The following is a 72089-nucleotide window of genomic DNA, read 5'->3' as shown; positions in this document are numbered from 1 at the left end:
GGATGGAGTGGGGAGAGATTAGAGAGAAGGTAAAAAGGAGGAAGAGGAAGAGAGGGGGGAAAAAGGAGAGGTAATTGAGCATACTAAGGAGCAGAGACAAGCAAGACATTAGAATCTGGATCCGAGGTCCTTAATCCCATTTGCTTCTGATGGCCAGCTTTGGTTTTCTCCTTTTTGTTCTGTAAGACATGCCATTATCCGCATAGTAAATTTCTCCTTTAATGAATTAGTTGAAGTCAGATTTGCTTTATATGCAACTGAAAAATTCCCAATCAGTTCAGGGATGACAGCATACCTGATGTCTCAATATGGGAGCAGGACATCTAGTAATAGACCTTTAGCCCATTATGGAGGCATATTCCATATTCTCACTGCCAAAAAATAACAACAAGAAAAATTTCAAGAAGGCCAAAAGCATACTCAGTAGTGCTGTTGAATGCAGGCCCCTCTAAAAATGAAATTTAATGGAGTAAGAATAGCAGTGGACTGCAACTTCTCCTTATTGTAATTTATATCAGATGGAAAACTGTTTATGTAATTTTCTGCTATTGGGGTTTTTATTGAAATTGATTGAAGGACTATATAAGATTTGATAATATACATTAGTTTATGCTTGCTATGAAATTTCAATTTCTATTAGAAATAACAATGTCTGAATTAGTAGATTAAAATAAGAGTTTGCTAACTACCACCTTAAATGTGTAGGACAATTTTATTGCATACACTTTTGCACATATTTATGACATTCTTTTAGTCTGTTAAAATACTTGGCAATCCAAAGACTGCATTCAAATAGGCTCCTTTTTTATCCTAAAACCATTACCACCCCACACTAACAAGTAATAAAGCTGGTTAAATGAAAGTGAAACTGACTCCTTGAGGTTTTTCCATTTTATATAAAACATACTAATAGGTATTTAGCTGGGCTAATATAATAGTTTCTGTAGAAACTAATTAAAACCTAAGCAAAGAAAAATACTGGCTTTTAAAAAAAAAATACTGGCTTTGCTGTAACTCTTAAGTTTAACTCAAAATGAGTTCTTACTATATGGCAAGCACTACAAGTCATTGAAAAAAATAAGGAAAGAAAAACAAACTTGTCCTCCAGCAGCACATACAGTTTAGCAGAAGAATCAGGCCAATAATAATTTAAATGCCATCTATAATCTTGAATCAATGATAAGAACAAAGTATTATAGGAATGAAAGTAAATTATAACACTTTAATTCCACTGAAACCTGAATATCCTAGAAATTGTGCCTATTCTCCTTTAATTCTTTGCTTTTTTAATAATATTCACCATAGTGCTAGGTGTTCATATGAAAAGACAATCATGTGATATAGGCCCTCCCAGTACTTAAGTGAGACAAATGTTTTTCAAAACGTTGGAGAAAAAGAATTTTTAAGCACTAAAAATACACACAGTATTTTATATTCCAGAAAAAGTTTAAAAATATTGTTGTGTAATATATGAATATCTTTTTAAAAAATGGAAAAACTAACTCTATTGAGGAAATCATGTCTTTTGAACTTGAAAACCATGTATTAAATGTTCACAATTAAGCCAAATTATTTACTTTTTTCATGATTATAATTTATTTAAATTACAAACATTTCAAAATATTTCAAAACACACACAAGAATAGAATTTTAAAATGAGTGGAAAATGAGATAAAGTATTTTAGGTAATTCTGTATCTTCTTTTTTTCAACTTTTTAATTCCAGTTAGTTAATATACAGTGTTATATTAGTTCCAGGTGTACAATAGAGTGATTCAGCAATTCCATACATCACCTGGTGCTCATGATAATGAGAACATTCCTTAATCCCCATCACCTATTTGACTCATTCCCCTACCTCCCTCCCCTCTGGTAACCATGTTTCTTTCTATAATTAAGAGTCTGTTTCTTAGTTTGTCTCTGTATCTCTCTTTTTTCCCCTTTCCTCATTTGTTTTGTTTCTTATGCCGCATCTTCTTTATCTATTCATCAATCAATAGACACTTGGACTGATTCCATATCTTGGCTCTTGTAATAATGTTGCTATAAGCATTGGGGTGCATGTGTCCCTTCAAATCAGTATTTTTATATCCTTTGGTTACCTACTCAGCAGTGTGATTGCTGGATCATAGGGGAGTTTTATTTTTAACTTTTTGAGGAAACTCCATACTGTTTTCCACAGTGGCTTCACCAGTGTGCATTCCTACCAACAGTGCAAGAGAGTTTCTTTTTCTTCACATCCTCAACAATATCTGATATTTCTTGTGTTGTTGATTTTAGCCATTCTGACAGATGTGAGGTGATATTTCATTGTAGTTTTGATTTGCATTTCCCTGATTGTAATTGATGATGAACACTTTTTTCATGTGTCTGTTGGTCATCTTTGGAGAAATGTCTGTTCATATCTTCTGTCCCATTTTTAATTGGATTATTTGTTTTTTGGGACTTGAGTTGTGTAAGTTCTTTATATATTTTAGGTACTAACTCTTTATCAGATATGTCATTTGCAAATATCTTCTTCCATTCTTTAGGTGGCCTTTTAATTTTGTTGTTTCCTTCAGTGTGCAAAAGCTTTTTATTTTGCTATAGTCCTAATAGTTTATTTTTGCTCTTGTTTCTCTTGCCTCTTACCATGTGGTTATGTCAAAAAGGTTACTGCCTGTGTTATCTCCTAGGACTTTTATGGTTTTAGGTCTCACATTTAAATCTTTAACACATTCTGAATTTATGTTTGTGTATAAGAAAGTATAAGAAAGTGGTCTGGTTTCTTTCTTTTGCATGCTTCTGTCCAGATTTCCCAACACCATTTGTTGAAAAGACTGTCCTTTTCCCACTGGATGTTTTTTGCTGTTTTTTGACTATTAGTTGACCGTGTAGTTGTGGATTTATTACTGTTCCTTTTTTACTTTCATTGATCTGTGTGTCTATTTTTGTGCCAATACCATACTGTTTTGTTTTTGTTTTTATTTAAATTCCAGTTATTTAACATACAGCATGTTATTAGTTTCAGGTGTACAATACAGTGATTCAACACTTCCATACATCACCCAGTGCTCATTGCAAAAAGTGTACTCCTTAATCCCCATCACCTATTTAACCCATCCCCCCCACACCTCCCCTTTGATAACCATTAGTTTGTTCTTTATAGTTAAAAGTCTATTTTTTGGTTTGCCTCTCTCTCTCTCTCTCTTTTTTCTCACTTTGCTCATTTGTTTTGTTTCTTAAGTTACACATATGAGTGAAATCATATGGTATTTGTCTTTCTCTGACTGACTTATTTTGCTTAGCATAATTCTCTGTACTTTCAGCCAAAATATTTTTTTAAGGGCAAAATCTTTGTTATAAAAAAATGTGGGTTATTTTTCTTGACCTACACTTAAATATTTTCTTTAATTCTTCTGTCTTCTTCAATACCTAGTGTGGAGGACAAAATAATGACCCTCCAAAGACATTCATGCCCTGATCCTTAGAATCTGTGAATATATTACATTACATGGGAAAAGGGACTTTAATGATTAAGATCAAGGGACTTGAAATGGGGAGATTATTCCAAAATATTTGGGTGCACCTAATTTAAGAAATCAGAGTTTAAAGTGGAAGAAGCAGGCAGAAGAATAGGCCGGAGAGATGAGACTTAAGAACTCTACCCACCAGTACCGATTTTGAAAATGAAGGGAGGAGCTCATGAGACAAGAAATGAAGAGGGACTCTAGAAACTGGAAATGGCTATCCACTGACAACCATCAAGAAAACAGGGCCTCAATACTACAACCACAAGGAAGTCAGTTCTCCCCTAGAGCCTCCAATAAGGAATACAGTTTTACTGACCCTTTGATTTTATCCTAGAGAAAATTGTGTCAGATCTCTGATCTGGAGAACTGTAAGATAATAAACTTATGTTGTTTTAAACCACTGAAGTGGAAATTTTTTTACAGGAGTTATTAGGAAACTAATGTACTTAATCATTGATCCATGATTTTTTTTTCCTCTAAAGCAATATACATCCTGATCAGTTTCTCCAACAAACTCTGACAATCAAACCAAACCCTAAGTCAGGTATTTTAAAATAGTTTTGTTAAACTTGAAGTAATATAGAGTGAAGGGAACTTCTTATATACAAGCTATTTTGCTAATGGATTTGTCTATATCTCTAGCCATAACTATAGAGACCAGCATATATTAGGTGACAAATAAATATTCTTGACAATTACATGACATGACTGATTGATGAACTGAAATAAATTCTCAAGTTCCATTCTTAGGTGCGCAGAGAATATAGCTTACTGCCCATTTATTTTTTTATATTTTGAGCTAAGTTTTGAGCACTCCTGAGCAAAAGTCTTGAACAGAGGGCAGAGGTAGTGTAAGAAGCCATTCTGGTCTTACTAAAAAAAAAAAAAAAAAAAAACTGGCTGAGAATTCTACTTAGTCCTTTGATATCTACATTCTACAAAGATTAGCAGTATTTATCAATTTCTTTTATAATGTAAATCCTAGCTTCTGACTATCACTATCATGATTTCTCCATTTACTAAGCTCCAAACATGGCATTATCCTTTCTGGACTATTTTTCAAGGTCTTTATAGTTTTTACTTTAACCATCAAAAGTGCCTGACTTTTTCCTCTAAGATCAAGGACAAGGCAAGATGTCACCTTTCAACACCTCTATTCAATATTATAGAAGTTTTAGCTAATGCAATCAAACAAGAAAAGGAAGTAAAAGAGTGTACAGATTGGCAAGTGAGAAATTAAACTGTCTTTGTTCACCTATAACATGAATGTCTGTATAGAAAATGCCAGAGAATCAAAAACAACAAAAACTCCTGGAACTAATAAGTGATTATATAAGGTTGAATTATAAGGCTAATATACACAAGTCAATTGCTTTCCTATATATTAGCAGTAAACAACTGGAATTTGAAATAAAAAAAATATGATATGGTTTACATTAGCACCAAAGATATTGAAATACTTAGGTGAAAATATAACAAAACATGTACAAGATCTATGTGAGGAAAACTACAACTCTGATGAACAAAATTAAAGAAGAACTAAATAGATAGAGAGGTATTTCATATTCATGAGTGGAGAAATTCAATATTGTTAACCTGTCAATTCTTCCCAACTTGATCTATATCTATAGATTAAATGAAATTCTAATCAGATTGTTAGCAAGTTATGTACACAAACTGATTCTAATGTTTGTGCAGAAAAGGAAAAGACTCAGAATAAGCAACACAATTTTGAGGAAGAACAGTTAGAAGACTGACAACATTTGACCTCAAGTCTTATTATAAAGCTACAGAAATCAAAACAGTGTGATATTGGTGAAACAATAGACCACTAGATCAATGGAACACAATATTGAGCCCAGTCATAGATCCACACAAATACAGTCAACTCATGTTTGACAAAGAAGCAAAGGCAGTTCAATAGCAAAAGATAATCTTTCAACAAAAGGTTCTTGAGCAACTGATACTCACGTGGGGGAAAAAGAATCTAGACACAGATCTTCTTCCCGCATACCATTTGCAAAAATCTATTGATAAATTTATGGATAAACAAACTGTGGTACATTCATACAATTGGATTTTATTCAGCAATAAGAAGAAATGAACTATCAAGCTATGAAAAACATGATGGAACCTTAAGTACATATTGGTAAGTGATAGAAATCAGTCTCAAAATGCTGTAGACTATATAATATTGACAATAGGATATTCTAGAAAAGGCAAAGCTTTAGAGAGTAAAAAACAGCTATGGTTCTTGGAATTTGGGGGAAAAAAGAGGAGAGATAAATAGGTGGAACACGGGATTTTTAGCATAATGAAACTATTTTGAATTGTACTGTAATGGTAGATAACCGACACAACACAAAAAGTGTATTATAATGTAATCTATTAAAATTTAATCTGTCAATATTGCTTGATTAATTCTAACATGTGTACCACACTAATACAAGAAGCTAATAATTAGTGAAACTCTATGGGAATGCACGGATGGGATGTGGTATATGAGAACTCTATTCTTTCTGCCTAATTTTTCTGCAAACCTACAACTTCTCTAAAAATCAAAGTCTAGTTAATAAAGTGTCTGACATCTATTTTCTTGCAGCTAGGCTTTCTGATTAGAGACAATAAGTTAATTGACTATAATTTGAGTATTGCTCTGTTGTTCAAGTACAACGTTGTTGAATGAATTGTACATTTTTTACTGACATATCCTAAAAGCAATATAGTATGTGTTCTCCTTCTCTCACTTGATAAACAATAAGACATATGTTTTCATGTCCACTACACCTTTTTTTTTTTTTTTTTTTGGTCAGACTAAGCTTTCTGGTACAATTAACCAATGTGTCATTAATTTGTTGTTATAATTTTATTCTTAAATGATTTTTATGGAAAAGTCTCCCAGGGGAAAACATTTCACTTTCATTCTGACAATAAAAACACTCTAAGTTAATAATAAAATAATCTGACACATTTAAAAACAATATTTCTCATGGTAGATGGTTTGGCTATCCAGAAAAGCACTACCAAGTGTGTTACATTGAAGCAAACAGTCCTTTTGATTACACTCAAATTACACAATAAATATGCAGATGCTTTCTATATCTCACATACCAATCTCCCCTTTTCTTTCCTTCTATTGTTTTATCCATCATGCGATCAATTTGCATTTCTTAAATCCCTTCGATTGTGAAATACTCTGAACACTAAACACTCTATCATTCCTGAAAACCTATATGTGCTGTGTGTTAGGGTCTAATGAGGATAACTAGATTAGTAATTCCTAGCATGACTCTCAAAGAGCTAATGGATTTATAAGGGATGTGAAACATATGCACAAATAATTCTAACACACAGCAGAATGTAGCAAGTGTTATAATTTGCAAAAGTAAATGTCACGGATGCTTGGAAAAGGAGAGCTCAATTTCAATGGAGGGATGGATATAAGGTTTTGGCAGGAATACAAGTTAGGCCTTAAAATTACAGTGGTGTCTGAGCTGACAAAGATAAGGGGTTTGTTGAGGTAAAGGTTATTTGCATATGCAAAAATGCAGGAAAGGAAAAGGAAATGGCATTCTTTTAGACTCCAGAAAGTTATCGATTTTGATAGGATTTTAAGACATATGAAGGAGACAAAAGAAAAATTAAATTGAAATGGAAGTTTTGATCTAAAACAGAGATTAGCCAACATTTTTTTTGTAAATGACCAGAAAGTAAATATTTTAGATTTTAAAGGCCACAAAGTCTCTAGCACAACTACTGAACACTGCCATTTTAGCAAGAAAATAGTCACAGATTAAAACATAACCAAATAGGCATAGATGCATTCCAATAAAACTTAAGTTATAAAAATAGGTAATGGCTAAATTTTGCCTATTTGCCATAGTTTGCTGACTTCTGGCCTAGTTCATAAAAGGGACTTACATGCCATTATGAAATTTTTGATGTACATACAAGAAGACATACATGAATTCTGGGTAGGGATCCACTTGACTGAATATAAGAGATAAAAGGAGCCATTTCCTTTCATAAACCATGTGACAAGGATTCTCTCCTTGACCAAACTCTAATAGGACTCTTCTAAGCACTTTTCAACTAGATCTTGACTTTTGGACTTCTGTGTTCATCTTGCATTGTACAGTTTTAGCAAGGATCCTACAAAGTCACTTTAGTCAGAATTCCCCACCCTCAATATCTATCACTCTCTATATTGAATGCGTTCCTAATCCTCCACCACTCCCCAGGTCATGTCTAATTACCCTGGCCTGTCTTCAGAAAGAATCCAGTTAAGTCAATTTAGTCAGAATCACCTCTTAACTAGATGTTTCCTCTTAGCAATTTTCTAGTTACTGATTCCCATCCTGCTCTCTGGCTACAAAGTCTCACCTTTCCTTGTTGTATTCAGAGTTGAACCCAATCTCTTTCCCCACTGCAAAATCTCATTGCCCCTCCTGACTTCAAGAAAGTTTGCCTTATTTTTTTTTAATGAGTGAATAATTTAAAAAAATGTTAGTGATAAAATTTATAAATTTTAAGTTTATATCCTTATAACAGCAAAATAGTCACTTAAAATGATGATAAAATCAATCAAAACCATGTTACACTTGTTACACTAGTTATTAATCTGGAACCAATTGATTTTTATTTCTAGACAAATCATCTAACACTATGTCATTGAATTTTCACACTGAAATGGAATATCAAAGCAATCCTTGGGGCACCTGAGTGGCTGAGTTTGTTAAGCGGCTGCCTTGGGCTCAGGTCATGATCCCAGGGTCCTGGGATCGAGCCCATGTCAGGCTCCCTGCTCAGTGGGGAGCCTGCTTCTCCCTCCCCCTCTGCCTACTGCTCTTCCTGGTTGTGCCTTCTCTCTCTCTCTGTCAAATAAATAAATAAATAAATAAAATCTTAAAAAAAATCCTTAAATATTTTGTAGTACTTTCTAAAAAGGGAGAACTTATTTTATGGCAGTGACTATATTTGTTCTCTGTGGTTTGTGCCATTGTTCATTCATTGTATTGGAAAAAATAATCATTCTTTCCTCTAAAATGATATATTAGTTATAGCCATGCAAATAATTGCTAACACATGTTTTAAACAAAATATTTTACTTATTGATTTAGAATATGCATATCTGAAATTGGACTGAGTTTAAGAACAGTTTTCAAATATGTGCATTTATGTATATATTCTTGCTAATGGCATGTTTCAAATATCTATAGTCAGCTCTGAAGGTTTTATTTTTTATTTTTTTTATTTTTTTAGCTCTGAAGGTTTTAGATGTTTATGGACGTGGGGATGGTTTTAATATAAATCCATAAAGCAGTGATTAAAGTATGTGAGAATCTTTAATCTTTTTGAAGCTATGACATGCCAATCAGCTTCTGTGACAGATCCTTTGAAGGAAACCTATGTAGAGAAGCCCTTTTTTAAATTGACTGTGTGGGAGGTAAGAAAGTGGGAGGCATTATGTTGTACCTTTTTAAGGTAGAAAATCATTCTTTCCTAACAAGTACTATATATCAATATATTACCCTATGTTATTTGTTCATATGTATAGAAAGAGGAAGGCTGATCCATAAATATATGCATTTTCTTTTTCTCATTCCTTATGATTTCAAAGATTTTTTTTCCTGGCATATCCAATCACTGAATATTAGAACAAGCAATCTGTTACTTTAAAACATAGAAACTGAATTTCAATGAAGTTAAATGACTTAAGTATATCAGGTAAAAAAAGGTTTGAGTTATCTTGACTCCAAATAAAGTGCTCTATTTGAGAGAATTAATTTTTTTCACCAAAGACTCTTTAGCAGACATATCCAATAGAACCAGCATCCTTTCTTTCTGTTTTCAAACTTGCCAATATAACATTTTGTAAAAATGTTGGAGAGAGGGCTATTAACCCTCAAACATGCTTTACATAATAATAATATCAAGGCTCTCTGTTTTGCTCAGCAGTAATCTGATTCTCTAGCTGTGATAAACTGCTCTGCCTTTGGCCTTCTAGTTTAGCCATTTAGGAATTGGATTATTGTCTCATAAAACAGAGAGGCAATGATATCACTGCTTAATTATAATCATTATTAAAAGTTCTGAATCATGTTATTATCAGGAAAAGGGCAACTGATGGTACTTGAATGAATGACTCACAAAGAACATTTCAATTTATTTTGTGTCAGGAAAAATAAAAACACATTTGGAGTGCAATATGCAAAGTGGAAGACAGAGCATGCGCCGGTTAAGAGCCTGAGATTTTGAAACAGAAATATTTGAATCCCTACCATAGCATTTACTCAATGTATGGCTTTAGATATTTTATCTGTAAAATATAAGCAAAACATCGTGTCTACTAATATTCTATAGTTCCTGTGATAGTGAAATGAGATTATGTGTGTTTCATGTTTAACATAGTACCTGACATCTAGTAAGCACCTAATAAATTTTAGCAATTTAAAATAACATTCACAATAATTATGATGTTGATCTTAGTTAATTCAAAATGTCTTTTAATTTGCTGTAAAATTCAATATTGCTGCAGTCCCAGTCATGTTTTTTTTCCCCCACACATAAATATAAAATATATTGGGTTTGGTATAATATTGTGTAATTGTCTGTATTTCAAGATGACATACACAGAACCTTTGTACTAAGTTCTGAGCTAGTTTCTAGTGATTATAACAAATTCATTCATTCAATAAATATTTTGAAATGTTCATTTAGTGCCAGGCAATATGTTAGGAGAAACTGAACCCAGTCCCTAATTTCAGTAAGTCATAAAAGTGTGCTTAATGCTATGATAAGAATAAAATGTACAAGAGAGATCTCAAATATTGGTGACATTAAATTAGGGAAAGGCACAGGAGGGTTTACCATAAATCAATTGTTAGAGTTAGAAGAGAGTTATTGCTGGGACATAGTTGCCAGAGAAATTCTACCTGAAGGAATAAGAGACAATGACTTTGAGCTAGCACTTTAAAGTAAAGCTAATGAATGAGGGAAGAGGATTTCATATTGATTAATAATGAACAAATATGAAGAGTTATAAAACATTGTAAGTTTATAGAACAGTGTTATGTAAAATTCAGACCAAGCAGAATTTGTAAATGTCAAATTAAAATATAGATTACAAATAGATAAAAGCCAAGTGAAATTGGATATAAATTAAGTATTACAGAAATGGGAAAAAGAAAACAAAGGACTAATAATAAATGTGTTGAAGAGAACCATATAAGAGTGAGAAATTGATTGTATCAGACACATATGAGAGGAATGTCAACATATGCCTGTGTTCCACAACCATGCTGCAGTAAGGAGAATAATAAGACATCCTTAATTGAAATATGAAAGGGGAAAGGTGTTATATATAATATGGGAGAAGATGACACATTTTAATTCAGAAATGTTGAACATTAGACATGAACAGGGTATCCAAAAAGATATGAGCAACAACTATAGAATAAAGACATAGACTTTATGCCCTCCATGTTACAGGGAAACTAAATGATATCAAATGTTGTAAATGTTGAGATAAACACAAAGAAGATATAAGCTAGAAAATATCCTCCTGCTGATAGGAGAAGAAGTATACAGAAGTCAGAGAACTAATCAGAGAACGAGGATAGCATAAATTCTCAAAGACATAAAATTAAAAAGTCTAAGAAGAGAAAAAAACAAGTATTAAATGTCACATTAAATTCTAGCAAGGTGAGAAGTGAAAAAATATTTGACAATTAGTGAGTCACTGGTGATTTCCAGATAAGGAATTCAAGCCAAATGATAAGAAAAAATATATTTTATTTCAAGGGCTAATGAGTGAATGAGGAGTAAGGTAGAAGAATCAGTAAATGATAAACTCTTATTTTCAGAAATACAGTAGTTCAAGGTAATAAAAGTATGTTTTGTTCTATTTTGTTTTGAAGTATAAAGGAAATCTCCAGCCAAGAGGAGACTGCAATTGTAAAAGACAGCAATAATAATTGATGGAACCAATTCATGGAGGAGACAAGAAAGGTTCAATTATGAAAATATTCTATGAACATTCATTGGGTGGCTAGTCTATTTCAGAGATTGTGCTAGATGCTGAAATATGTAAATCTATGCTTAATATTCAATCTGTCTGTAAAAAGCAATAACGATAGTACAAATGATGTGTAATAATACAATACATATGTGTGTATCTATATCTATTCTCTCTACACACACATAACACATGCACACAGACACACATACACACACACACAATATATTATGAATACCCAAAAGAAATTATCTCTAAGTCTTCCTGGAGTACAGGAGAGACTTGACAAGGAATGCTTACAGATGAGGCTGCATTTGAGCTAAATTATAAAGGATAAATAGATATTCATGAATTAGAGACAAGAGTGGTGGTAGTCTAAGTAGTGGGAAGAGCTTCTGCAGTAGTGGAGAAGATAATTTGAGAAGTTCTGGTTTTCTCAATATTAGGATAGATTTGGGTAAATTAAGCAGAAACTATCAAGTATTTTTTTTACAGATTATTGAGGTATAATTGACAAAATAATAATATATTTACAGAATACATATACATTGTGAAAGGATTCGCAATGAAGTTAACACATCCATCACATCACATAGTTACCTTTTATTTTGTTTTTGATGAAAACAGTTAAAAATCTCTTAACAAATTTCAAGCATACAATGCAGTATTATCAACTATGGTCATCATGGTGTACATTAGATTGTCAGATCTTATTCATTTTATAAATGAAAGTTTGTACCCTTTTACCAACCTCTCCCCATTTCTTCCACCCACCACAGCAAGTGGCAACTGCCATTCTACTCTGTTTCTGTTTGAATTTTGTTTGTTTTTTTGATTCTACGTATCAGTCATACCATGCAGTAATTGTCTTTTTCTATCTGATGTCCTCCAGGTTCATTCATCCATCTCCATCTCATCACAAATGGCCAGATTTCCTTCTTTTCTAAGGCTGAATAATATTCACATATTATTTGTAAATATTCATATCTACATATATTCAATGTTCATAGTAATATATATTCAGTGTGTGTGTGTGTGTGTGTGTGTGTGTGTGTGTGTATCACATTGTCTTTATCCAATCATCTGTTAACAGATACTTAGGTTATTTCTATATCTTGGCTATTGTGAATAATGCTTCAAAGAACATATGGGTACAGACGTCTCTTTGAGATAGTGATTTTGTTTTTGTTGGATATATAACCTGAAGTAGGATTGCTAGAGCATATGGTAGTTCTATTTTTAATTTAATGTTTTTTTCATAGTGGTTATACCAGTTGACATTCACATCAAGAGTGTATTAGTATTCCCTAGTCTCCACATCCTCATCAGCATTTGTTAATTCTTGTCTTCCTAATAAGAGTGATCCTAAATGTGCAAAATGATATCTCACTGTGGTTTAGATTTGCATTTCCCTGGTGATTAGTGATGTTGAGTATCTTTTCATGTATCTATTAGTTATTTGTAAGTCTTCTCTGGACATATGTCTATTTAAGTGCTTTGCCCATTTTTTATTGGGTTATTTGTTTTTTGTTTGGTTGGTTTCCTACTGAGTTTTTTGTGTTTCTTATATATTTTGGATATTAACCCCTTATCAGATATGTGGATTGAAAATGTTTTCTCCCATTCCATATTTGCCTTTTCAGTCTGTTGATGGTTTCCTTTGCTATACAGAAATGTTTTAGTTTGGGAGGCGGAGCAAGATGGCAGAGGAGTAGGAGACCTGGATTTCATCTGGTTTCAGGAATTCAGCTGAATGGGGATCAAAACCATTCTCAACACCTATGAACTCAACAGGAGATTGAAGAAGAGAGTAGCAACAACTCTCTGAACAGAGAACAGAGAAGCGACCACTTATTGGAAGACGAAGGAAATCACCTCACCAAAAAGAACAACAGGTAGTACCGTCTGCCAGGGACTTACTCAATACGGACATTAGTATGATGTCAGACCTAGAGTTCAGAATCATGATTTCAAAATACTAGCTGGGTTTGAAAAAAGCATGGAAGTTATTAGAGACACCCTTCCTGGAGAAATAAAAGAACTAAAACCTACCCAAGTCGAAATCAAAAAGGCTATTAATGAGGTGCAATAAAAAATGGGGGCAATAACTGCTGGAATCAATGAAGCAGAAGAGAGAATCAGCGATATAGAAGACCAAAAGATGGAAAATAAAGATGAGAAAAAGAGAGATAAACAACTACTGGATCACAAGGGCAGAATTCGATAGAAAAGCGATACCATAAGAAGAAACAACATTAGAATAATTGGGAACCTAGAAGAAGAAGAAAGAGAGAGAGGAGCAGAAGGTATATTGGAGCAAATTATAGCAGAGAACTTCCCTAACGTGGGGAAGGAAACAGGCATCAAAATCCAGGAAGCACAGAGAACCCCTCTCAAAATCAATAAAAATAGGTCAACACCCCAACATCTAATAGTAAAACTTACGAGTCTCAGAGACAAAGAGAAAATCTTGAAAGCAGCTCAGGAGAGGAGATAAGTAAAATATAAAGGCAGAAATATTAGATTAGCAGCAGACCTATCCACAGAGACCTGGCAGGCCAAAAAGGACTGGCAGGATATCTTCGGAGCACTAAATGAGAAAAATATGCAGCCAAGAATACTATATCCAGCTAGGCTATCTTTGAAAATTGGAGAGATAAAAAGATTCCAGGACAAACAAAAAATAAGGAATCTGCAAACACGAAACCAGCCCTCCAAGAAATATTGAAAGGGGTCCTCTAAGCAAAGAGAGAGCCTAAAAGCAGCATAGACCAGAAAGGAACACAGACAATATAAAGTAACAGTCACCTTACAGGCGACACATTGGCACTAAATTCCTATCTTTCAATAGTTACCCTGAATGTAAATGGGCTAAATGCCCCAATCAAAAGACACAGGCTATCAGATTGGAATAAAAACAAGACCCATCAATATGCTGTCTACAAGAGAATCATTTTAGACCCAAAGACACCCCCACATTGAAAGTGAAGGGTGGAAAACAATTTACCATGCTAATGGACACCAAAAGAAAGCTGGGGTGGCAATCCTTATATCAGAAAAATTGGATTTTAAACCAAAGACTGTAATAAGAGATGAGGAAGGACACTATATCCTACTTAAAGGGTCTATCAAACAAAGAAGATCTATACAACTGTAAATATCTATGCCCCTAATATGGAAGCAGCCAATTATATAAGGCAATTAATAACAAAAGCAAAGAAACACATTGACAACAATACAATAATAGTGGGGGAGGTTAACACCTCCCTGACTGAAATGGACAGATCATCTAAGGAAAAGATCAACAAGGAAATAAAGACTTTAAATGACACATGGACCAAATGGACTTCACAGACATGTTCAGAATATTCCATCCCAAAGCAACAGAATACACATTCTTCTCTAGTACCCATGGAACATTCTCCAGAATAGATCACATCCTAGGTCACAAATCAGGTCTCAACCGGTACCAAAAGATTGGGATTATTCCCTGCATATTTTCAGACCACAATGCTTTGAAACTAGAACTCAATCACAAGAGGAAAGTCGGAAAGAACTCAAATACATGGAAGCTAAAGAGCATCCTACCAAAGAATGAATGGGTCAACCAGGAAATTAAAGAAGAATTAAAAAAAAAAATCATGGAAACAAATGAAAATGAAAACCCAACGCTTCAAAATCTTTGGGATACAGCAAAGGCAGTCCTAAGAGGAAAGTATATAGCAATACAAGACTTTCTCAAGAAACAAGAAAGGTCTCAAATACACAACCTAACCCTACACCTAAAGGAGCTGGAGAAAGAACAGCAACTAAAGCCTAAACCCAGCAGGAGAAGAGAAATAATAAAGATCAGAGCAGAAATCAATGAAAGAGAAACCAAAAGAACAGTAGAAGAGATCAACAAAACTAGGAGCTGGTTCTTTGAAAGAACTAACAGATTGACAAACCCCTGGCCAGAATTATCAAAAAGAAAAGAGAAATGACCCAAATCAACAAAATCATGAATGAAAGAGGAGAGATCACAACCAACACCAAAAAATACAAATAATTATAAGAACATATTATGAGCAACTCTATGCCAGTAAATTAGATAACCTGGAAGAAATGGATGCATTTCTAGAGATGTATCAACTACCAAAATTGAACCAGGAAGAAATAGAAAACCTCAACAGACCTATAATCACTAAGGAAATTGAAGCAGTCATCAAAAATCTCCCAACAAAAAAAGCCCAAGGCCAGATGGCTTCCCAGGGGAATTCTACCAAACATTTAAAGAAGAAATAATACCTATTCTCCTGAAACTGTTCCAAAAAATAGAAATGGAAGGAAAACTTCCAAACTAATTTTATTAGGCCACAATTACCTTGATCCCAAAACCAGACAAAGACCCCATCAAAAAGGAGAATAACAGAGCAATATCCTTGATGAACACGGGCACAAAAATTCTCACCAAAATACTAGCTAATAGGATCCAGCAGTACATTAAAAGGATTATTCACCATGACCAAGTGGGATTTATCCCAGGGCTGCAAGGTTGGTTCAACATCCACAAATCAATCAACGTGATACAATACATTATCAAAAGAAAGAACAAGAATCATATGATTCTCTCAATAGATGCACAAAAAGCAGTTGACAAAGTACAGCATCTTTCTTGATCAAAACGCTTCAGAATATAAGGATAGAAGGTACCTACCTCAATATCATAAAAGCCATCTATGAAAAACATAAACAATATATCATTCTCAATGGGGAAAAACTAGAGCTTTCCCCCTAAGGTTAGGAACGTGGCAGGGATGTCCACTCTCACCACTGCTATTCTTCATAATATTAGAGGTCCTAGCCACAGCAATAAGACAACAAAAAGAAATCAAAGGCATCCAAATCGGCAAAGAGGAAGTATAATTCTCAATCTTTGCAGATGATATGATAATTTATGTGGAAAACTCTCACTCTTTGCAGATGATATGATAATGTATGTGGAAAACCCATATGACTCCACCCCAAAACTGCTAGAACTCATACAGGAATTCAGTAAAGTTGCTGGATATAAAATCAATGCACAGAAATCAGTGGCATTCCTATACACCAACAACAAGACAGAAGAGAGACAAATCAAGGAGTCAATCCCATTTACAATTGCACCCAAAACCATAAGATACCTAGAAATAAATCTAACCAAAGAGGGAAAGGATCTGTACTCAGAAAACTATAATATACTCATGAATGAAATTGAGGAAGACACAAAGAAATGGAAAAACGTTCCATACTCATGGATTGGAAAAACAAACATTGTGAAGATGTCAATGCTACCTAGAGCAATCTACACATTCAATGCAATCCCCATCAAAATACCATCCATTTTTTTTCAAAGAAATGGAACAAATAATCCTAAAATTTGTATGGAACCAGAAGAGACCCCGAGTAGCCAGAGGAATGTTGAAAAAGAAAAGCAAAGCGGGCAGCATCACAATTCCGGACTTCAAGCTCTATTACAAAGCTGTCATCCTCAAGAGAGTCTGGTACTGGCACAAAAACAGACACATAGATCAATGGAACCGAATCGAGAGCCCAGAAATGGACCCTCAATCTATGGTCATCTAATCTTTGACAAAGCAGGAAAGAATGTCCAATGGAAAAAAGAGAGTCTCTTCAAGAAATGGTGTTGGGAAAATTGGACAGCTAAATGCAGAAGAATGAAACTGGACCATTTCCTTACACCACACACAAAAAGAGACTCCAAATGATAGAAAGACCTAAACGTGAGGCAGGAGTCCATCAAAATCCTAAAGGAGAACACAGCAGCAACCTCTTCGATCTCAGCCGCAGCACCTTCTTCCTATAAACATCACCAAAGGCAAGGGAAGCAAGGGCAAAAATGAACTATTGGGATTTCATCAAGATAAAAAGCTATTGCACAGCAAAGGAAACAGTCCACAAAACCAAAAGACAACCGACAGAATGGAAGAAAATATTGCAAATGACATATCAGATAAAGGGCTAGTATCCAAAATCTATAAAGAACTTATCAAACTCAACACCCAAAGAACAAATAATCCAATCAAGAAAAGGGCAGAAGACATGAACAGACATTTTTCCAAAGAAGACATCCAAATGGCCAACAGACACATGAAAAAGTGCTCAACATCGCTCAGCATCAGGGTAATCCAAATCAAAACCTCAATGAGATACCACCTCACACCAGTCAGAATGGCTAAAATTAACAAGTCGGGAAACGACAGATGTTGGTGGGGATGTGGAGAAAGGGGAACAATCCTACACTGTCAGTGGGAATGCAAGCTGGTGCAACCACTCTGGAAAACAGTATAGAGGTTCCTCAAACATTTGAAAATAGAGCTACCATACGATCCAGCAATTGCACTACTTGGTATTTACCACAAAGATACAAATGTAGGGATCCGAAGGGATACAAGCAACAATGTCCACAATAGCCAAACTGTGGAAAGAGCCAAGATGTCCATCGACAGATGAATGGATAAAGAAGAAGTGGTATATATACACAATGGAATATTATGTAGCCATCAAAAAGAATGAGATCTTGCCATTTGCAACGATGTGGATGGAACTGGAGGTGTTATGCTGAGTGAAATACGTCAATCAGAGAAAGACATGTATCATATGACCTCACTGATATAAGGTATTCTTAATCTCAGGAAACAAACTGAGGTTTGCTGGAGTGGTGGGGGTGTGGGAGGGATGAGGTTGCTGGGTGTTAGATATTGGGGAGGGTATGTGTTATGGTGAGCGCTGTGAATTGTGCAAACTCTTGAATCACAGATCTTTACCACTGAAACAAATAATGCAATATATGTTAAGAAAATAAAAGAAAAAAAGATCGCAGGAAGGGAAGAATGAAGGGGAGTAAATTGGACGGGGAGACGAACCATGAGAGACGATGGACTCTGAAAAACAAACCGAGAGTTCTAGAGGGGAGGGGGCGCGGGGGGATGGGTTAGCCTTGTGATGGGTATTAAAGAGGGCAAGTTCTGCGTGGATCATTGGGTTTTATGCACAAACAATGAATCATGGAACACTACATCAAAAATTAATGATGTAATGTATGGTGATTAACATAACAATTAAAAATTTAAAAAAAGAAGAAATGTTTTAGTTTGATGTAGTCCCATTTGTTTATTTTATAAATAAATAATTTATCAATTTATATTTATAAATATTTATTTTATAAATAAATCACTGCCAAGACAACGTGAAGGAGTTTATCTTCTTAGTTTTCTTTTTTTTTTTTAATTTTTTTAGTGTTATGATAATCACCATATATTACATCATTAGATTTTGGTGTAGTGTTCCATGATTCATTGTTTGTGCATAACACGCAGTGTTCCATGCAGAATGTGCCCTCTTTAATACCCATCACCAGGATAACCCATCCCCCGACCCTCCTCCCCTCTAGAACTCTCAGTTTGTTTTACAGGGTCCATTGCCCCTCATGGTTCGTTTCCCCATCTGTCTTACTCCCCTTCATTCTTCCCCTCCTGTTATCTTCTTCTTTTTCTTTTTTCTTAACATATGCTGCATTATTCGTTTCAGAAGTACAGATCTGTGATTCAACAGTGTTGCACAATTCACAGCACTCACCATAGCACATACCCTACTCAATGTCTATCACCTAGCCACCCCATCCCTCCCATCCCCCACCAAATCCAGCAACACTCAGTTTGTTTCCTGAGATTAAGAATTCCTCATATCAGTGAGGTCATATGATACATGTCTTTCTCTGATTGATTTATCTCACTCAGCATAACACCCTCCAGTTCCATCCATGTCGTTGCAAATGGCCAGATCTCATTCCTTTTATGGCTGCTTAAATTTCCATTGTGTATATATACCACATCTTCTGTATCCATTTATCTGTGGTTGGACATCTTGGCTTTTTCCACAGATTGGCTATTGTGGACATTGCTGCTATAACATTGGGGGGCCTGTACCCCTTCGGATCCCTACATTTGTATCTTTGTGGTAAATACCCAGTAGTGCAATTGCTGGATCGTATGGTGGCTCTATTTTCAATTGTTTGAGGAACCTCCATACTGTTTCCCAGAGTGGTTGCACCAGCTTGCATTCCCACCAACAGTGTAGGAGGTTTTCCCCTTCTCCACATCCCCGCCAACATCTGTAGATTCCTGACTTGTTAATTTTAGCCATTCTGACTGGTGTGAGGTGCTATCTCATTGAGGTTTTGATTTGGATTTCCCTGATGCTGAGCGATGTTGAGCACATTTTCATGTGTCTGTTGGCCATTTGGATGTCTTCTTTGGAAAAATGTCTGTTCATGTCTTCTGCCCTTTTCTTGATTTGATTATATGTTCTTTGGATGTTCAGTTTGATAAGTTCTTTATAGATTTTGGATATTAGCCCTTTATCTGATATGTCATTTGCAAATATTTTCTCCCATTCTGTCAGTTGTCTTTTGGTTTTGTTGACTGTTTCCTTTGCTGTGCAAAAGGTTTTTATCTTGATAAAATCCCAAAAGTTCATTTTTGCCCTGGCTTCCCTTGCCTTGTGCAATGTTTCTAGGAAAATGTTGCTGCAGCTGAGGTCGAAGAGTTTGCTGCCTGTGTTCTCCTTTATGATTTTGATGGACTCCTGTTTCACATTTAGGTCTTTCAACCATTTGGAGTCTCTTTTTGTGTGTGGTGTAAGGAAATGGTCTAGTTTCATTTTTCTGCATGTGGCTGTCCAATTTCCCAACACCATTTGTTGAAGAGACTGTCTTTTTTCCATGGGACATTCTTTCCTGCTTTGTCAAAGTTTAGTTGACCATAGAGTTGAGGATCCATTTCTGGGCTCTCTATTTTGTTCCATTGATAGGATAGGTCTGTTGCCAGTCTAATATTTCTACCATTGTAGGTTGCATATCCTTTCTCCCGAGCTGCTTTCAGTATTTTCTCTTTGTCTCTGAGACTCGTAAGTTTTACTATTATATGTCGGTGTGTGGACCTACTTTTATTGATTTTGAGAGGGTTTCTCTGTGCCTCCTGGATTTTGATGCCTGTTTCCTTCCCCACATTAGGGAAGTTCTCTGTTATTATTTGCTCCAATATACCTTCTGCCCCTCTCTCTCTTTCTTCTTCTTCTGGGATCCCAATTATTGTAATGTTGTTTCATCTTATCATATCGCTTATCTCTCGAATTCTGCACTCGTGATCCTCTAGTTGTTTCTCTTTCTTTTTCTCAGCCTCTTTATTTTCCATCATTTGGTCTTCTCTTTCGCTGATTCTCTCTTCTGACTCATTTATCCTAGCAGTTAGTGCCCCCATTTTTGATTGCACCTCATTAATAGCCTTTTTGATTTCGACTTGGTTAGATTTTAGTTATTTTATTTCTCCAGAAAGGGTTTCTCTAATAACTTCCATGCTTTTTTTAAGCCAGGCTAGTATCTTTAAAGTCGTGTTTCTGAACTCTATGTCTGACATCGTACTAATGTCTGTATTGAGTAAGTCCTTGGCAGACAATACTACCTGTTGTTCTTTTTGCTGAGGTGATTTTTTTTTGTCTTGTCATTTTGTCCAGAGGAGAATAGATGAATGAGAGAACAAAATGCTAACAGGCTAACAATGTCCCCAGCAAATATACTCTATATAAATCAGAAAAGACCTGAAACCAGGGGAAAAGAAAGGAAAAGAAAGAAAAAAGAAAGAGAAAAAAAAAAACAAAAAGAAAAAGATAAAAACAAAAAAAGAACAACACAAAAAAAACAGAACATGATCAATTATGATTAGGCTAGTGCATAGATCAGTGCCACAGAGTAGATTTTGGGTGTATTTTTGTCTTTTAGAAAAACGTGCCTCCTAAAATTTTAAAGGAAGAAAGACATATATGTACTAATTAAGGGTTGATGCAATGAAAGGATGGACAATGACTGTAAAGATAAAAATTATAGAAGATTTTATAAAAGAAATTGATAAGATAAGAAGTTGTTTGAAAAAAGAAAGGAGATTTAAGAAAAAAATGGGAGAGAATGTGATCAGGCAGGAGACTAGAATAAAGTCATACACTAGTGATTTAGGGTATATTTTGATCTGTTAGAAGAAACTGTATCTCAAAACTTTAAAGAGAGAACACCTTATATATATATGCCAAAAATAAGGGTAACTACTATGAAGGGATAAAATATGACTCTAAAAATGAAAAATAAATTAAAAAAAAATAGGATTGATAAGATGTTGGTTGAAAAAGGGAAAAAGAAAAATTCAAAAGAAAAAACAGTTAAAAAAATTATCTTTGAAAAACTAATGAATCATGGTAAAAAAGCCATGAATTCTATGTGCAGTATTCCCCTAGCGCTGGAGTTCTCCCGTTCTCCTTCATCATCTTGGCTTGCTGGCTGTTTGTGCTAATCTTCTGGGGGCGGGCCCTGTTGCCGTGGTTCCCAAATGTCTTTGCCGGAGACAGAATTGCCCCGCCCTTGTTGGTCCGGGCTAAGCAAGCTGCTCCGGTTTGGTCTCAAGAGCTTTTGTTCCCTGCAAGCTCTCGGCACGGCTTTGGAGGACCAGGGTGAAAATGGTGGCCTCCCAAAGTCCGCCCAGAAGAGCTGCGAACTTGGGGCCCCACTCCTCGGTGCACCCCCAGAGAAAAGCAGTCACTCCCATCTCCCTGGTCTCCGGCCGCACTCCGTGCTCACCCGGCCTTTGACTGAGTGTTTCTATCTCTGGCACCTGACCCCATGTGGAGTCTCCTAACCCAGCAGATACCTGTGGTGCGCTCCCGTGCCACTCCTCCCGGGGGAGGAAGGGGAGTCTCCCCAGCTCTGCCGCTTGTTGGGTCCCTGCTGGAGGAGCAGTGGCCCGACTGGGCCGTGGTTCACAGTTTATGGCAACCCCGACCTGAGAGCCCATGCCTTGACTCCATCTCTGCAGCTGGCTTCCCCACTCCAATACCTGGGAGCTCTACTGCACTCAGGTACCCCTGGTTTTTCTGTGACCCTGAGGGTCCTGAGACCACACTGTCCTGTGAGGGTTCCACCCCCTGCTTAGCCACTGGAGCGTCGTCCCTCAGCGGAGCCAACTTCTAAAAGGTCGATTTTGTGCTCCGTGGCTCTATCACTTGCCAGAAGCGGCATAGGCCCCCTCCCCCACCGTCTATCCTCCCGAATATCGCCCCGGATTCACTTCTCCGCACGTGCTACCTTCCAGTAAGTGGTCACTTCTCTGTTCAAAGAGTTGTTGCTACTCTCTTCTTCGATCTCCTGTTGAGTTCGTAGGTGTTCAGATGGTTTGATCCTTATTCAGCTGAATTCCTGAGACCAGACGAAACCCATGTCTCCTACTCTTCCACCATCTTACTCCGCCCCTCTCTTCTTAGTTTTCTTTTAGAGATTTTATAGCTTCAGGTCTCATATTCAATTCTTTAATCCATTTTGAGTTGATTTTTATGTGTTGTAGAAGATAGAAGTCCAGTTTCATTCTTTTTTATGTAGATATCCAGTTTTTCCAACAAATTTTTTTGAAGAGAATAGTCTATGTTGGTACTTTTGTTAAAAATTAATTGACCATCATATTCCATTGATCTATGTGTCTGTTTTAATGCCAATACCATACTCTTTTGATTATCAGAACTTTGTAATATGGTTTAAAATCGTGATGCCTCTCCATTTGCTCTTCTTGGTTGAGATTGCATTAGCTATTCACGTTCTTTTGTGGTTTCATAGGAACGTTAGCATTTTTTCCTATTTCTATGATACCATTAAACTACTGATAGAGATTATATTGAATCTGTAGATTGCTTCAGGTAGTATGGATATTTAACAATATTTACTCTTACAATCAGTGAACATGGCATATCTGTCAATTTATCTGTGTCTTCAATTTCTTTCATCAATATTTTTAGATTTCAGTGACATCTTTCACATTCTTTGTTAAATTTATTCCTAATTATTTTATTCTTTTTGATGCCATTGTCAAGGAATTGTTTTCTTAATCTCTTTGCAGTTGTTAGCTACAGAAACACAGCTGATTTTATGTTTTTTTTAATGATTTTATTTATTTATTTGAGAGAGAGAGAATGAGAGATAGAGAGCACGAGAAGGAAGAGGGTCAGAGGGAGAAGCAGACTTCCTGCTGAGCAGGGAGCCCGATGTGGGACTCGATCCCGGGACTCCAGGATCATGACCTGAGCCGAAGGCAGTCGCTTAACCAACTGAGCCCCCCAGGCGCCCTGATTTTATGTTTATTGAGAGTTCTTATCATGAAAGTTTGAATTTTGTCAGATGATTTTTTTCTGCATCTATTAAGATAATCATGTGATTTTTATCTTTCATTCTTGATTTTTTGCATATGTTCAACCATCCTTGCATCCCAAGGATGAATCCCACTAGACTATGTGTATGATCCTTCTAATGTGATGTTCATTTTGGTTTGCTAATATATTGTTGAAAATTTTTGTATCTAGATTTGTCAAGCGTTTTGACTCATAATTTTCCATGCTTATAGTTTCCTTGTCTAGCTTTGGCACTGAGGTAATGCTGACCCAGTAAAATTAGTTTTGGTGTTTCTTCTTCAATTTTTTGGAAGAATTTGAGAAAGTTTGGCATTAACTCCTCTTCAATGTTTTGTAGAATTCACCAGTAAAATCATTGGGTAATGAAATTTTATTTGTTGGGAGATTTTTGATTACTGATTCAATCTCCATACTCAAATTTTTCTATTCAGATTTCTATTTCTTCATGATTCAGTTTGGTATGTTGTATGTTTCTAGGACTTTATCCAGTATTTGTAGCTTATCGAACTTGCTGTATAATTGTTTATGGTAGTTTCTTATGATCTTTAGTATTTCTCTGTTATCAGTTGTAATGTCTTGTATCATTTGTGATTTTATTTATCTGAGCCTTCTTTTCACAGCAGTCTAGCTGAAAATTTGTCAATATTGTTGCTCTTAAAAAAAACAACAAACAGCTCTTATTTTTGTTGATCTTTCTATCATCTTTTTAATCTCTATTTCCTCTCTGGTCCTTTTTCTTTCCTTCCTTCTACTAACTTTGGGTTTCATTTTTTCTTCTTTTCCTAGTTCTTTGAAGTATAAATTTAGGTTGCTTATTTGAGGTTTTTTTTTTTTCTCCAAATAGGTATTTATTGCTATGAACTTCCTTGTTAAAACTGCTTTTGCTGTTCTATAATTTGTGATATGTTGTGTTTCCATTTTTGTTTGTTTCAAGATATATTTTTATTTACCTTTTAATTCCTTCTTTGGCTCATTGGTTATTCAAGAGTGTGTGTAATTTCCATGTATCTGAATTTCCCAGTTTTCCTTTTGTTATTGATTCTTATTCAGACCATTGTGTTCTGAAATGATGCTTGATATGATTTCAATGCTTTTAAATATGTTAAGACTTGTTTTGTGTAAGACTAGTACAATCTGTTTGTAAAAGATGTCATGATGGGGGCGCCTGGGTGGCTCAGTCGTTAAGCGTCTGCCTTCGGCTCAGGTCATGATCCCAGGGTCTTGGGATCGAGCCCCACATCGGGCTCCCTGCTCCGCGGGAAGCCTGCTTCGCTTCTCCCTCTCCCACTCCCCCTGCTTGTGTTCCCTCTCTCACTGTGTCTCTCTCTGTCAAATAAATAAATAAAATCTTTAAAAAAAAAAAAAAAGATGTCATGATGAAGTGAGAAATGCTTCTTCATTTCATTATCAGAACAACTGCCTTTGTCTGCAAGAGAAAGACCAGCTGCTTTTCCTTGCTAACTCAGCATGCCAGGCTGTGTGGCCTCATTACCTTAATTAGCCAATTAAAATAATATATTAAAAAAAGAAGAGAAAATCTGCTTTTAGAAGGGAAACAGAAATAGATATCTAGCCAAGTTCTAACATAGGGCTTGAGTTCTGTAAAATATTGGTTAATAGATTTGTAACATTTGATTTTATATATTACTTGTATTTAATCACACAATGTAGCTAGAAGGCTGGGTCTAATAGCTGATCAGGGAATACTTTCTGCAATACTGCATGATTACTGACTAGCGTTGGTAATTGCTGCACTTTTTCTCCCATTTTTTCACAGTCCATCAGAGTCCGTTTCAAAATGTCTTATTTTTTCATTCTAAAAACTCTCTATCATCTAATATTTACCTATTTTTGCTAATTTATTCTATAGATACTGAATATAAATACTTTTCTCTCTGGAATCCAAACAGTCATTTAGGTTTAATGGGGGATTGGTGAATTAAGGATTTGGTTAGAAGCAATTTTATGAAATTTATGGTTAAAAAAATATTTTTAGGGAGGAGAAAAATTTTGATGGTAAATGAGTCTGCATGTTGAAAATATTTGCTGTAGGGGCGCCTGGGTGGCTCAATCATTAAGCATCTGCCTTTGGCTCAGGTCATGATTCCAGTGTCCTGGGATCGAGCCCTGCATCGGGCTCCCTGATCAGTGGGGAGGCTGCTTCTCCATTTCCCACTCCACCTGCTTGTGTTCCTGCTCTCGCTATCTCTCTCTCTCTCTCTGTCAAATAAATAAATAAATAAATAAATAAATAATAAAATATTTGCTGTAAAAATCATGGGGTGCACGGGTGGCTCAGGTTGTTCAACATCTGACTCTTGATTTTGACTTAGGTCATGATCCCAGGTTCATGAGATCAAGCACCATGTCTGGCTTTGTGCTAAGGTGGAGTCTGCTTAAGATTCTCTCTCTCCCTCTGTCTCTCCCCTGCTCACTCATTCACATGCGTGTGCATGCGCTCTCTACCTCTCAAAAAAAAAAAAAAATCCACAGAAAACCTTCCTAACTCAATGTACTATTTATTTATTTATTTATTTATTTATTTATTTAATTATTTTAAAGATTTTATTCATTTATTTGACAGAGAGAGAGACAGCAAGAGAGGTAACACAAGCAGGGGGAGTGGGAGAGGGAGAAACAGACTCACCGCTGAGCAGGGAGCCCAATGTGGGGCTCGATTACAGGACCCTGGGATCATGACCTGAGCCAAAGGCAGACACTTACTGACTGAACCACCCAGGCGCTCATCAATGTGCTTTTTAAATCTGGCTTATTCATTGTTTGTGTTGTGTGTGTAAGTGTAATTGTGTCTCTCTCTAAACATATGTAAATGTGTGTGTTTGTGTGTGTGTGTATGAACCAAAGTAATCCAATTTTCTGTTTGTATGTTTTTCCTCAATGGAAAATAAAGAATTCTTGATTTGGTAAGTATCCAAATGTTTTTCTTTGCTCCAAGGCATTAAAATACTTAAAGTGAACTTAGGGTTTACTTTAGAATAAAAACCAACACTATTAAGCCAGTAATAAATCAGTTCAGCTAATTATAAACATCTGAAAGAGTTTTAGAAATCCTGTAGCATATATTCTATAAACCCACAGTAAGATCCACAAAACTCACCCTAGTAAAATTCATATGAAAACATTCAAATTTCTATCATCTAGTTGAATCTTTTTATTTTGAAGTAAATGTTCAGAAAATTTTTTTAAATTGTATTTTAGCAAATAATTTTCAAAAATTCTATGTAATTGTTGATCAGGATAAACCACTTTCTCTTTTCTGCAAAAATCCTCATCTCTGGATTTCATTTTGTGTGGATAGACAATGGCATTAATTGTATAAGATTTATACTTAGACACTTTCTTCACAGGAAACTAAACATTCTTCACTAGGATGGTCCCATTTGGGCTCAGTGAAGTCACTTGTATCTATGAACTCACGAACATACTCACTTGTCTAAGGATTGCTTCCTCAATCCTTGCATAATTCGTCTTTGACAAATTGCTTAGAAATAGGTATTCGAGTTATCAAATCTTCCAACAAGTTTAGTTTTCTAATTAGTTGGTCTAATGTGGTTCTGATGTTAATTTAACCAAGGAGGACTTTTTTAGTCTTCCGTTCTAACGAGGTCATTTTCTTCCCAACTCTAGGAAATACTTGCCCCATCCTCTGACTTCTCTTATGCTGTTTTTCCCACAATAGTTCCTTCCTTTTCCCAGGTAGTTACTGACTCCATTTCTGTGATTCTAGGTACAGCTTGTGTATATTTTACACAGATCTTTGAAGTGGTGACGTTTAAGAAATGTTGCACACTTTAAAAACTGGCCATCTGCTAGTATTTCCCATTTGTACTTACAGGCATTCTTTGTGCCATCTTCTATCTACCTCAGTCAAGTGTTAGATCTCCACTGACTTTTGGCAGGAAAAATAATTTTTTATGTTAAACCCAACAAGAAATATTTCTAAAGATTAAAAAGTAACACTAAATCCTACACCTGAAACTAAAAACTACAAAGAAAAACATTAAAAAATAATACATCTCAATAATCTTATTTAAGACTTTCAAACACTTGCCTTTGACCATAACATCTGAAGATTATTGTTCATACATTTTTATGCAGACAATATCCTATTAATATTGTTTTGCAATGGCATTTTTTAACTCCAATGTTTATATAATTGTATTATTGGGCACAAACATATGTACTTCCATTTTTGCTCCATGATTGTCTATATATTTTGTTTTACTTTAATAGCTGGTATTTACTCATTCTAAAACATTGTTTTCATATTATAACCCTGTTCTAGACATTGGCAATGCAGTGATCATCAAGAAATACACAGTCTCAGGGGTGCCTGGATGGCTCAGTTGGTTGGGCAACTGCCATTGGCTCAGGTCATGATCCTGGAGTCCCAGGATTGAGTCCCATATCAGGTTCCCTGCTCAGCAGGGAGTCTGCTTCTCCCTCTGACCCTCCCCCTTCTCAGGCTCTCTCTTTCTCTCTCTCAAATAAATAAATAAAATATTTTATAAAAGAAAAATTAAAAGAAATACATAGTCTTAAACTTCACTGGACATAGATACTAAAATTAGTAAAGCAAAGACGATGCTGTTTTCACCAATTCCATGATTTTCCTTCCAGTACATGAGAAAACTGTATTTATCATTTTTACTCACAGTTGTGTTGGGGTCATGATATGGCATTATGGCCAAAGTTACGGTGGTTGAGAAACTGTCCAATGTCCAAGCCCATCTGTGAAAAAAAAGTGCTTAATATTTGATAGGAACCTGAGATCATGACCTCAGTTGAAATCAAGAGATGGACATTTAACCAACTGAGCAACCCAGGGGCCCTGCCAAGTCTCCTTTTAAAATGTATTAATATCCAAAGTTCAGAGGCTGCTGCCAGCACTGCTAAGATAGTTACATAAGATATAGTGGGTGGCTATGACCTGTTTTGATAGCTCATCTTGAACAAAACGCATTTCATGTTTATATTCACTTGTTTTTTATTCCAATAAGAAGTAAGCTACATCTGACCATAAATGGATAGCCTCCTTGACAGTATGCTTCTGCATGGGTATATAATCTAAGATTACAAAAAGATACAATACAAAGTGACTGTGAATTGATGTTAGTGGGTAGTTTATATGTTAAAGTACAATATTCTGAGTATACAGATAGAAATAATATGAATAACTATAGGAATGGTTTCATAAGACTATTTTTTTCAGGCATGGCATAAATTTGTATCCTACCAAATATAGCCAAAAAACTTACATTCTGAGAGGAAGAAAAGACACTTAAGTTTATACATGTACACTTATAGGTTTATAATATATACACTACAATATTATTTACATACATTATGGCATGTAAGGTTTAAAGAACCTTACAATTTATTATAAGAATTGGAAACAATAGGAGGAGGGAGGAACAAGATAGTGGAGGAGGAGGAGACCTAAATTTAGTCTGGTGCCAGGAATTCAGCTAGATAGCTATCAAATTTTCTGAACACATACAAACTCAACAGGATATCGAAGAAAAGAATAGCAGCAACTCTCTGAACAGAAAAGCGACCAGTTTCTGGAAGGTAGGATGTGCAGAGAAGTGAATCAGAGGTGATATTCGGAAAGATAGACCATGGGAAGAGGGAGCCTCCATCAGCTGGCTACTGGCAAGTGTTAAAGCAGTGGAGCACAAAATCAGAACTTTTAGAAGTCAGCTCCGCTGAGGGACGTCACTCCAGTGGCTAAGCATGGGGTGGAACCCTCACGGGACAGTTTGGTCTTAGGACCCTCAGGGTGACAGAAAGACCAACAGTGCCTGAGAGTGGCAGAGCTCCCAGGTATAGGAGCAGGGAAGCTGGCTGCAAAGATGGAGCTGAGGATTGGGCTCTCAGCACTGACTTGCCATAAACTGTGATCAGAGGCACAGTCAGGCCACTGCTCTTCGACCAGGGACCCAATGAGTGGCAGATCCGGGGAGACTTCCCTTCCTCCTCCAGGAGGAGTGGCATGGGACCGCACCATGGGAATATGCTGGGCTTGGAGAATCCAAATGGGGTCATGTGCCAGGGATAGAAATGCTCGGTCACAGGATAGGTGAGCACAGAGTGTGGTAGAACACCAGGGAGAGGGGAGTGATTGACTGCTTTTCTCTGGGGACACACTGAGGAGTGGGGCCCAAGTTCTCAGCTCCTCCAGGGTGGAGATTGGGAGGCCGCCATTTTCATTCTCATCCTTCAAAGCTGTATGGAAAGCTTGCAGAGAACAAAAGCTACCAAGAGCAAACCCGAGCAGATTACCTAGCCTGGCCCTTGGCAAGGGCAGGGCAATTCCGCCTCTGGCAAAGACATTTGAGAACCACTGCAACAGGCCTCCCCCCCAGAAGGTCAGCAAAAACAGCCAGCAAAGACCAAGTTTACAGATCAATGAGAATGGCAGAACTCCAGCACTAGGGGAATACAGAACATAGAATTCATGGGTTTTTTTTCCCCCTGATTCTTTAGTCTTGCAAAGTTAATTTATTTAATTTTCTTTTTTTCTTTACCCATTTTTTTTGAATTTCTCTTTTTTCCCTTTTTCAACCAACATCTTATCAATCCTTTTTGTAAAAAACATTTTTATTTTTCATTTTTAGAATCATATTCTATCCCTTCATTGTAATTAATCTTATTTTTGGTATATATATATATATATATATATATATATATACCCCTCAAAATTAAAAAAATAAAATAGGTCAACAACCCAACATCTAATAGTAAAACTTATGAGTCTCAGAGACAAAGAAAATCCTGAAAGCAGCTAGGAACAAGAGGTCTGTAACCTACAATGGTAGAAAGATTAGATTGGAAACAGACCTATCCACAGAGACCTGGCAAGTCAGAAAGGACAGGCATGATATATTCAGAGCACTAAATGAGAAAAATATGCAGCCAAGATACTATACCCAGCTAGGCTGCCACTGAAAATAGAAGGAAAGATACAAAGCTTCCAGGACACACAAAAACTAAAAGATGTTGCAAACATGAAACCAGCCTTACAAGAAATCTTGAAAGGGATTCTCTAATCCAAGAGAGAGCCTAAAAGTAACACAGATTAGAAAGGAACAGAGAAAATATACAGTAACAGTCAACTTACAGGCAATACAATGGCACTAAATTCCTATCTTTCAATAGTTACTCTGAATGTAAATGGACTAAATGCCCCAATCAAAAGACACAGGGTATCAGGTTGGATAAAAAAACAAGACCCATTGATATGCTGTCTGCAAGAGACTCATTTTAGACCCAAAGACACCCGCAGATTGTAAGTGAGGAGGTAGAAAATAATTTAACATGCTAATGGACACGAAAAGAAAGCTGGGGTGGTAATCCTTATATCAGACAAATTAGATTTTAAACCAAAGACTATAATAAATGATGAGGAAGGACACTCTATCATACTTAAAGGTTCTATCCAACAAAAAGATCTAAAAATTGTAAATATCTATGCCCCTAAAATAGGAGCAGCCAATTATATATGCCAGATAATAACAAAATCAAAGAAACACATTGACAAAAATACAATACAGTCTTTAAAAACCTGAACAGACCTATAACCACTAAGGAAATTGAAGCAGTCATCAAAAAACTCCCAACAAACAAGAGCCCAGGGCCAGATGGCTTCCCAGGGGAATTCTACCAAAAATTTAAAGAAGAATTAATACCTATTCTCCTGAAACTGTTCCAGAAAATAAAAATGGAATGAAAACTTCCAAACTCATTTTATGGGGCCAGTATTACTGTGATCACCAAAATCAAACAAAGACTCCATCAAAAAGAATTACAGACCAATATCCCTGATGAACATGGATGCCAAAATTCTCACCAAAATACTAGCCAATAGGATCCAACAGTACATCAAAAGGATTATTTAGCACTACAAAGTGGGATTTATCCCTGGGCTGCAAGATTGGTTCAACATCCACAAATCAAACTATGTTATATAATACATTAGTAAAAGGAAGAACAAGAAACATATGATCCTCTCAATAGATTCAGAAAAAACATTTGACAAAGTACAGCATCCTTTCTTGATCAAAACTCTTCAGGGTATAGGGATAGAGGGTACATACGTCAATATCATAAAAGCTATCTGTGAAAAACCCACAGTGAATATCATTCTCAATGTGGAAAAGCTGAGAGCTTTCCCCCTAAGGTCAGGAATGGGGCAGGGATGTCCACTATCACCACTGCTATTCAACATAATACTGGAAGTCTTAACCACAGCCCCCAGAGAACAGAAAGAAATAAATGGCATCTCAATTGGTAAAGAAGTCAAACTCTCACTCTTTGCAGATGATATGATACTTTATGTGGAAAACCGAAAAGACTCCACCCTAAAACTGCTAGAACTCATAGAGGAGTTCAGTAAAATGGCAGGATATAAAATCAATGCACAGAAATCTGTGGCTTTCCTATACACCAACAACAAGACAGAAGAAAGAGAAATTAAGGAGCCAATCCCATTTACAAATGCACCCAAAACCATAAAATACCTAGGACTAAATCTAATAAAAGTGGCAAAGAATCTGTACTCAGAAAACTATAAACTACTCATGAAAGAAATTGAGGAAGACACAAAGAAATGGAAAAACGTTCCATGCTCATGGATTGGAAGAACAATTATTGTGAAGATGTCAATTCTACCTAGAGCAATCCACACATTTAATGCAATCCCCATCAAAATACCATCCACTTTTTTCAAAGAAATGGAACAAATAATCCTAAAATTTGTATGGAACCAGAAAAGACTCCAAATAGGCAGAGGAATGTTGAAAAAGAAAAGCAAAGCTGGTAGCATCACAATTCCAGACTTCAAGCGCTATTACAAAGGTGTAATCATCTAGACAGTATGGTACTGGCACAAAAACAGACACATCAATCAATGGAACAGAATATAGAGCCCAGAAATCGACCCTCAACTCTATGGTCAACTAATTTCCAACTAAGCAGGAATGAATGTCCAATGTAAAAAAGACAATCTCTTCAACAAGTTGTGTTGGGAAAATTGGACAGCCACATGCAGAAGAATGAAACTAGACCATTTCCTTACACCACACACAAAAAGAGCCTCCAAATGCTTGGAAGACCTAAATGTGAGACAGGAGTCCATCAAAATCCTAGAGGAGAACACAGGCAGCAACCTCTTTGACCTCAGCCTCAGCAACTTCTTCCTAGAAACATTGCCAAAGGCAAGGGAAACAAGGGCAAAAATGAACTATTGGGATTTCATCAAGATAAAAAGCTTTTGCACAGCAAAAGACACAGTCAACAAAACCAAAAGACAACTGACAGATTGGGAGAAGATATTTACAAATGACATATCAGATAAAGGGCTAGTATCCAAAATCTATAAAGAACTTATCAAACTCAACACCCAAAGTACAAATAACCCAATCAAGAAATGGGCAGAAGACATGAACAGACATTTTTCCAAAGAAGACATCCAAAGGGCCAACAGACACATGAAAAAATGCTCAACATTGCTCAGCATCAGGGAAGTCCAAATCAAAAGCTAAATGAGATACCACCTCACACCTGTCAGAAAGGCTAAAATTAACAAGTCAGGAAACAACAGATGTTGGCAAGGATGTGGAGAAAGGGAAACCCTCCTACACTGTTGGTGGGAATGCGAGCTGGTGCAGCCACTTTGGAAAACAGTATGGAGGTTCCTCAAAAGTTTAAAATATAGCTACCACATGACCCAGCAATTGCACTACTGGGTATTTACCTCAATGATACAAATGTAGTGATCTGAAGGGGAACATGCATCCTGATGTTTATAGCAGCAATGTCCTCAATAGCCAAACTATGGTAAGAGCCAAGATGTCCATCGTCAGATGAATGGATAAAGAAGAAGTGATATATGTATACAATGGAATATTATGCAGCCATCAAATAATGAAATCTTGCCATTTATAATGACGTGGATAGAACTGGAGATTATTATGTTAAACGAAATAAGTCAATCAGAGAAAGACGTATCATATGATCTCACTGATATGAGGAATTCTTTTTTTTAAAGATTTTATTTATTTATTTGAGAGAGAGAGAATGAGAGATAGAGAGCACGAGAGGGAAGAGGGTCAGAGGGAGAAGCAGACTCCCTGCTGAGCAGGGAGCCCGATGTGGGACTCGATCCTGGGACTCCAGGATCCTGACTTGAGCTGAAGGCAGTCGCTAAACCAACTGAGCCACCCAGGTGCCCAATATGAGGAATTCTTAATCTCAGGAAACCACTGAGGGTTGCTGGAGTGGTGGGGGTGGGAGGGATGGGGTGGCTGGGTGATAGACATTGTGGAGGGTATGTGCTATGGTGAGCACTGTGAATTGTGTAAGACTGATGAATCATAGACCTGTACCTCTGAAAGAAATAATACATTATATATATATATAAAAAAAAAAAAGAGGAAGAAGAAGATAGTAGGAAAGGAAAAATGAAGGGGGGCAGAAATCAGAGAGGGAGACGAACCATGAGAGACTATGGACTCTGAGAAACAAACTGAGGGTTCTATAGGGGATAGGGGTAGGTGGAAGGATTAACCTGGTGATGGGTATTAAAGAGTGCATGTATTGAATGGAGCACTGGGTGTTATATGCAAAGAATGAATCATGGAACACTACATCCAAACTAGTGTTTCAATGTACGGTGATTAACATAAAATAAAATAAAATTTAAAAAATTGGAAACAGTATGTCAGGTTAAATAATTTACTCAAGATTATGTAACTTGTAAGCAAGAGTGAAAACCCAATTGATCTGAATTTCTCTTTTTAAAATTTAAAAAAATATTTAAAAGATTTTATTTATTTATTTGACAAGGAGAGACAGCGAGAGAGGGAACACAAGTAGAGGGAGTGGGGGAGGGAGAAGCAGGCTTCCCACCAAGCAGGGAGCCTGATGCGGTGCTCGATCCTAGGACCCTGGCATCATGACCTGCGCCAAAGTCAGACACTTAATGACTGAGCCACTCAGGTGCCCCTGATCTGAATTTCAATCTCATGAATTTCTATTATACCATTATTCCTTGTTACTATCAAGGACCCTTTGAAATTCACTAATGATTAGAATATTTTACCATACCTGTGGATGTAATGTTACTGTCTGTATTTTGTTTGTTGACCTTTTTTTTTCATTTTAGAAAGATTGTAGGTACAAGAGATAAATTCCACTTAAGTGGTTTTCTAATTACGAAAGACATTAGTAGAAGTGGATGCTGATCTTTGTCTTTAATTTCATATTGGACTAGTCAGAACTCTGACATATAATTGAGCAATTAATATTTGATTCTGAGAACTTGTAAGAATTTCAAGTTTGACACACTTTTTTTTTAGTCATGTGCTGCTTGCATTATTCTTTTGAAATAAGGTGACTATTTTATTTTCCAATGTACCACAGATATCCCAGATTTTTTTTTTTTGGTTTTCTTTTTTTTTTAAGATTTTATTTATTTATTTATTAGAGAGCGAGAGAGAGAGAGAGAAACAGCATGAGAGGGGAGAGGGTTGGAGGGAGAAGCAGGCTCCCCGCCGAGCCAGGAGTCCGATGTGGGACTCCATCCCAGGACTCCGGGATCATGACCTGAGCAGAAGGCAGTCGTCCAACCAACTGAGCCACCCAGGCACGATTTTTTTGGTTTTCATAAAAATATTCTTGGTATTTACAAGCTTTCAGTGCTTAAAATACATACCTAATTCTCTTTCTTTTGAAAATACTTGATTCCCAGAAACATATTATGGCAATGTTAATTTTCCCCAGATTAAAAGAAGACCATGAGAACATGAAAAAACAAAGCTTAGAACTACACTTTAACTGACTCCTAATTCTCTCTTATGATACTTTAGTCAGTAAGAAACAAGTAGTATGAGTGGACTTATTTCTGGTTTTTTTCTTGTTGTTGTTTTCTGTATATATAGACTTTTATATAGGTATATAAACAAATAAATTGAGTGAATGGATAAATGTGTTGGGAGAGAAAAAAGAAGTAGAAATAGCACATTTAGTGTATCCTTCAACTGAGTTAAGTCCCTGAAGAATTATTGGTTGATCATGCATTTTCTTCTATCTTTTGAACAAAGGAGATTCCAATAAAGCACATTTTTACAAACTAAGCTATCCTCTTTTTTCCCCCTGTATGCAATATTTTTCTTACTAATGTTAAATGTAAAACATGAAATATGTTTTATACTATCAATTTAAATATTATAGTATTTTAGTGTATTTGCTTAGCCCAATATAAGAGCAGCGCAGTTCTTTACCTATATATGCCCTTGTCAAAAGCAGATATTTATAAAATGACATGGTTGAATGTGACAGCTTCTTTACTTTCTAAAAGTTGACAGTAATTCTTATGGAAATGACAAAGAATTAAACCTAGCTAGTGATGCTTATTAAAAAGGAAAACAAAACTCTCCTGGTGTGAGAATTACCTTAATCTCTCTGTGAGTAGACATAGAGTGGCACTGTCACAGGACAGAAATCACACCACTCTGCTCAAACACCTTGAATAACTTCCAACATAAAGTCTTAGCTTCTTTGCATGTCATTCATATTCCTTCAAGATATAGTCTCCTCCTACCTCTCCACACTCACCCCTTACTTTCTCCCTTTGTTACTTGCAGCTGCAGTGGAAATATCTGCCAATCCATAAACCCAAAGCACAAGTGAATAACACTGTGCCAAGGCTTAATCTAAAATGCATACTTATAGCCTCATTTCTTAGCTCAAATCTGGATTAGACCAAGTGAGGCTAGTGCAGAAGAATAATTTTCTTGGCTAACAAGAGGGTGACTATAACCAGCTGCTCTTTCCTCATTTTAACTGTAGGTATTTAAGAATTGACAGCACACAAATTTCAATCCTTTATAAAATCAATGCTCTATAATATAAATACCATATTTATTTTATATATAAATATTCCAAAACTATTAACCATTAGATCTCCTTTTTAACATTATAGTCATTATTTTATTAAATATAATTTCCAAATATGCATTCTTGGAAGTAAAAGTTCATTGTGTTCTCTTAATTTTTTTAAAATTCAAATTCTTTAGAATTAAAATTCCAAGAATTAAAAATGAAAAAATAAATTTCCAACAGTTTTATTATTTCCATCCCTGAATTGTTTATAGGTATCTGATAAGTAACTCTCATATAACACCTGTTTAGTATTTTGCTGCTAATAACTCTGAGGTAATCAGAGTAGCCTTGACTAGATGAGAGAAAATAAAGAAATTTCCCAATCATGATGAACTCTGTTTCTATCTAAATGCAAAATATTTGGAGAACAAAACATATTTCCAATAAAAAGAAAAAACTTTGGAGGAAAAATGTAATTTTGTACCTTAAAGGAACTTTTTACATACCTCATATTTGAGAAATCCTTTGTGTAATTTAATGATTCATAGGTAACTCCAAGGAATTAACTAGTTGCAGTTAATCATGAATTTATATAGATCTGTGAATTATCTCTGGATTTGTTTTAAGATATAGTATGAATTTCTATTTTTAAAAGGACCTTTATTTCTGAACAAATTTTATAGACTTTGCAATTATAAATTGTATAAAGTCTAGAAACTTTTTTGACATTACTTTAGGAAGAAAACATGTGAGAGAAAACTCTTAGTTTCCCATATGAAAGTTAAAGTAATATTTACCTTAAGATATTTATTTCATCTGTTTCTAGACCATGAGTTGGTTGGCTCACTCCTGAAAAATGGTTAGCTTTAGCTCGTAAACTATAAGGAAATTTTAACTATGTTTTCTTCTTTACATTGGCTTCTTCTTTATAAAATCTATGCTTTATATTGTATGGGCTTGGAATCCCATTTTAAAAATTTTGTGTACTTATATCACAGATAGTGATACAACCACTGATTTAGGACTTAGGAAAAGGCATTATACCTCCATAAGCCTCAATAATTGAACTGACCTTGAAGAAAAGATGGAGTCTAACATGTAAGGATGAAATAAACAGTATTTTAGGCAGGCTAGATGACAATGAACAGTGTCTTGGATTTTGAAACATATCTTGTTATATCTATTTTTGTCATAATGTACTAGAGACCAAGTATAGGGCAGATTTTTCCCTTTTTTGTGTGTTTGGCATGGATGATTTTTTAAAAGACTTTATTTATTTACTTGAGAGTAAGCGTGAGAGAGAGAGAGAGAGAGAGAGAGAGAGCATGAGCAGGGGGAGGGGCAGAGGGAGAAGCAGTCTCCCAGCTGAGCAAGGAGCCTGATGCGGGACTCAATCCTGGGACTCCAGGATCATGACCTGAGCCAAAGGCAGACACTTACAGACTGAGCCACCCAGGTGCCATGGCCTGGATGATTTGGGGGCTTAGCTGCTTATACACAAAGCAGTGTTTTCAGAAGATTGATCAGGTAAAAACTATTAAGATAATTTCACAAATGAAGAGCAAGCCAAGTATCAGGACACCTTGTTGCAGTTGAAATTCAGATAAACCACAAATCAGACTTTAAGTATAAATATAGCATAATAGTGCAGTATTTGGTACATAGTTATGCTAGAATGTTATTTGTTGTTTATTTGAAATTCACAATTACCAGATATCTTACGTTTTATCTGGTAACCTTATATATGGCATTCTTCCTAAAAGGCAATCCTCATTTTGGGTAGAGGTACCATGGGAGGGTCTCTTACTTATAACCAAACAATCCATGGCAATAACAGTAGCACCCATTTCACTGTATGGTTACACCAGAGTTTCTTTAACTATTTTACAATCATTATAAATTTAGGATTTTCCACTGCCTGAATAATTTCTGTAATCTTGCTTCTAAAAACATAAATACCAGGTGAGAAATTTCATTTTCATTTTTTGGAGTTGTCTTTAAAAACACACACACACAAAGAAACAAAATATTTGATTCATTTTTTTTTTTTTTGGCATTTCTATGGATTATAGTTCCATGGTCTCTTAGGCCATCTTCTGAAAAATGTGACTCTACAACATATGTTATACTTGCTATAACTTTATTGGAGGAAAAATAAGCAGGATGTCAAAACTTGAAAATAAGTGCTTTATTTATTTTTAGAAATTATATTTTTCTTCTTTACTATTTTCCCCTCAACACCTGCTTGACTTATCACAGTCTGTTAAGAATGTAGGCATTTCTGACTATGCAGGTGGTATTTGCTTTAATGTTGAAATGAAAACTAAATACTTTGCTACTTTTCTTTATATTTCTTTCTTGTCATGTGTTGATATGCCCTGACTCTTTTTTCTAACTTTTCATAGCCATGAAATAGAGGTTTCAAAATTTGTAATGTACATGCTTGGAATTCTGTATAAGTTGAGGGAGGGACATACCACCAGTTGGTTTCACTAGTAGATGACTAGTAGAATTGGGTCTTCAACCTTGCCTTATGATGGTAGATCTATACTTTCTGTGTTTCTCTTAACTATATCAAAACAGGGAGCTCTACACAAAGGTTGTATGTATGGCATCTACACAGATAGAAAGGTGCTACACTTGAGTGTTTTGGAATGTTCTTTAATAATGTATCAGAGACACATAGTGTATATGTGAAAATATGGACTATAATCTGCCTGTGCCTAACTATATGGTCAACTCTTGGGAATGTCTATTTCAAGCAGCCCAGAACATATGATTCCTCTTAACTTGTCAATGCTTGGGTGCCAAGATATATTTCATTTACTCCACTGCAGTGCCTGGTAAGTCTAAATACATCCAGAAATGGAGAGGAAAAAAATTATCTCTGTTTATCAGCTCACTTTCCTAAATCCCCTTTCATGTGGCATAGAGTGATATAGTTACAAAGAAATTAGAATTTAGTAAGATAGTATTTCTTAATTTGATTTACCTCGAGGATCAAAAGTAAAAGTCCTTTTTTTCCCACTAAACAAATGTATAATGCTTACATACATATACATATATATGTATATTTATATATTTACCCAAGAAGTGCATTTGATTACAGCTATACTTAAAGAAAGATCGTGAGTTGGTTCCATCCAATCTCACTCATATTCAGATATTTAGCAATTTATATCTTATTCAACCAGTCCACTAGATTCCAGAGATCCACCTTTTATCTCATGCTATTAACAAAAGGAATGTTTATGTAGCAAAGGTAGGATAAGTGTTGTATTATTTTCCTGTAGATTTTGTAATAAATTACCACAAATTCTATGGCTTAAGACAACAGAAATATACTCTCTCACAGTTCTGGAGGTTAGAAGTCTCAAATCAAGGACCACACTCAAATGGACAACACTCCCTCTGAAGGTTGTGTAAGAAAATCCACTCCTTGCTTCTTTTGTCCTCTGGGGACAGCATTCATGGGTTTGTTGTCACATCACTCCAATTTCTCCCTGTATCTTTGCATCTCCATCTCCTCTGTGTGTCTGTCTAATCTTCCTCTGCCTTACTCTTATAAGGATATTTGTGATGTCATTTAAGGCCCACTGGGATAATCGAGAATGATCTCCTCATCTAAAGATCCTTAACTTAATCACATTGGCAAACACACTTTTCCCAATTATGGTAACATAGGATCAAGGTATGAAGATGTGAACATATCTTTGGGAGCATTGTTCAGCCTACCACATGGGTTTAGTTAAATATAAGGCTACAAACAAGCATCACTCTAACAAAGCAATAAGTGCTGCATGACTTTTTGGATTTTATCAAAGGGAGTTCTCATGAGGCCACCTAGAAAGAAAACTAATATTCTTTGACACAAACAGATAAGCCCATTCAAGTAAGGGCTGAATGTTTCGTGGGTTCTAATTGAGGTCTTATTCAGAACCTGGATAATGGTAATTGATACAATTCACAAGAGTAGATCTTAATCTATGAATACTGACTAACTGCAGTCCATTTAGGAAACTAATCCTTGTTCCTCATCAACTTCATTCTCATCCAGTTTCCACTCTTGACTTTGTGATACTTTGTTTGAAAATCTTTAACTTGTCTTGAGAGTTAGGTGTTAGGTAAAATTTGCTTCTACTAATCACTTGTTCCTCAAATTTTATGCACCTGACTCCTATATGAAGCAAATCTGAGAGAACTCTGGTTGACATGTAATATTTTATAGAAATTATTATATATATTAAGCCCACTATGTAAACAAATCTCACAAAACAGCTGTCAGATTAAATGAAGGTTGTTAATAACACATTTTATTCCTAAACAAATAAAAACAAGTATAAATATTCTGTGTGACGATGAATATGATTACTCCATGATGATAATCCTTCCAAAGAAGATTGTATATTTCTTAGCTTATATTTTGACAAATAGTTTTGACAAACATTCTAGTGAACATAGCTGAAATTCTCTGTAAGCACTGAGGATTTCACAATATTCCAGATTCACTGTTTAGAATTTAAAACATTAATGGAGATTTAGAAAATATACAGAATATGGATTATGTACTCAGGAAAACTGTAGAACTTGTCTCATGACTAATATCAATTCAGTTCAATTTCTCCTATAAATAACTTTATTGACAACTCTAGTTAACTTTATCATGTTTAGACATGAATATAATATAGGAAAAAGAAGGACAAATTATGTCACACTTTGTATCAACTATCTAGGTTCATTATGGGCTAAAACCTTTGGTTTATATTGAAAATAGGTTCTACTTACAATCTTTGAACCTGACAGTTTTGTTTTTCTGCTCTTTATGTTATCCACATAGACATTATTCATTTAACATGACTTTATTTAACAAGAGTATCTCTCCAATGTAATCAGATATGTTCAATATGCAAATAAAAAAATAGAGTAAGGATGCAACTAAGACACATGTTAACATAGAGAAAACAATGATATTTTTATTAGGAGAGAGACTGAAAGTACCCCAAAACCCATTATTCTGTCTAAGAACTTTTATATTGAGGTTTCCTTTCGGCTAGTGGAAATTCTACTCTCATGATTGGCATGTGGGAGAAATTCAACTTGATTTTTCTTAAGAAAGTGAGGGGAATTTATCATAAATATACAAATGTAACTTGAAAAACCTACAGGATAACCTGCTTATAGATGGATTCTTGTGGTACCACCTCTGCTGGGCTATCCCTGCTAGCCAAACCACACGTTGTCCTTGCCTCCTCTGCTTTTCCTTTGTCATGACCTGTTTGGCATGGTATATGTCCCTACAATCAGCAGTAATGTTTCTATTTTTCTTACGAATCCAATTTCCTTATTTCAAATATTCATGTGGCAAAAAACAGGTTTCGTCTTCTAGTATAGATACCCATAGGGGGGAAATACCTTTATAACCAGATTCTAATCATCAGAGAAGATCTTGGCTATACTTGTTTGAGCTTTTTACCCTTTGAACATATCCAGTGTGATCGTATGGGTAAGGTCTCATCACTCAAAGAGGGCAGCTACACCATGATTACATGGGTCATGTGAAAGAGGGGTCCTCGCTAGACAGACACACAATTCTGTTGACCAGCACTACTCCTGCTAGTTTGTAATGTCTCTGCTTACTGCTCATCTCATTTCATTCCTCCTAAGGAGTTTTGCTAATGGCTGAGAAGGACTGCATCAGGAAGAAGGTGCATAATAACTCTATTTCACATATATTATTCAAATCAACCCTAGTATATTCTTCTCCCTATTATATGCTTTTACTCATCTATTTGTTTTCTTCTCCTACGCTAATTTCAATAGTCTCTGAACTGGGGATTGCCCTTTCTGGTTAAGTCTTCCTCAATACAGGTGCCAGTATTAACTCATATATTAAATGTGGGTATTTCAAGTTGTTACTCTCAAACTTTCTGTAGTTCTCCATGCCCTAGTAAATGTTGAGAAATTGTTAATTAACACTAAAGGAAATTTTTAATTAACACTAATGGATAGAATTCTTTATAAAAATAAATAAAAGTCTAATAAATAAAAAAGTTTAGTAAACAGTAGATTCAGAAATTATGATTTAAAATGCTGAAAAAGATAGTTTGTATGTGGGAAATTCTTGTTTTTTAAGATTTTATTTATTTATTCATGAGAGACAGAGAGAGAGAGAGAGAGAGAAGCAGAGGGAGAAGCAGGCTCCCCGCTGAGCAGGGAGCCTGATGCGGGACTCGATCCCAGGACTCTGGGATCATGACCTGAGCCGAAGGCAGACGCTTAACCATCTGAGCCACCCAGGCACCCTGTATGTGGGAAATTCTTTATCAGTAATTGTCTTGTAGCATTCATCACTTATAATGTGTATTATAATTAATTTAGGTGTATGCCATCTGTCTTACCAGACAATAAGTACCTCAAGGGCAGACTCAATATAAATTGACATTGGAACATGTCAAAGTTTAACATCAAGATTTTCACTAAATAATTTTCTTACATACAGTGATAAAAAGAAAGAAAAAATAAAGATGAGGGGAAAGTGAATGACAGAAAAAAAAGGAGAGAAACAAAAAAGAAAGATAGATAAAAAGACAGGGATGAAAAAGTAAGGGTAATATTTTATTTATTTTATTTTATTTTTTTAGGTTTTTAAAAATTTATTTTTTAAAAGTTAACATGTGCATAAAAGGAAACTGGAAAACAGAAGAAGCAGAGAACAAAGCCATCCATAATCACAAGCAGTTTACAGTCTGACTTCTAGGTCCCATGTGTGTATCTACATAAGTAAGCACTTTAATGTAATTAAGATTGTACAGTTATGTATCATGCTTTTTTATCATCATGAATATTTACCATTTCTAAGTCCCCAAACTTTGAGTATTTTGATAACCAAGAATACACTACACCAACTCCATCTGAAAGAAAAAAAAACGTAATTTTGCCTTTCTTGGCTACAAAAATTTCATAAAAGACAAAAATGGCAACAGTCCTCTAGATAAAGATATTGGCAGAGTTACAATTAAAATACTGCATTCCCTTAATGTTCAATTAAAACTGAGACAAAGTAAGAGTACACAATGTACAACGCTTCTAAAAAGAATTCATTATCCAATCTATACTATTCAAATATTAGCAAGGAGGTATGTTTCCATTGAATCAATTTATTCCTATAGTACAGCCAAAGAGACGCACACACATTAAGAATTATCATTACAATGTAAATATGAACACATCAGCGTACATCTCTCCCTCTATACTTCCTTCTGCCCCTCTGCTGCCAACCTAGTAAAGTCCTGACATTTCTCAGAGACAGCTTAACAATTCCATGTCCAAGATGCTTCTTTCCTATCAATGATAACAAAAAGAAACTTATGTAATATTTTAAAAGCTTATGGAAGAGAAAACTGAATGAAATGGTTAGCATTTTTTGGTAGCACTTGTCTATAACAATTTTGAGAGAGGCAACATATTAAGATATGAGATAAAAACTCTGAGCATTAATAGAAGAGTGAGTTTGCAAAAAGTTACCCATAAGTTTTAAGATAAAACTTTGATGTTATTTAAGTCATCAATCACTCAGATGTTTTAATCTAATAATACTCACAAAATTAGAGGCACCAGGTTGAGAAGGAAGATGGTGGAAGAGTAGGGACCCGTGTTTCATCTAGTCTCTTGAATTCAGCTAGATATCTATCAAATCATTCTGAACACCTGTGAATTCAACCTGAGACCTAAGAAAAGAATTGTTGGAAATCTACAAATAGAAAAGCGACCACTTTTTTTCAAGTGGTACCAAAAAACCTCTGGGGAACAAAAGCCAAATAGAGCAAACCAAAGCAGCTTACATTGAGCCTGGCCCCCTGGCAAAGGGTGATGCAACTCTGCCAGGCAAAGATGCCTGAGAATCAGTGCAACTGGCCCCTCCCCCAGAAGACCAGCAGGAACATCAGGCAAATACCAAGTTTATGGATCACTCAGAACTGAAAATCTCCTGTGCTAGGGTTAAATAGTATATAGAATTTGAGGTTTTTTTGTCATGAGTCTTAGTCTTTTAGTTTAAAATTTTCTTTTTTCTTTTTTTTCCCTTTTCAATTAGTTTCTTATTTTATCAACTCTTTGCTTTTAAGTCTTGTTTTAATTTTCATTTTTACACTTACATTTTATAGATATATTCTTCATTTTGGCTTCCTTTCACTGTATTCAATTTTATTGTTGTATACATATAAGTTTTTCTTTTTTTACAATTTTAGGATTTAGTGTCTTCTAACAAGCAAACCAAAGTACACCCAGGACCGAGTGGATCACTCTGTTTTGTCCACTGTGAGATTATATTTTTTCTTTTTCCTTTTTTTTTTTTTTTTGATTTCTGAGCTCTTTGGATTTGTCTAGTGTGTATTTTGCTGGGGTCATGGTTGATATTTTTGTATTTAGTTCTCTCATTCATCTATTCTTCTCTGGACAAAATGACTAGAAGGAGAAATCCATAGCAAGAGAAAGAACCAGAGGTAATTCTCTCTGCCATGGATCTAATCAATATGGATATAAGTAAAATGTCAGAACTAGAATTCAAAATAACTTATAAAGTTACTAGCTGGGCTTGAAAAAAGCATAAAAGACACTATAGAATCTGTTAGTGCAGAAATAAAATCTAATCAGGCTGAACTTAAAAATGCTTTAACTGAGATGCAGTCTAAAATGGATGCTCTAACAGCAGGGTAAATGAGGCAGAAGAGTTAGTGACGTGGAAGATAATATGATGGAAAGGAAGGAAGACAAGGGAAAGAGAGAAATACAACTAATAGAGCATGAGAGGAGGCTTCGAGGAATCAGCAATACCATAAAGTGAAACAGTATTAGAATCATTGGGGTTCTCAGAGGAAGAAGAAAGAGAGGGAGAGAGAGAGAGACAGAAGGTATATTTGAAAAAATCATAGCTGAGAACTTCCTAATCTGGGGAAGAAAACAGGCATTCAAATCCAGGAGGCACAGAGAATCCCCTTCAAAATCAATAAAAATATATCAACACCTGTATAGATAGTAGTGAAGCTTGCAAATTTCAGAGATAAAGAGAAAATCCTGAAAGCAGCTCAAGTCAAGAGGTCTTTAATGTACAAGAGTAGGAACATTAAACTGGCAGCAGACCTATCCACAGAGAACTGACAGGCTAGAAAGGGCTGGCATGATGTATTCAGGGTACTAAATGAGAAAAACATGCAGCCAAGAATACTTTATCCAACAAGGTTGTCATTTAGAATGGAAGGAGAGATAAAAAGCCTCCAGGACAAACAGAAACTAAAAGAATTTGAAACCACTAATCCAACACTGCAAGAAATATTAAAGGGGATTCTCCTATAAGCAAAGAGAGAATCCAAAAGTAACAGACCAGAAAGAAACAGAGACAATATACAGAAATAGGGATTTCACAAATCATACAATGGCACTAAATTCATATCTTTCAATAGTTACTCTACATATAAATGTGCTAAATGCTCAAATCAAAAGACACAGTGTATCAGATTGGATAAAAAAGAAAGACCCATTCATATGCTGTCTACAAGAGACTCATTTTAGACCCAAAGACAGCTCCAGATTGAAAGTGAGGGGGTGGAGAACCATTTATCATCCTACTAGATATCAAAAGAAAGCTGGGGTAGTAATTCCTATACCAGACAAATTAGAATTTAAACCAAAGACTATAGTAAGGGATAAAGAGGGACACTATATCATACTTAAAGGGTCTATTCAATAAGAAGATCTAACAATTGTTAATATTTATGCTCCTAACTTGGGAGCAACCAATTATATAAACCAATTAATAATAAAATTAAAGAAACACATTGATTCAATTACAATAACCGTAGGGGACTTTAACACTCACTCACAGCAATAGACACATCCTCTAAGCAGAAGATTAACAAGGAAACAAGGTTTTTTTTTTAAAGATTTTATTTATTTATTTGAGAGAGAGAATGAGAGAGAGAGAGTACATGAGGGGGGGAAGGTCAGAGGGAGAAGCAGACTCCCCGCTGAGCAGGGAGTCTGATGTGGGCCTCAATCCTGGGACTCCAGGAACATGACCTGAGCCTAAGGCAGTCACTTAACCAACTGAGCCACCCAGGTGCCCGGAAACAAGGGTTCTGAATGACACACTAGACCAGATGATCTTCACAGATACATACAGAGCATTCCATCCTAAGGCAGAATACAAAATACAGAATACACATTCTTCTCCAGTGCACATGGAACTTTCTCCAGAATAGGTCACATATTGGGTCACAAATCAGGTCTCAACTGGTACCAAAAGATTGGGATTATTCCTTGCATATTTTCAGATCTCAATGCTTTGAAACTTGAACTCAACCACAAAAGGAAATTTGAAAGAATGCAAATATTTGGAGGTTAAGAGCATCCTACTAAAGGATGAATAGGTCAATGAGGAAATGAAAGAAGAATTTAAAAAATTCATGGAAACAAATGAAAATGAAAACACAACTGTTCAAAACCTTTGGGATGCAGCAAAGGCAGTCTTAAGAGGGAAGTACAGAGCAATACAAGACTTTCTCAAGAAATTAGAAAAGGTTCAAATACACAAGCTAACCTTACACCTAAAGAGCTGGAGAAAGAACAGCAAATAAAGCCTAAACCAAACAGGAGAAGAGAAAAAAATAAAGATTAGAGATGAAATCACTGAAATAGAAACCAAAATATTAGAACAGATCAATGAAACTAGAAGCTTGTTCTTTGAAAGAATTAATAAGATCGACAGACCCTTAGCCAGACTTATCAAAAAGAAGAGAAAGGATCCAAATTAATAAAATCATGAACAAAAGAGGAGAGATCATGGCCAACACCAAAGAAATACAAACAATTAAAAAAAATTTAAAGATTTTATTTATTTGCAAGAGAGAGAATGAAAGACAGCATGAGAGGGAGGAGGGTCAGAGGGAGAAGCAGACTCCCTGCTGAGTAGGGAGCCTGATGTGGGTGGGACTCCATCCCGGGACTCTAGGATCATGACCTGAGCCAAAGGCAGTCGCTTAACCAACTGAGCCACCCAGGCGCCTGGAAATACGAACAATTTTAAGAACATATTATGAGCAACTATATGTCAACAAACTAGGTAATCTTAGAAATGGATGCATTCCTAGAAATTTATAAACTACTGAAACTGAAACAGTAAGAAATAGAAAACCTGAACAGACCCATAACAAAAAAGGAAATTGAAGCAGTAATCAAAAATCTCCCAACAAACAAGAGTCCAGTGTCAGAGGGCCTCCCAGGGGAATTCTACAAAACATTAAAAGAAGAATTAATAACTATTCTTCTGAAGCTGTTTTAAAAATAAAAATGGAAAGAAAACTTCCAAACTCATTCTATGAGGCCAGCATTACCTTGATCCCCAAACTAGACAAAGACCCTACCAAAAAAGAGAATTACAGACCAACATCCCTGATGAACATGGATGCCAAAGTTCTCAATAAGATCCTAGCCAATAGGATCCAACAGTACATTAAAAGGTTTATTCACCATGACTAAGTAGTTTTATTCCTGGGCTGTAAGGGTGTTTCAACCTGCACAAATTAATCAACGTGATACATCACATTAATAAAAGAAAGGACAAAAACTGTATGATCCTCTCAATTGAGGCAGAGAAAGCATTTGACAAAATACAACATCCTTTCTTGTTTAAAACAGTGTAGGGATAGAGGGAACATACTTCAATATCATAAAAGCCATATATGAAAAGCCCACGGCAAATACCATGTTCATTGGGGAAAACCTGAGAGCTTTTCCCCTAAGCTCAGGAACATGACAGGAATGCCCACTCTCACCACTTTTGTTCAGCATAGTACTAGAAGTCCTAGCCTTGGCAATCAGACAACATAAAGAAATAAAAAAGTATTCAAACTGGCAAAGAAGAAGTCAAACTCTCACTCTTTGCAGATGACAGGATACTTTATGTGGAAAACCCAAAAGATTCCACCCCAAGATTGCTAGAACTTATACAGCAATTCAGCAACATGGCAGGATACAAAAATCAATGCACAGAAACCAGTTGCATTTCTGTACACTAACAACGAGACAGAAGAAATAAAAATTAAGCAGTCAACCCCATTTACAATTGCACCCAAAATCATAAGACACCTAGGAATAAACCTAGCCAGAGGTAAAGGATCTGTACTCTAAACCTGCAGAATGCTTATGAAAGAAATTGAGGAAGAAACAGAAATGGAAAACATTCCATGCTCATGGATTGGAAGAATAGATATTGTTAAAATGTCTATGCTACCTATTGCAATCTACACATTCAATGCAATCCTTATCAAAATACCATCAGCTATTTTTCACAGAGCTAGAACAAATAATCTTAAAATTTGTCTGGAACCAGAAAAGACCTTGAATAGCCAGAGGAACGTTGAAAAAGAAAACCAAAACTGGCTGCATCACAATGCCAGAATTCAAGTTGTATTACAAAGCTGTAATCATCAAGACAGTATGGTACTGGCACAAAAACCGACCCATAGATCAATGGAACAGAATAGAAAACCCAGGAATGGATCCTAAACTCTATGGTCAACTAATCTTCAACAAAGCAGGAAAAAATATCCAATGTAAAAAGGACAGTCTCTTCAACAAATGGTGTTGAGAAAATTGGAGAGCCACGTGTAGAAGAATGAAACTGGATCATTTTCTTCCACCATACACAAAAATAAACTCAAAAGAGATGAAAGACCTAAATGTGAGACAAGAATCCATCAAAATCCTAGAGGAGAATACAGGCAGCAACTTCTTTAACCTCGGATGTAGCAACTTCTTGCTAGACATGTCTCCAAAGGCAAGGAAAACAAAAGCAAAAACAAAACAAAACAAAAAACAACCCATTAGGACTTCATTAAGATAAAAAGATTCTGCACAACAAAGGAAAGAGTCAATAAAACTAAAGCAAGCTATGGAATAGGAGAAGATATTTGCAAATTACATATCAGATAAAGGGCTATTATCCAAGATCTAAAAGAACTTATCAAACTCAACACCGAAGAAACAAAGAATCCAGTCAAGAAATGGGCAGAAGACATGGATAGACATTTCTCCAAGAAGACATACAGATGGCCAACAGACACAAGAAAAATTGCTCCACATCACTTGTCATCAGGGAAATATAAATCAAAACCACAATGGGATACCACCTCACATCAGTCAGAATGGCTAAAATTAACAAGTCAAGAAACAACAATTGTTGGTGAGGATACAGAGAAAGGGGAACCCTCTTACACTGTTGGTGGGAATGCAAGCTGGTGCAGTCACTCTGGAAAACAGTATAGAAGTTCCTCCAGAAGTTAAAAATAAAACTACTTTATGACCCAGCAATTGCACTACTAGGTATTTACCCCCACTACTTTATAGCAGTGATCCAAAGGGGTACCTGCACCCCAATGTTTATAGCAGCAATGTCCATAATAGACAAACTATGGAAAGAGCTGAGATGTCCACTGACACATGAATGGATAAAGAAGGTGTGGTTTATATATATATATAATGGAATATTACTCAGCCATCAGAAAGGATTAGATATTTTTATTTACATCGATGTGGGTGGAGTTGGAGGGTATTATGCTGAGCGTAATGTCAAAGAGATAATTATTATATGGTTTCACTCATACATGGAATAAAAGAAACAGTGCACAAGATCATAGGGGAAGGGAGGGAAAACTGAATGGGAAGTCATCAAAGAGGGAGAAAAGCCATGAGAGACTCTTAACAATAGGAAAAAAACTGAGGGTTGTTGAAGGGGAGGTGGTGGGGGGATGGCGAAATTCGGTGATGGGCATTGGGGAAGGCATATGAAGTGATGAGCACTGGGTGTTATACGAAACTGATGAATTATTGGGTTCTACATCTGAAACCAATGATGTACTATATGTTGTCTAATTTATTTTAAAAATTTAAATTTAAAAATTTAGAGGCACCATTTTTATTTTTTTTTAATTTTTTGTTCTTTTTCTGGGCAAATTTATCTAGCAGTTAATATAGAAAGCAGAGACAAGAAGAACCTTTTCCCTTTACACTTCTTCCTTTTGCAGGTAGAAGGGAAGCTCATTTTTATTAAGTTTAATAATCAGAATTTAGCCTCAGTATGTTTAGGATTTCTTATATGATGATAGTACAGATGTCTACAACTTTTTTTTAATTTATTTATTTGACAGAGAAAGAGACAGTGAGAGAGGGAACACAAGCAGGAGAAGAGGGAGAGGGAGGAGCAGAGAGCCCAATGCGGAGCTTGATCCCAGGACCCTGGGATCGTGACCTGAGCTGAAGGTAGACGCTTAATGACGGCCACCCAGCCACCCAGATGTCTACAATTTTACAAGAGGATTTTTCCCTTTGCACTTTGTGGTTGAGTGTTACATTTTTTTTAAGATTTCATGGCCAGTTGCAAGTTATTAGTGCATGACTAATAAAATTAATTGAAATATAAAATATATGTATATAGATATTTATCAGGCAACCTATAAATTATCCAAGGAATTTTCTTTTTTTTTTTAAAGATTTTATTTATTTATTTGAGAGAGAGAGAATGAGAGATAGAGAACATGAGAGGGAAGAGGGTCAGAGGGAGAAGCAGACTCCCTGCCGAGCAGGGAGCCCAATGCGGGACTCGATCCCAGGACTCCAGGATCCTGACCTGAGCTGAAGGCAGTCGCTTAACCAACTGAGCCACCCAGGCGCCCATCCAAGGAATTTTCTTGATTCTTGACTTCCACGTGGTTACCACTCTGGGGCATTATTGGAAGATGTAAAAGATGCATACGACTATCCCATTTCTCTAAAAACCTAGTTATCTAGAAATGACTTGACAAATAATGGGATTCTATATAAGCAAAAGCCATTTACTATAATTAGTAGGCAAATTGAAAGAATACTCTGAAATAGATTTTGGCTAAAAAAAAGTTGTCCCGGGTAAAGGGGGATCCATCAAAAAGTAGGATATAAGCCTGGTCTTAAACCTGTAGGGCTTGGATAGCTAATTGAAATTTTTGGAAGAAATTTCATGATTTTAGGGGAATTGAAGTAATAACAACAACAAAAACAAAAACATAAGCTGGAATGAGATTGTGCTTGTACAACTATTAGAAAATTGGCCTGAGTACAGTACAGTTTTAAGGTCAAAAAGAAATAATCAAACACAGAACAAAATTAAATAACTACAAAGATTATTAAATACTTTAAAAGTCAATGAAAAGAAGAATTATCCTTCTAAGACTTTCCATGGCAAGTCATAATTCATCATATAATCAAATTTAAGCAAAATAAACATTTAGGATTTGTGCATCTGTTTGCATGTATGTGTGTGTGTGAGAGAGAGAGAGAGAGAGTGTGGTGGCAGTGTAGTTATTGTATTTTATGTTTGTCTTTTTTAATATCCTACTAAGTAACCAAGATAATGTTGATTATTGCTTAATAATCAAATTTTGGGGCTTATTTTTTTTGTTTTGTTTTGTTTTCAATTCATGTTAAACCATCATCTGTGATCTATGTTAAGGCCACTATCACATTCTACTATGTTTCCTTCCTTAACTGACTTCTAATTTAAAAATAACAGTATCAAAAATCAGATACTGGTGGGTCAAATGAATGTGCCTACTCAGAATTATTCCATCATCTGAAGATATTAGCAAAACTGAGTTCCTAGGGAGTAGACTATTAGCAATCTTACTTGAGGTTTTTCTTTCTGCTAACCAGGATTTACAGTTACTTAAGTTTACTACATGCTATGGGTATTGTTAGTACCACATTTTCCTGTGGTTTCAATCTATTTCACATGCCTTGGTTTATCAAATAATCAATTTTAGCAATTATGTCTGTGTTCCAAAATGTATTAAATAATAATTAAATAATGATTTTAAAAGGCACTTTTTATTTTATCTATTTAGTCTATTGTTTCAAAAATCTCAATCTTATCTATTCAACTTTTTGTTGGATGGATCACAGTATTTTCTTAAAGTAGACATCGGGAAAATTATAATAACTACTACTTATTTCAAAATGCTATAATATCTTAAATAGATATTAGCTCAAAGAGATTTAAAGTTTCCCCCTCTCCCAGAGTTTTGTTTATACCTTATTTAAAACATATCATTCTCAGTAGTTAATCTGCATTAAGTGGGAGCTATTCTTTTTCAGGTTTCTTGATGTTCTTTCTGGTGCAACTATAAAATTGATGATAAGATTTTTTAAATCTCACCATCTTCATATCTTTCCATAATTTAACAGCATTTTGCATACTGAACGTCAAAGACATATTCAGCAGCACCTGTGAGTAGTTGAGACCCAGAAGCCTGATACCTGTTGGCTACAGGTCTCTATGAGGCAAAGTAGTTAAAGAACACAGAGATCTAGCATACAAAAGGCATAAGCTCAGGGATATACCAGGGATTGTGGATTGTCAATTTTTAAACCTTGGACATTTAGTGAAATGATAGAAAAGAGCTCTGATCACTGAGTAAAAACATAAAACAAAATTACATTTATAAAAAGAAGCACAGCAAAAGTTTAATCAAGGGTGAATCTATCTGGATCTTAAAAATACTGGTAATAGAGAACTACAAGTTTATTAATATATAAGAAGTAGAAGAAAATTGTTTCTAAGGACCAGGAAAAGTAATAAATAGTAAAACTAAAAACAAGACAAAGACAAAAACAAAGAAACATCTTATTTACAGGAAATATTCAAAGGTATTTGTAATTAGGGATGATACATTCATATTTCTGCTTATGTACCCAAAGATTAGGGAAAAGGGACAAAATATATCTATATACGAATATGAATATATAGATGTTTCCATTATGTTGTGGATTTCCACTAAACATATTCAGAAAATAATAATGCTGGCATTTTTCTTGGAAATCATATAGTTGCCAGCATATAGCTTTATATTATTTTATTTTTAATTGATCCTTCTCTAGTTAAAGTGCTTGAAAACACCAAAGATGACCATTTCCAATGAAAAAAGAAATGCTGAAAGTGGAAATCACTGGCCTGCAAACAACCACATCTCTTAAAGAACTAAAAAACATTCAGCTGTGAACAACACAGATAACAACCACAATGTTTGAGCCAGGCTGATGACAGTTACACATTGTGGGGAAACAAGCCATTTATTTTTCATGGGAGCTGACAGATGAGGCTACAAGGCAGGCCGCTAACAGAAGCAGTCACCACTGTAAAATGTTTTATAAACGCCAGAATGAACAGTTGGAGTCACAGCCACTTTTCCAAGTTAGTCACAATTACAGCCATTTCCTGGTACAGTCTGAAGGAAACAGAAGGCATCGGTGTACCGTGAAGCTCCAGTCTTTCCCTTCAGAAGCCAGGAACAGGAAGCCACAGGTCAGCCTATGTATTACTAATTTTCATGTCCAACATATGGTTCTAAACAATTAAAACCAGAGACAGAGTACTAACCCTGGTCCTTAAATGTAGCATTGCCCATCAAAACATCTATTGTTAGATGTTTGCTAATACACTACAACTTTGCCATGTAAGGATTATAAGGTATATTAAGAATACCTGTGCCCATTGATTTACCAAGTGTTTAAATTTTCTCTCTCTCTCTCTCTTTTAAAGTAATCTCTACACCCAACATGGGCTCGGACTCATGACCCTGAGATCAAAAGTGACATGCTTTTCTGACAGAGCCAGCCAGATGATGCCCCTCTTCTTTCACTTTTAATTTCCAATATATAGGCATTGAGGGGGCAACTGTGTGTTCATAATGTGAGCGACAGAAGAAGGCTACTACACCCATTTTCTAAAAAGTAATATTCCTTATTGAGTTATTACAACATTTTTCCTATCCATGGGCTTTTCTCTTGTGAAGATAAATAATGTGAATTTTCTGCTTCAATATTGAAATGGTTTTAGGTTCCTACACATCACTAAATCATGTTAAACAAATGCAAGAGGCTAATGGTTGCTAAGTGGTTTGTTTTTTATTTTGTTGTTTGTTTGTTTATTTTTAATCATGAGGCATTAGTGCATAGAATTATACGGTCTCCCTAAAGCCAAAAGTGAACTGTTTTTGTACCAGATTACAAAAGTGGAATTTGCATTTTTAACAAAATTTACTGTTTTAAGAAAAAAAATCAAGCAAAACCTGTAACATAATGAATATACTTGTTTCTGGCAGTGATTCAAAGTATTCATTTTGAGTATAAAAATAAGCAAAACAAAAAGCATGCATCAAATAACAAAATAACAAAAAAAAATGAGATTCCTGAGAAAGAATATCAATCTACGTCTATAAATCTAGAAAACTCCACAGGGGATCTTGCCATTCAGTGTATTTTGATAATTTATATTTATCTCCAGCAACCAGATGAATAGTGTAGAGCTCTGTCCAAATTTTCACATGGCTCCAATGATTAAATAAGATTTACTTCAGTCTGGTCCTTTGGCACATAGAGCCCTAGCTATAGGATATTGGAACGGTCGATTTTTTCTTTTGTAAAGTGGAGAGTATTATATGAAATACTATGTTTTTCATGAACTAAAAACATTGAAAAAATCAGAGAGATTTTACAGAAATTTTTATTGATGCCTAGCATTTGTTGAAATGCTTTGTTACTTCTTGGGACCCTGAAGATATTTAAGAGACTATTATATAGATTATAACTCAAATAACAATTGTAGTGTTGAAGAGTGGACAAAAGTATGCTCAAGATAAATGCACATGGGTCAGCACTCATAGTAGTCATTTACTATCAGATAATGTATGTAAAAGTATTTTGTAAACAGTGTATTATTTTTTCATCCCAATAATATTCTGTGTTCCCCTCTTGAATTTAGACGTCATAAGCTTTGGGGAATTGGTCTAAGCTCAAGAGTTGGATCGTTAAGATTAGACCTGGACAGTCATGTTCAGTCATCTCCTTTGCTGATGATCTGTCAGAAACCCAAATGTAAGCCTAATGGTTGAGTTAATAAGTGGATATACGATACAATCAGGGTCAATGACAGGCAAAGGGAAGCATACTGAAGATTTATGGATATTCTTACTAATAAAAGTCAGGAGGAAGAAGTTGGTCTTTGCTAAGTGTTGCCTTATGCAAATGAAAAGCTTAGGAAATCTGAGCCAGAATGAATAAGAGGTGATAAAGAGAACAGAGATGCCCAGAAAATTAGAGAGAAATGGGATCACACTGGCTGGATTAAGTTCAAAGATAGCCTCCTCTACCTCTGAATTCCAATTACATGAGCTATTCAGGTTCCTTATTTTAAATTCACTTTGGGTGTTTTGTAACTATTGACAAAAGTAGTATAAGTAATCAATGTTATAAAAATGTAGTGAATAAATATATAGGAGCAACATATCATACCATTGTGATATTGAAATAATACTCGCCCAACTAAAATTTGAAATAATCTAAAAGTATGATGATACATGGAAATAATACTTGAGTAGACTCTGTCCCAAATGATATCATCTTGTCTTCTCTGGAAAATGATGCTGTTAGATATTATACAAAGAGAAGATATGGACAAACTAAGTCATTGTCACATTAACACTTCATCTGTAGATTCCAAACCTATCTTTTAATAAAGGGTGTTAAAAACCCCTTCTTTTGGGATGCCTAGGTGGCTCAGTCAGTTAAGTGATTTCCTTCAGCTTGAGTCATGATCCCAAGGTCCTGGGATCGAGCCCCACATTGGACTCTCTGCTCAGGGGTAAGCCTGCTTCTCCCTCTCCCCCTGCCCCTCTTCCAGCTTGTTCTCTCTCTCGCTCACTCTTTGTGTCTCAAATAAAAAAATAAAAAATCTTAAAAAAAATCTTCTTTTGTAGTCAATCAATACTTACCTACATACAGTCAATAAAACTACAATCCTGTAGATGCAAACAATAATTATTAAACTGATTTTAACTTTCTTTTTAAGATCTTGTTTATTTATTAGTCGAGAGAGAGTGCAAGCAAGGGGAGCGGCAGGCAGAGGGAGAAGAAGGCTCCCTGCTGAGCAAGGAGCCTGATGTGGGGCTTGATCCCAGGACACTGGGATCATAAGCTGAGCTGAGGGCAGATGGTTAACTGACTGAGCCAAGTGGTGTCCCTGATTTTAACATTTTAATGAGGTAAAACTCTCAGATACAAAATCTTCCATCACAAAAGATTCTCTCCACAAGTTTCTTTGAAATTACACAGAATATAAATTCACTTATTAATTTCTATCCTTCTTTTCAAATATTTAAGGTTTCTATTTATATTATTGTATCTAGTAGAGAGCATGAAAATATTCAAGTTCTTCAAGTTCTAAGTAACTTGAAAAATAAAGACAATGACAGGAGAAAATTATTTTAGAATTCATTTATCTAAGTTGAACATAGGTGACAAATAGTGTTTTATTTCTAAAGAAGCAACTGGGGAAAATAATAAGAGATCAATTCTTATAATTATTAAAATATATATTTGACTGAAACACCAAATTTAGAGGCATTTCCAAAACTCAACAGTTTTATAAAAAGCAGCAAAAATATGTTAAAAATAAGTTATCTAAATTGTTTATTCATGATTATCAATATCAACATAATAATAAGTTTTATAACATTTGTAAAATGGAGTTTATATGCATTCAATTCTATAAGTAGCTCTAGAAATAGGATAAGTAAGAGAAACTCAGAAGTTTATATGACTTCTGCGGTAATGTATAATTGCTAAATAGTTAAGACTTAACTGAGTCTCATGATATAATTTCATAAAATATGGATGAGTTTCCCAATATTCTAAAAGGGAATTATTCTGTATTTACATGAATATATAAAATGTTCTCTTATACCAACATATATATGTCAGATACGTTATAATAGTAATTACATATTTAGAAATATAATAAATAATTAGGAATTAAATATCTCTTTTTTACACTAAAATACCAAGGCTATATCTGCTTAAAGTTATTTCTTAAATATTGAAATGTATACTTACATTGCGAATTCTATTTAAGTATAGTATTTACTCCATTATTTTTAAGACTTTTTTTTCTATATGACACTTTCACTTATATTTTTATCTAAGTCATGATTATGTGCATATGTATTTCTAAGTGCCAAACCAGTCAAGGTCAGTATTTGGTTTACCTTTAATCAGCAACAGATCCTTTTTAAAATACCATTTAATCAACTCTGATTATATAGCTAATCCTCACCCAAAATGTCACTGCCTATTCATCATAAGGATAAAGTGAAACAAAAAGGGTATGTTTTATGACTTAACTCTCTATTACTAACAATCTACTGTGCCAATAACCATGCTGTGGATGCAAAAGAGGAAATGGTCTTTGTCTTCAAAAACCGTTCCATTTTTTTCCAGGGGAATCATTTATGGTTAACTGGAGACAAAAAAAGAAGCAGTGATTGGTTCTGTCTGAGGGAGACATTAATAAAATTATTTGAGTGTTAAAAGTTAGACATTTTTTAAGCTGACCAGAATGAAAAGGAAAATTTTAAGCAAACAGACTTAAGTGATAGCATAGATACTCACAATACAGTTAATCATGTCTAGTAAGCACCCACTTCATTGTTCAGGACAATGTTCTACCCTTTGGGTAATATATGTATATGAAGCATTATATTATATGATGTATATGAAGCATTGTCAAAGTATTAGTGTTCCTGAAAACTCCATATAAATCAAAGATTTTATTTTCCCACTTAAATGTTTTTACAATGGTGATGAATATCAACAGTAATAGAAAACAAGTAGTATCTGTATTTTGAAATTCCCTAGAATTTTCTGCCCAGTATTGCAGATATAACTGATAACTAAATAAATTCTAATCATCACCATCACGAACTCTGCTTTCCTGTTTCCACTTTTACTCAAATACATGAGAAGATATTATTAAGAAAAAAAAGTCTTCCTTAGAATACTCTAGATTGTCTGTACATACCACCCACATTTCCCCAATAATTGCCAGTCTCTATGCACTATGTAGACATGGCAAGTAGGTTACTTTGGGTAATTCGTTATTTCATATGCAACTCATAAGCCATCTTTTTCATGTGAGAAAGAGAACCCAATTAATTGTACTAAAGTTCTTTAGAAGAGAATCCTGGAGTCAATTTTAAGAACAATTATTTTCATTTAAAACATTTGAGCATTAAAAATTATGTTTACTTGGTGTTGGGAAAATTGGACAGCCACATGCAGAAGAATGAAACTGGACCATTTCCTTACACCACACACAAAAATAGACTCCAAATGGTTGAAAGACCTAAACGTGAGACAGGAGTCCATCAAAATCCTAAAGGAGAACACATGTAGCAACCTCTTCGACCTCAGCTGCAGCAACATCTTCCTAGAAACATCACCAAAGGCAAGGGAAGCAAGGGCAAAAATGAACTATTGGGATTTCATCAAGATAAAAAGCTTTTGCACAGCAAAAGAAAGTCTACAAAACCAAAAGACAACCGACAGAATGGGAGAAAATATTTGCAAATGACATATCAGATAAAGGGCTAGTTTCCAAAATCTATAAAGAACTTATCAAACTCAACACCCAAAGAACAAATAATCCAATCAAGAAAAGGGCAGAAGACATGAACAGACATTTTTCCAAAGAAGACATCCAAATGGCCAACAGACACATGAAAAAGTGCTCAACATCGCTCGGCATCAGGGAAATCCAGATCCAAACCTCAATGAGATACCACCTCACACCAGTCAGAATGGCTAAAATTAACAAGTCAGGAAATGACAGATGTTGGCGGGGATGTGGAGAAGGGGAAACCCTCTATACTGTTGGTGGGAATGCAAGCTGGTGCAACCACTCTGGAAAACAGTATGGAGGTTCCTCAAACAGTTGAAAATAGAGCTACCATACGATCAAGCAATTGCACTACTGGGTGTTTACCACAAAGATGCAAATGTAGGGATCCGAAGGGGTACGTGCACCCCAATGTTTATAGCAGCAATGTCCACCATAGCCAAACTGTGGAAAGAGCCAAGATGTCCATCAACAGATGAATGGATAAAGAAGAAGTGGTATATATACACAATGGAATATTATGCAGCCATAAAAGGAATGAGATCTTGCCATTTGCAACAACGTGGATGGAACTGGAGGGTGTTATGCTGAGTGAAATAAGTCAATCAGAGAAAGACATGTATCATGTGACCTCACTGATGTGAGGAATTCTTAATCTCAGGAAATAAACTGAGTGTTGCTGGAGTGGTGGGGGGTGGGAGGGATGGGGTGGCGGGGTGGTAGACATTGGGGAGGGTATGTGTTATGGTGAGTGCTGTGAATTGTGCAAGACTGTTGAATCACAGATCTGTACTTCTGAAACAATGCAACATATGTTAAGAAAAAAGAAAAAGAAGAAGATAGCAGGAAGGGAAGAATGAAGGGGAGTAAGTCAGAGGGGGAGATGAACCATGAGAGATGATGGACTCTGAATAACAAACTGAGGGTTCTAGAGGGGAGGGGGGTGCGGGGATGGGTTAGCCTGGTGGTGGGTATTAAAGAGGGCATGTTCTGCTTGGAGCACTGGGTGTTATGCACAAACAATGAATCATGGAACACTGCATCAAAAACTAATGATGTAATGTATGGTGATTAACATAACAATAAAAAATTTAAAAAATTATGTTTACTTTTCTAAGTGTACTTCTGAAATTTTTTATTGTACTCAACATACATTTCCTTCCACGCAGAATTATAGAATTTTTACAGAGTTATTAAAATACAAAAAATGTTTACATCAAGAGTCGGGTGCTTAACCAACTGAGCCACCCAGGCAGCATACTAAAAACCCTCCTCTTCAATAATGGCACAGGAAAGCAAACTCAGATGGATGTAATGTACCAACTGCACTTTTACTGAGACCAAAAATATGTGTTTAATCAATGCAGAAATAAGCATTCATTCAATTGCTCTATGAAATTTTCATAAACCAAATCACTTAAAAAAAACTTTTTGGGGGGTGCCGGGGTGGCTCAGTTGGTTAAGTGCCTGACTCTTGATTTTGGCTCAGATCATGTCTCAGGGACATTAGATTGAGCCCCACATCAGGCTCCATGCTGGATGTAGAGCCTGCTTAAGATTCTCTCTTTCCCTCTCCCTCTGCCCCTTCCCCACCCACTCCCCCAATCTCCCCCCTTCTCTCTCTCAAAAAAAAAAATTCTGTTCATTTCAAATTCTGCACACAATAGAAAACTGAAATTCTCTTTCTTATCTGACTATAAAAATTCCAGGATTTGAATTATTTTGTAGTATTCAATATCGTATATCTTTTCCCTTCTCATAAGAGAGATATCCACAGAATATAGATCTTCTTTGGTTCTATTATTTGCTTTGGTTCTGCAATAGGTTCAACTCTGTCTAGAATGCCAATTGATATGGGTTGATTTGATAGCATGTAGACCCACCTAGGAAAGTCCAGAATTCCTTTTAGTTTTTCTTCTGTGAAGCAAGAGCTTATGCTCCTAAGAAAAGCAAACAGAGAAAACCACATCCCGCATGTGAGATTCGATTGTTGTGACTGAAAAAATAAAAGGAATAATAAGTGTAGAAAGTCCTATAACTTGGTTTCAAAGAAGTATTAAATGTCAGTAGCATGGTTAATTTGATTTTAGATGCCTTTACCTGAACCAGAAATTCTATATTAAAGCTCAAGGAAAGGTAATCTATGGTTATCTGATAGGGAAATTTTAATTTTTATGTAGTGGGAATTAAAGTCAACAAAGCTAAACAAGTTCATGCTCTGATGCACATGTTCTGCTCCAAATATATATCAGTGATAGGTAAATTTAAAAATGCTTACAGCCAAAAACACATATTAGACTTTAAGACAGGGTCAACAACTAAATAAATTAGAGGAAAATAGAAAAGTATAGCAGATATGAATTCATAGTCATGTTGGGCTCCTTGTGAGGAAGTGTTGGTTAGGATATTAACTTTACAGAGGTAACAGTAACTGAAAGTACTTATAGGTGAGAGAGCAGAATTAAGCTCAAAGCTTGCATACTGAGGTTAGGGCAGGACTTGCCCTCTCTGCCCCTACTTCAGGAATGGATGTTGAATAAAAAGTCCAGCCCAATCACAGTGATTATTACTTATAAAAACTTCAATGTTTGCGGAGATAAAAACACATAGAGACAGCCTCATTCCAAAAATATGAACCAAACAATCGATTAAATAGGTAACTATATCTGTGATATCAAAAGAAAGAATGAACTCAAAGGACACATCTTAAAAAGTGTAAATTGGTGGTCCTGGACAATAAGTTGCAGAAAAATCTAAATAAGAAAGAGTGGGCATAGAGAAAAAGAATAAGAAAGTTAAAAGAAGAAAAAAAAATGAGTCAACAAAAGGAACTTCAAAACTTATGAAAAAAATTTTAATGCTGAGAAAGACAAGAATCAAAATGAACACTTGGAATAGTTAATGTTACAAAACTCTCTGAAAGCTTTTGAATGTGTTTATTCATTTTTTAAAAGTTTCATAAAAAATTTAAAAGTAGGAAAATAGGCAGAAGTGAAACAAGAGATGCTGGGTATGGGAAACAATTAGAAAATTTTGAATGAAAATATCACCATTGAAAAAATATATGACATGATAATTCTATTTCTATAGTACCAAAGCCAAAAGTAGTGATTTAGAAAATATTACAGAGAAATTTACTTAGAACACAACACTGATGTATAAAGAAAAAACACAGTTTTCTATATGAAAAATTACTGCATATGCTATAGAGATTAAATTACTTCAATTCACATGTAATAGATGTCACAGAAGAATGGAATAAAATATGGTTGAAAACATAATAACTAAAACTCTATCTTGTGAAGAAGCAATTCAAAGAAAACAATAACTGATATGCAACCACAGGGAAGACTGGCAAAACTATTGTACTAAGTAAAAGAAGCCAAACATAAAAGACTACCTACTGTAAAATTTCATTTACATAAATTCCAGGATAATATTTGTTGAGAGGAAGAGACCTTGTCCCTGAAGTGCTTTAGAAGGATTTCCTGTAGTAAATAGAAATTGGGATTTATGAAACTATGTAACTTTCTGGAACAGAGATTTTAGAGATATAAAAATACTTCACAGGACACCTGGGTGGCTCAGTAGGTTGTCCAGGCAACTTATGATTTTGGGCCACGTCCTGATCTCAGGGTCCTAGGATTCGGGCTCTGAGCCAGGTCCTATGTTGGGCTCTGAGCTTAGAGGGGAGTCTGCCTGGTGATTCTCTCTCTTCCTCTACCTCTGAACCCTCCACCCCCTCCCCCTCTCACTCACACTTTTTTTCTCTCTCTCTCTCAAATAAATAAATAAAGCTTGGAAAAAATATTTCACAATTAAAACATTTCTTACTGCTTGAGAAATCACACAACCCTCACTTAAAGACTTACTAAATCTGGGCCACAAGAGCATGCCTGACTGGAAAAGAAGGACCAGAGAAGCAACCTTTGTCTTCATGAGCTCTTTCCTTTGTCTGAATCTTTTGACTACCTATGTCTTTGAAATTATTTAGGAAAAATTGATACTAGGTAAGTTATCTGATTTGTATGCTTCAAATGTGATCATCTAATCCCGTGTAATCCTCAGTAATAAATGGAAATATAATTTTATATATTATAAGCATACATTTGGAAACTACGATACACTCTTAAATAACTAGCATATTAAAGAAGAAATCACAATGGAAATTATAAGGTCTTCTTAAACTAAACAGTGATGAATGCACTACATGTGAAAAATTTCAAGATGTAGCTAAAATAATAAAGATAAATTTAAGTGTATTTTTTTAAAGATTTGGTTACTTATTTTGAGAGCAAGAGAGAGAGAACAAGAGAGAGCACTTGCAAGTTGGGGGAAGGGCAGAGGGAGAGAATCTTCAAGCAGACTGCCAGCTGAGCACAGAGCCCCATGCAGGGCTGGTTCCCACAACCATGAGATCATGATCTGAACTGAAACCAGGAGTCAAATGCTCAACCAACTGAGCCACCCAGGCACCCCAAAATAAACTTAAGTTTTTAAAAGAATTTGTTTCAATAACAAAGCCATATATATATATATGATGTATTTATGCCAATAAGATAAATAAAAGACTATAAGAAAAGCTTAAATACATTAAAAAACATTAAATGTATATATAAGTGCACAAGAGAGAAAATTAAGGAACACGAATGAGGATAGACACGAGTGATTTTTTTTTAATAAAGTCGATAGCATTAATTAGTTTAAACCTCAGGAATTCATCAATATTCCACTGCTTTCCATAAAAATCTATTTTATTAGCTTTATCATAATTATAACAATTAACATTATGAAGGGTATAAAAACGAATAGTTATAAAAGAGATTGAAGTATAAGGATTTAAATATTGAAAATATTATGAATTTGAATAAACATGTGACTATAAATTAGAAACAGAAAATTGACTTTTTATAAACAAATATTTGTTAGCAAATTTGTTCAGGAAGAACTAGCATAACTTTTTTAAAACTGCACTTGAAGAAATATAATAGTTTTTAAAAATCCCTATGCCCCTCCAGAAGTCACTGAATATATATTATTTTAAACGACATTGCACCAAATCTCCAAAGTGCAGTTAATTTCTAGTTTTACAATATATTACAGAAAATTAAAATTGAGCATAAATAGGGAACATTAATTCATTTTATGAAGGTAGAATAAAACAAGAACAGAACAAGAACAGAAACTATTATTAAAAGCTCATTTAGGAATATAGATATAAAATATTAAAATAATAGGAAGTAAAATTCCAGTGTATTAAAAAATGCATCATTGTCAAGTAGAATTTATCTTGTGAATGTCATTCAGAAAAACATTAGTCAATATCTAATAACAATGAAGACATGCTTAAGGAAATCCAGTTCTTATTGTCTTGCTATTCCATCTGAAGTATATACCGCTAAAAGCAAATTTATACATAAATATATATAATGAGACATATTCGAAAGTTCATTGTAATATTGCTTGTGAAATATTGAGAATGCTGACAATATTGAGGAAAATCTGCATGTTATTTTACAGTATTATAAAGGAATAAACATATTCATATGATGCAATATCAATGAAAATATGATTGGGTAGAGCTGTCTATATTTATATGGTTAAATATAAAATGTATATATATGCATTTAAATTAAAAACTCACATTGCAAAAGGGTACAAACATTATGAATATGCAGTGAAAATGCAAAGCATGCATAGAGATGAGAAACTCATTCAGGATGGTGTTTACATCTTGGTAGCACGAGAGAGCAATAAAGTCTAGGAGAGATAAATGGAAACCCTCTATTATTTGTAATTTCTTATCTTTTTACTTGAAAAAAAATGTTTTTAAATCTTATTTTATTATGTTACATTAATCACCATACATTACATCATTAGTTTTTGATGTAGTGTTCCACGATTCATTGTTTGCATATAACACCCAGTGCTCCATGAAGAACCTGCCCTCCTAATACCCATCACCAGGCTAACCCATCCCCCACCCCTCCCCTCTAGAACCCTAAGTTTGTTTCTCAGAGTCCATCGTCTCTCATGGTTCGTCTCCCCCTCCGATTACCCCTCTTCATTTTTCCCTTCCTACTATTTACATAAATATACAAAAATGTTGATATTTGAGAAAGCTAATGGCAGGCATATGAGTGTTATTATTCTTTGTATATTTTGGAATATTGTGTAACAGAAACTAGTAAAATTTAAAAATGCATTCATTAATATTTTTTATGAAAATGACACTTTTAAAAATCTGTTTTGCTTTTTTAGATAGTTTATATATTTTCAAATAAAAATAAATCCAGAATTAGGTAAGGAGAAATTTATTTGAAACAATTATTAAAATAAGGAAAAGGGAAACTATTGCAATAGGGAGAAAGCTCCCACAAGTGTCTCAAGGATTGGGTAGAAATAAGGTTTTGCTTTTTACAGACAAGAGTAAGCAAGGCTACAAGGAGTGGAGTAGGGGAGAGTTGGAAGAGGTGGGTGGTGTGATGAGACAGCTGATGAGGGAATGTGTTTTCCTGAGATCAACAGAAAGGATCAATGCTGGCTCAGACTGAAGGTGGATCAAAGTTCAAAGACCTAAGAAAAGAGAAAGTGAACTAAATGTTAGTCAGATCAGGTATTTAGTCCACACTAGTCAGTGAGTACAAATAGTTCTGTTACGAATTTATGAAGCAAAGAAAGGGAATGTGGAGGGTCTGTATAAAAAGGGGTCATCTGCAAATTCTAAGTGGAGAAAAGATTCTTTGCAGGAAACTATTTCCAGGAACACATAAACTAAGGAATTTTTTTTTTTTTTGATCATCTCTCTTCAGAACCACAGGTCTCAGGCAAAGATTAAACAATATTTGGAAGTCAGTAAATGGTAATCTTTGCATAAGACTTTTCCAAATCCTATTTGGAAGGTTTTCTTACTCTACTCTTTTAAGTGAAACAAAGCATACCTTTCCTTTTCTAACATTAGAAAGTAGGTCAAATTGAAAAGAGACTTGGAGAGGTCAGTGGACAAGTTCAGTTACAGCTCCCAAACTCACAGTCAGATCAGGCCAGAAGCATTCTTTTTTTTTTTTTTTTTAAGATTTTATTTATTTCTTTGACAGAGAGAGACACAGCGAGAGAAGGAACACAAGCAGGGGGAGTGGGAGAGGGAGAAGCAGGCTTACAGCGGAGCAGGGAGTCCGATGCAGGGCTCGATCCCAGGACCCTGGGATCATGACCTGAGCCCAGGGCAGACTCAACGACTGAACCACCCAGGCGCCCCTGGCCAGAAGCATTCTTAAGAAAGGCTGGCCCAGTTCGTGCTGTTTAATTAGTTCTTGTATTTTGTTAGTTAGTAGGTTTAACCAAATTTAGGTTGGTGTGCTCTCTCCATTTCCCCCAAGGAAATCCATAGTCCTAATGCCTTCACTGGCTGCCTCACAAGTTCTTGTTTCCTTCCTCACCATTGATGGATGGGTTCCCAACCCCTAGTCTCCATCAAAATCCAGCTAAGATGAGAGCTTTGGAAACAGAAGCCACATGGTTTTCCCAAATGTTACTATTTTCATAAAATTACTTTGAGAGAGACCAGATGAACCTGAAAGTTCCTTTTGAGCTCTAAAATGTTCCACTCTCAGTCTACATTTTAATGAAAACACTATTTACAAACAAGAGCTTAACTTATGAAATGACAGAAACAAAAACATTGAAGATATTAATGATAGAATTCAGTTAACTTATTTACTTAAAAACTGTTTTTTTAGATTAAAGAAATTTAAATGACCAAACCAAAATAGTGTATAAAAGATACTTTCAATCTATTTGTCTCCCAGTAGATAAAAATGTAAAAAGCACTCCCCAAAGAAAATGTGATATCTAGTTTAAGCATGAGCATATTTCTGTATTATTCTGCAGAACAAAAATAATTAAATTTGAAACACTATTAAATTTTTAAAGAATAAAGTTTAAGACTACTATAGAGTGCAATTGTAGCAAAGGTGTAAATATCTAGATAGACGTTTATACTTTTCTCAGACTAACACAAACCATTAAGACACATTTTGCTCATGCTTTTGTAAGCATATAAAATACTGCTGAATTATGAGAGCCCTAAAATAACTTGTTTTGATTGAGGACATATTTATACCAACATTTTATCATTCTTTTTTAAATTGTTTATTTACTTTTGAAATATTATTTTTATAACTAAGTATTAAAGCAATGACTACAAATTAGTATTATCACACACAGTTAAGTTTGGAGAAGAAATATTTATTGATTTTTTGTTTGTTTCCCTGAGTCAAAATACATTAAAAATGTCTCACTCTTTTTTATTGTTGTATTTTCTGCAAAATCAATAAAATACTGTTTGAGGGGCGCCTGGGTGGCTCAGTGGTTAAGCAACTGCCTTCGGCTCAGGTCATGATCCTGGAGTCCCAGGATCGAGTCCCACATCGGGCTCCCTGCTCAGCGGGGAGTCTGCTTCTCCCTCTGACCCTCCCCCCTCTCATGCTCTTTATCTCATTCTCTCTCTCAAATAAATAAATAAAATCTTTTAAAAAATTAAAAAAAATAAAATACTGTTTGAATGGGAAATTGGGTTGATGTAGAATCAGCCAACTGCTGATAAGGGACACAAAGATGCTACAGTACCTAATTAATACTGTTTTATGTCAAACATCCATTCTGCTCATTCTCAGAAAAATTTCTTCTCTATTTCCAGCATGCACAATAAACTTGATTTCTACCTTAGTCCTTAGAAGGACTCACTGCTATAAACACCAGCTTCTATGTGATGTTGAAATAACAGTCCAGTCAATAAATTGTCACATAATGGAAAATGATATGCCACAACATTCATTATAATGTTCAGTAAAATTGAATTTGTACACAAAAAATAAAATAATATCCCTATCTTACATATCTAACAGTATTAATAAGATAATGTATGTGAAATCACTGTGTAAACCACAATGCCTTCTCCAATCTCAAGACCTTTTGGTATAGGTTATGATATAATGCACTTAGATACATTACCAGCCTTAAATTCCATCATGAACTCTATTTATCTTTGAATCCCAAGAACTTCTCATAGTATTTAACCTATAACAAAGGTTCCATAAATTTTCCAGAGTGAATAAATAAATCAATACAATTACTTTTACTATGTGATCTTTGGGTTATTCATCATTATAATAATTCATCAGAAATGAAAGTATTCGTTTAAATAAGGCAATAAATGCAAGGTATCACATATAGCACCTGCCACCTTATAATAGTGTCAGATCTATCTGTTAAAATACCTAGAATGGATCAACTACTTTAATTGATATATACTATACACATATATAATTCTTAACATTTATATTAACTCAAAAGGTTAAATATTATAACTATAGTCATTTTAAAATTGAATAAGCTGAAGCACAGAGAGTTTAAATAACTTAACAAAGGACACATAGGCAGGAAGGTAAGTCTCTCTACCCAAAGCTTGGTCTCATTTTAGTATGCCACATTTCCTGGAGTTGCCCAATAAATGTTTAATGAGTGGCTTGACATTAGTAGTTTTTCTTAGCTTTAAATTCTATGTGCAATAAAGTAAAAATAATAGTAGAAGCTTCATAGTATCATGTTGAGGGTTGAAACAAGAGAAATAAGTGAAAAATATATGAATTTATTCTGGCACAGAGTAGGTTTTATTGAATATTATTTATCAACCAGGAATCCCTGGCAACAGTTGAATATTGATTCTACATTAGCACACTTTGTGAAAACTAAAAAGTTAATACCGCCTACATCCTCAACCCAGCCAGAATATAAATTTATATTTTAACCATATACTACATTTTCTTCAATCATAATGCCCTAATATAAGATCTACTAATACTCTAATGTATTCTCCCATGACTTTGGTGTCACCTCTTACAATATTCTATGGTTCAATCTCATATAATTTCTTTGTAATATAATTTTGCACATCACTCCACAGTCAAGACTACTTTGAATATTGTCATAGTGTGAGTCCTATTAAGCAAGAGATATTGTTATTCTCATCCAGTGATTAAGTGTAAATAATTGTTGAGTAGCATTTGTTTTATGTACATGGAACAATCACAATCCTTTCAGAGAGATACATTCTAATAGAGAGCTTTTAAATCTTTGTCAATCACCACTTTGATTTTGACAAATAATTTAGTTTTGGGCTTAGAATTTATCTTCTACTCAAATTCTAATATTGAGTTGTATGTTTATGGTCATTACATTCAGCAAGTGCAAAAATAATAGGCAATGTTAGCTTCTGGAAACATGGTTACATAATGGATATTTTTAACAACTCAGAAAAGGAGAACAGAAGACTGAAATTTGTTACTTCTTATTGTAGGTTTATAATAGTAGAAGAAACAGTCTTCTTATTCCACATTTTAGAAATCTTCTCATAATGCCATGTACTAATGGTGTACAAATACTCAAAGCCTTATCTTCAGTGCAGACTTTTCTTTTACTTAACTAAATTTTAGGCCTCAAAAGTCCTTGGCTCCAGCTTCCAAACAAAGATAAGGTCAGGATTCTCATGTATTTTCACCTTGACCCAGTATTATAGCAAAATGCATATTCTAAACATGAGATAAATAAAAATGTTAGGTTACTTAGCTCTATTTTAAGGCAGAGAGAGAGACTTTCAGTTTACCACAGTTAATGGTGGCAATTAATTATAAGGATTCCTGAGGAATTTGGTTTAAATGGTAAATAATTTTAATAGCTGAACAGAAAATGCCTAAAGGAAACAGAATACTGTTTTCTATACCAGAATGAATAGTAAGTACCAGAAAACTGGTTTCTGGTACATCTGAATCAGGGTGCAGTACTGGAGTCTGGATGATGGTAATAAATACAAGACACCTGGTTAGAGACTTTTCAAAGGTATGTTAACTTCTTATAAGATAAGGGAAGAAAGTTACTGAGGGCAAATTCCTGGTTAGGAGCCTTCATTGCTTAGACATTTCCAGTAAACATTTCTCAATATTTTTGATGTATTTTCATCAGTTTTAACTATTATGTAAATGTATTACACTAAAAAGAGCAGCTTTCTCCTAAATTTGAAAGTGTAACTGTTATAGGACTTGTATTCTATCATCAACAATTATAAAATTAGGTTCAATAGGTGAAACAAGAAATTTAAGACCTTGCACAACTGGATTTCAGCAAGGAGAAAAGTCAACAAGGTGACTTTTCTTTTGTTCTAGCATTCTGCCAAGAAGAAATTCCCTGATTGTAGATAAAGAAAGGGAGAACATCAAAATGAAAAAAATGTGGTGATCTTGGTGAATTAAAAAAAGAAAAAATCAGAGTCAAAGGATTTAAAGATCATGTATGGGGAGGCCAATGTAGCTACAGTGGTTGGAGCTATGAAGACACTATGTTCCAGAAAACTGATAGGATCCCCTGGAGTCTGGCATGCATACAAAAAATTCCATGAGGTTAGCAAAGAATTGTTGCCAGGGAAAGCACCTTTACTGGGAAGTTATGAATGAAAAATTCTCAGGGTTCACAAAGAATAAAGAATTGCTCATGTTTCTTCAATCTGATTATAGACACCTTACTAAATATATGGGACGTTCTTGAGAGACCTGAAAAGGGTGACATTATACTATCATAATATTGTAATTAAAATAACCCTAGAATAAAGGGCAAGCTTCTGTACATATTTTTAAAAAGCAAAACAAAACCAAAAAGCCTTGTAAAAGATCAAGCTGATCTGTAAGTAATTTAAATGCTTTTTTAAAATAATACAAAATAGGGGCGCCTGGGTGGCTCAGTCGTTAAGCATCTGCCTTCAGCTCAGGTCATGATCCCAGGGTCCTGGGATCGAGCCCCGCATTGGGTTCCCTGCTCCGCGGGAAGCCTGCTTCTCCCTCTCCCACTACCCCTGCTTGTGTTCCCTCTCTTGCTGTATCTCTCTCTGTCAAATAAATAAAATCTTCAAAAAAAAAATAAAATAATACAAAATATTCATCACACAGTAACAATGTGTTGTAAATGGGAGAGTAAGTCTCCCCTGTGTAGTCTTTAAGGATCATTCCAATACAAATGCAGAATTCACAAATGAAAAGACATATAAATTTAAAGGTATATTATATTCACAGTTTCTAGAAGACAAAGGCATGGCACACCAAGGAGGTGGCCATATGGGAAGCATGCCAGGGAACCAGCTCAACCAAGTATGTTGAGATCTGGGAGAGAGTGAGGACCCATGGGCAGATGCCATTATTGGGGTCAGGGTACACGAGCAAAAGGTCTGAAGGGCTTTTATTGGTGTATTTGAATATCACTAGGTTACCATCAGCAGAAAAAGGGGGTCTTGTGGCAGGAACCAGCATTAGCACACTGGTGCAGGTGGTCACCTGGGTACGGTGCTCATAGCCTATTAGCAGGGATTTTAAGCCACCAGGAAAATATGAAATTTTTGAAATTTACAAACAAAAAAGCATTGTGATGAAAATAAGTGAGCAAATATTACCAATAAACATTTAAAAAATTAGCCATTAGAAACAGATCAAGAAATAAAGGAGAAAAGAATTAGCAGCAAAGGAGTTAAAAAAGCTATTATAAATACTAAAAAATATGTTGAAGGATTTAAAGGAAAGTTCACATGTATAGAGGGGAGAAATAAAAGATATAAAAGAAAAAATTAAACTTAGAGATTTGAATAATACTATATCAAATATAATACATTACACTAGATTAAACTTAGAACATTATAAAAAATGTTTGAATTTGAAGACAGCAACATAAATCCTCAAAAAGAAGAACAGAGACAAAAAATACTGAAAAAAAAAGGGTGCCAGTGATCTTTGGGGTAATATCAAGCAGTATATTATGTGTGGAAT

This window comes from Eumetopias jubatus, unplaced genomic scaffold, assembly GCF_037043125.1.
Source record: "Eumetopias jubatus isolate StellerSeaLion01/CBP00866 unplaced genomic scaffold, mEumJub1_p1.0 scaffold_15, whole genome shotgun sequence".
NCBI classification, from domain to species: domain Eukaryota; kingdom Metazoa; phylum Chordata; class Mammalia; order Carnivora; family Otariidae; genus Eumetopias; species Eumetopias jubatus.
The sequence above is the reverse complement of the archived record's forward strand: the minus strand, read 5'-3'. Positions refer to the sequence as shown.